Here is a 72,089-nt window from a genome sequence, read left to right on the forward strand (position 1 = left end):
ACATTTTCAAAGCAATATATCAACTCTTTATCATTAGATGAGAGAACAATACTGAAAAACCAGAATTGTTGATGTTTTTATTATATACTGAATGCTTTCTTTGTGCCCACATCCACAAACACACTTTCCTGGAAATAGGTGGGAAAGGATGGCTGTTTCAAAATTGCGACTTTTTGACACTGTTGACCTATGAGTGTCCCAATCAAAATTTGATATAAGTAAATAAAAATAATGAAAGGGTAGCTTTACACAATTGGATGACTTTGATACTGTCGTGACCTTCCATTCCCTCTAAAAGACTATAAATTGCACTCTCATCTTTCCCTCTCACACCTGCCTAGTCATCCCCCTTGCTTCCTCATCTCTCTTTGTTAGCTTGAGTCATCTACCACATTGCTTCAATACCTTTCCAACCCTGATCTCCTATTTCACTGCAGAACACCCAAAACCAATATCCAGACTTGCCTGACCTCTGCAACACGTCAGGGGTTCAGTAATCTTCAAAACCCACCTTCAAAAATATCATTTTCTTGCTATACATACTTTTTAATCGCTGAGAAGCATGGTGGTATTCTCAAATCCAGCACTAGACCAGCTACCTGTGATAAAAAACCAGAAACCAGCAAACTTCACTAGTATCCCAATCATAGACCTCTCCCTCCCTCAGAGCAAAACAGAGATAGTGAAGGCATGTGAAGAAATTGGTTTCTTCAAAGTCATCAACCATGGAATATCAATGGAATTCATATCAAGGTTCGAAGCTGAAACAGTCAAGTTCTTCTCACTCCCCATCTCTGAGAAGGAAAAAGCTGGGCCTGCTAACCCATTTGGTTATGGTAACAGAAGGATAGGGCCTAATGGTGACATCGGCTGGATCGAGTACCTTCTCTTGCAAGCTGATCCTAAATTCATTTCTCAGGGGCCTATGCATGTTCCTAATGGCAACCCATGCACTTTCTGGTAATAGGAAAGTTTTGGAGGGAAAAAATGATTTTTTCTTGTTAAATTTTCATGGTGGTATGACATTTTCCTGATCTCATTTGTGGTCCATTTTTACTTTCTTTACAGTGAAGCAGTGAATGAATACACATCAGCAATGAGGAGTTTGGCTTGTGAAATACTTGAATTGATAGCAGAAGGATTGAAGATTCAACCAAGGAATGCCTTTAGCCATTACTTGATGGACAAAGCGAGTGACTCTGTTTTCAGGCTGAATCATTACCCACCATGTCCAGACTTGAATGCTTTGAAGTGCAGTCCCATTGGCTTCGGAGAACACACTGATCCACAGATACTAACAGTCTTGAGATCAAACAACACAGCAGGTCTAGAGATATGTATGAGAGATGGAAGTTGGCTGTCTGTTCCTCCTGACCAGAATTCCTTTTTCATAAATGTTGGTGATGCCATGCAGGTAGGAAAGCAGAGTTACTGAGAATTAATATCTCATTTTCATGAAGTTTATTTTTTCCTATCCTTCTTGTTTAGTGTTTCTATTTTTCGGTATTGCAGGTTCTCAGTAATGGAAGATTCAGAAGTGTGAGACACAGGGTTGTGGCTAACAGTAAGAAGTCTAGATTGTCAATGATCTACTTTGGTGCCCCATCTCTGACTGCAAAAGTGGCACCATTGCCATTGTTTCTAAGAGGAGAGAAGTGTAGATATAAAGAGTTTACATGGTATGAATACAAGAAAGCTGCTTATGCTTCAAGGTTGGCAGATAATAGGCTTGATTTCTTTAGAATACAGGAGAAAGAAGCATGTGACACTATGTAAAATTTGTACTTGTATATTTTTATCCCTCCCCTTCCTTTGTCTTAGCTTCATTTCCTTTTCCTTTTTTCCCTTTCTGCCAAGGAAAGATAGGGTTGGCTTACATGTGTAGTAAACGGTAAGGCACTCACCTAAAAATGGACATGGAAATGGTTGTTATGTTTCTTGTGAAAATGTACCTATTATCTCAATAATGAGATTGATATTTTTATTACATGTGGCTTTACTTTTGGTTGGGTGAGGAGGCACATTTTTAATTTGCAAGCAACAGCTTGTTTTCTTTTATTTTTCAACAGGGATATTTAGCAACCATGTGTCTGAATCCTGGCCAAGAGCAGCAGATAACCAGAAATTTTATTAATTTATCATTAAATGGATTTTGACTATATTCAATAAAAAAAATGCCCTCTTTATGAGGATGGGAAGTCAAAATAATATTTGCAAAAGATTAAATGAGAAAAATCACAAATAAATATGCACTAACATTTTTCTTTGTCCCTCTTTCACAACCTATTCCAAAGAAAAGATTATGGGTAAGCCAAGGTTAAACTTGGCTAAATTAATCAACCTTGGCTTCACATGGAGCCTTTTTCTTGCATGATGTTTAGGTGAGCTTTAAGAGCCCTTGATTGAAAGCTGTTTCACTGTACCCAGCAAGTAAAAACCATAAAGGCATGTTAAGATGAGATTTTAAGTGTCTTTCTTTCTCCCTACAGATAGGGTGTCCTAACCACCAAGAACTATACCGTCTTTGTTGTCCATTGGGCCAGCTCTGAACAATCCTCCTTTCGCCGGATTATTATTGATGTAATCATAAAAAATAATGTTTATTTATTGATAGAACCTGCTTCATGTCCCAATAAAGTGAAAGACTATTTTAAATTTTGCAGTTGGAATCCCTGCCTCAAGGCTGGAATGCATTGAGGTGAAACTCCAGTTTAGGGAGAATCCACTACTTTATTTATTGCCCATATCACTGGAACACTAAGCAACCAGCAAAACTTTCAGGGTAACCAGATATGAAGCTGTCTCCTAGATACCATTCATATCCTGGAGAAAGTAGACTGTAACACCTTTCCACACACCCCAATAAATGAAAACTAGGAAGCAATATTGAGTCACTTAATTTCGAAGCCTTCTTGGGAAGCGTGGAAGCTAATGGATCAAATGCCATCTTTGATTTTAGCTTTTTCATTAAAGTTCTAGTTCTGTTAGCTGTCTTTCATGTCAACATACTTTAGTTCTTGTCATTGATTGTTACTGTTGTTGCTGCAGTTATATTGGTGTTATTATTTAAAGAACAGAATCTTAAAGATCAATGTTTATGAAATGCAGGTATGAGCATTGTCCTTTTGGTCAAGATATACTTCTATCTAGTTTTAATACTTGGTAATAATAATCATCAGACAATCAATATAAACATTGTGTGAAAATGTGGTGACAAAAAAGGATCATGCACGCATCAAATTATTGTCCAATTGATCTACGCTACCATTATTGATTGTACTTCCATCTGCTACTTAGCAGCTCTTCTATAGATCCATAGAATTAACTGTACCCTCTCTCTCTCTAGAATTCTATTTTTTCCTCTTTGATCTTCTTTTCATTTGCTTACACTGAATGGTATCTGTTTTATCTTCTAGCATCCATGTATGGATGATCTTTTCATAATAAGCCAATGGCACCTACCGGGCAATATTAATTGCTTAATTTTTGTATCTATATTTTAGAAATATGAAAAAATATGGAAAAATATGGGCCCCCGCCTCAACTTCTCTCGAGCCGCCCTGGCCCCGATCATCTAACAAGGGGTGACTCATGAACATCACCAAGCTGAAGGAGCATTACGAGTTTGAAACCCACAAGTGTGTGTCCCTTGCCATGAGGCAAAAGCTAAGTGTACTCCTTGGTGGGGAAGGGAGATCTGGGTTTTTACATCAATGTGTTTGCGAGTGAGTGAGATGGTTTTCCACTATTATCCCAAAAAGCCACACGAGTCCATCCGATCCTCATGCATTGTTAAAATACGCCCTTGGGTCTATATGTACAAGACCCCAATTTGAATTTTAGTTAATGCCCCTCTCATAAAAAAAATAATAATTCAGTTAAATACACTGGGAAACAACGCAATCCAAACGAGATAAGTAAATCGTCCTTTACAAACCAGAATTGGCTCTTATTTGGACAACTGGCATGGGAGCATTTAAAATGTGCGAAATGGAGAAACAAACGCAATAGGTGGCCTTAACACTCAAACGTGGAGTCAACCAATGTAAATAATGAGAGGCCAATCAATCTAAGAGTACGGTGGAAACACAAGATCATCACCACAACACCACGTAGCGCAGGTGGTACAACTTATCTACTTATGCTAAACTTTTTCTTTTTTTTTATAATCTAAGGAAAAAAAAACCATCACTGACCGCACCTTGGCTGGCCTCTTGGTAAAACCCTTAAGGTCCCCCCTGCCCCCGGAGTACACCGAGCTTCGACCTAGCCGCCGCAAGGGATGCCACCCTTGAGTTTCAAACTTGTGACATCTCATCAACTTGGTGACATTCACAAGTCACCCCTACCAGATGAGCAGAGCCTTTGTAGGATGCTAAACTTGCTACACACAACCACCCAGGTGGTATCCCATATGGTAAGCAACTGGTGTTCGGGTAGGGGTTCGTCTTTCAAAAAAAGAAAAAACTTACAACACACAAGAGGAGATCCAATCATCAGACCAAGTGCCTTATTAAGTACTCTGTCCAATCAATGGATGTACATGCATGATCCATTTATTGGGAGGAGGCGTTTGGGGGAGGGATGCGTGGCATCCATTCACTGGGCGGAGTAACTTGGCAAGGTACTCAGCTGAGTACTAGATCTGCTCTCCAGACACACAGAGCTTGGGCTTTTACTTCCAATAAAGTCTTTCACCAATCCGATATAGGGATGGCAATGGACCGGGGGAAAACGGGTCTCACCTTGCCTCGCCCCGTTTGGACCGGATGGAGGACATGAAATGGGAATGGAAGCAGGGCCCCCATCCCCGATCCCCGATCCCCGTTAGTAAAATAACTAAAAGATCTTTAATAATTTAATAAAATTTCATATAACTCCTTTATATATATTCTTAATTTCTAACCCTAAAGCTAAAATGACCCTCTCCTTCTTTGGGGCGCCGCTTCTCCAGTAAGCTCTTCTTTCTCTCCTTCTTCTGGTCAGCATGATCGAGTCTTTGACGGTTCAAACTCCTTCTTTAGGTATGGCAGTGGACCGGGGAAAAATGGGGCCCCGCCCCGCCTCGAGGACATGAAATAGGGATGGAAGTTAAAATCAAAACCCGTGCGGGGATGAAAGCGAGGATGGAGGGCCGCATCCTTCCCAGTCCACTACCATCCCTAATCTGATACTAAGATATGAAAAGGAATGGAGTACAGTGCGAAGTTCAAAGCTACTCCTTTAAGAATGTGGAGAGAGAGAGGGAGTTTTAATAACAAAGAATCTTCATGGGAACCAAGGTCACTTAATGGGCTCCTCTCCTAGATAGGGATGGTAAATGAACCAAGCAGCTCGTGACTCGGCTCGGTTTGACTCGATCGTCATGAACTCGTTTGGCCATATAGTTAGCGAGCGGAGCCACGAGCAGCTCGTTTAGCTTAAACGAGTCAAACCTGAACATAAGGTGTTCAACTCAGCTTGGCTTGATAGTACTCATTTAGATAAATATATATATATATATATATTTATGAATAATATATATTTTGTGTAATATATAAAAGAAATAATGTATAAAATATATATAAAAAAGAAGGATGAATGAAAATTATATACATAAAATATGGACTATCAAGTGTAATTTATAAAAAGTTATATATATTTCAAGTATAATATATAAAAAAGTATATACTATATGTTTAAATAACATGGAATGTTTTTACACGAGCCAACTCGTGTTCGGCTCATCTCATTCAAAAATTAGCCAAGCTCGAGCTCGGCTTGGCTAAACACGAACACGAGCTGAGCCACAAGCTTAATCCACTAGTAAACGAGCCGAGCCCAAACATGCTCTCTTCTGTTCGTTCAGCTCTTTTACCAGCCCTACTCCTAGATGGTGAACCCTAGGTAAGTGCCCTAGCTTGCAAAGGAAACACACTGGGCAATCTACTGATACGATTACCACCGGGGCACTCTGTCTGTTTGGTGGGAGCAGTTTGTGCCAATCACCATGTGATTGGACGTTGCAAGTTGGAACCCCACTATTATGGGTGTTTGAATAACTGCCTGGTTGTATCCCCACCAATAGAGCTTGTCTACTGGAAAGGATTGGGGCCTTAATCATCAAAAAAAAAGAAAGCTACTGCAGGAGAAATGGATCCTGGGCAGATGGGTTCCACAATCTTTGCAAGATGCCTGAGAACTTCTTACACCAAGAAAAAAGCAACCGAAAAAATCTTCAAGGAACCTATCCTGTGACCGTCCACTCGTGCTCAACTTTTGAGTTATTGGGTCTTGTGGGAACCAATTAACTAGTACAGTTTAGGTTGGGCCCACCAACTAATAGTTGATATCTTCGTAGGTAACTTTATTCAGATTGACCAGTATTAATCACATCGGCGAAACACAAGGGAAGGTCCAATCCCACATACATCCCACCATTCAACAAATAATGGAGATCCACAAGTTAATCATTAAGGCTTCCATATGATTGAGAGATTCAAGGTACCTATCCAACCACTATTTCTTGAGCCGTAGACAACTCAAAAAATGCCCAACGAATCAAAAGATGGCAACGGAGCTGCCTCTCCTAGTTGGAGAACTGTTTCTAAGGTGCAGCTCTCTCTCTCTCTCTCTCTCTCTCTCTCTCTCTCTCTCTCTCTATATATATATATATATATATATATATATATATATATATATATATATATATATATATATATATATATTGGTTTTCTAACCTCACGGATACACACTCTTATTTGTATGAATTCAGTCATCGTCCATCTAACTATACAAATGTGTTTAGCATGGTTTATTTATTACTTTAGAAGGTTTTATCATGCCTAATACATCATAAGATCCTATTTTTGAGACTGAAAATCAACAACTCACAAATCATGAATATAAAGGTGGTATAGAAATGACATAAAATATCATATTTCAGTCAACTTTGACATATTAGATTTTGCATTTGGAGCTTAGATTTATGGAAATCAATTGTGTTATGGCGATACAGTACTACTATAAAAGCACCCATATATAGAGAGAGAGAAAGAGAGGGAGAGCATAGAGAAAGAGAGATGAGTAACTCCTATTATATCCTAGACCATTCCTGACACCTTTAAAAAACTCACTTGTATGTGTTTTTTGCTTAATTTGAACATGTGGATGCATCTTTTATAGTTTAATTAGTAAAAAACATATATTAGTTTAAGCAATTTTCAAGTTTAAAAGTGCTTTTAGTGCATTACAAAATCAAGAGCTCATACCAAAAACTTGATAAAATAAAAAAATCAAGTTTTCTCGTTAAATCAAATTGATTCAAAGCATGATTTTCAGTGAATAAGTAGTGTTAAACCCATCTACAAGTTCAGATTAAGTAAAAAAACACATGCAACTGTATTAGATTAAGCAAAAAGAAAAAGAAAAAGCTGCACGGAACCTCTTTAACTTCATTCATCTCTCATCAATTGGAAAAGTAAAAGGCACAAGACCCCTAACATTTTCCGGCGATTTGATGACCAGAAATTGGCCTAAATACTAAGATAATATAAACCCCTTTTTCCTTATTTTCCCCAAAAAATTTCTTCATCCATTGGCCGAATGGAAATTAGTGATCGGAAAGGTGGCATCTTTTTCTTTCATTTTCCAGACAATCTGTGGGCCACACTGCTGTCTGAAAATGTAAAATGTTAACAGTCGATGGATGGTGAGAGTGGAGGACTATGACAGTGGAACTAAAGCTTACACAGAATGACTTTCTGAAAAAAAAAAGGTGTATCTCGTTTTTTCCCAAAGAACAGTGAGTGCATGTCACCTTGTATTGGGACGTTGCAAGTTCAAATCCCAAAGGTGTGGTTGTATATCTGGTGGGGTCTGCCTAATCCCAGCTAGCCTATATATATATATATATATATATATATATATATATATATATATATATATATATATATATATATATATATATATATATATATATATATATATAAGAGAGAGAGAGAGAGTAATGGGTCGGTGCTAAACCACGTGCTAAATAGGTTTTTTGGGTTTTTTCATTTTATTTTGAAATTCTGACCGTACAGATGTGATCTATGTACTTGATTTTATAGGGATCAGCTCTGTAAGCGTTTGATTCCAGCACATGGGTGGGCTTTTATAAAGTTCAAAAAATCAACGGTCCAAAATCTTTGTAAATTTTAGAGGCTCAAAACATCATTTTTTTCATTGAAAACACATGATTCAGGTGTGGTTTCTTAGGAAATCGACCATGCCCAACACATTTATAGGGCCGAAACCACATAAAAGGCACCAGAGAAGCTGAAAAACTCATTTAGCACGCGGTTTAGCACCAAATGGGTTTAGTACAGACCCATTACTATATATATATATATATATATATATATGGTTTTTGACCTTCATAACAAATTTTTTAAACACCTTTTCAACCACACTGACAGCCAAACACTTAACCAAAATAATAATTTCGAAACACTTTCAAAATGAACTTTTGGCATCATCCAAACAGCTCTTAAAAGTTGATTTCATTCAATTTTTTTCCATCTATTACACGAAGACTTTGGTTAAGTCTAACAACTTCCACTCTCACATATGGTCCTACACTCGATTATTCCTAGTGAAAGACTGCAACATATATTAAATATTTTAAAACAATGGCAATTTATTTTTAAGTCGCATCTATGTTAATGTCTCCTAAAAGATCACTCGGTTCAATAAATCACCATATTTTCAAGGCTGCACTTGAGGACGGTGAACCCCAGCTATTATTCAATTACTATATTATTCTATTTTTCTGTAAAAAAATTATATTATTCTATTACACAAGGGCTTAAATGAACTGACGAGGATGATGCAAACCATGCAACCCCAAGCCCCCACAGGTACCAAATGACCTCACATGAACAGAAGTGAAGAAAGACAATAAATAAATATAATAAGTGCAGTAGGTAGGGAGGGAGCCCCCTCCCAATTTGGTGCAAGGCAGAAAGGTAGATTTGGAGATGCATTCTTTTGGGGGACGGTGGGATGAGTGGCAACGTCTATTTAATGGGGGATGTGACCACAAAGAAACAACAGTACCTCTGGTCTTGGCATTTCATCAAACATTTAAGTTGCATATCCCATGGATGAAGTCGCCAACATAAATGCACGAAAGAACTTGCTGCATGTCAAAGTCACCTTTACAATTCAATAACTTTGGCTGGAGCTACGACTGTAACAGCATTAATGTTAAGAACAGACCACCTGCTTTCGAGGAAGATCTAGATCGGGTTTCTTCGTATCCAGATCCACTCATAACTCACAAGCGCCACCAAGTAGTTCGTTTGTTAGCCTCCGGTTCCTTTTTTTAAATTCAGGTGACCATAATGCACTGGGATCCAAACCAAGAAAAACTAGAAAAATAAAATTAAAAGTTTAAAATTATTCAAGTCTTGAAAAGATTATAAGACTTGAGAATGAGGGATATCTGCATCAATAATAGTGTAATGATATACTTGAATCTTCGACATTTTTTATAAATGAAGGACGGTCCTATCAAGCGACCCGGTTCTGCCATCGACATCATGTGTATAAACTTTATTCAATTCTTCATAGACATCACATGTTATGCAATTCCATCCACAAAATAGATGGCTTAGTTTATTCATGGTGCGTGGGTCCAATGGTTTAGGGTGCATTTGTTTTTTATATTTACACAGATAAACCAACCCTAGGATCGTAGACTTAGTTGTGTTGGCTTTATCTGCTGTGTACTTACTGTCTTTGTCCTGTCAGCATGAAATACTATTTGCCTCCTCCAAGAATAGGGCGCGTTCCAATATCTCAATTTTTAAAACCAGGGTAGGTTATGTAGAGCTCTATTTTCATATCCTTGATCCTTGGCTCTCATGGGGGTCTTAGATCCTTGATTTGAACCTAGCACAAGCCTCTATGGCCATAGAAACCCTATGCAGACCTTCTAGAATTTAAAATTTTTAGCTTGGTCGGTTTGCTACATTCGCACTGATATCAGGCAAACTTTATTTAACTAAATTCACTTAAAGTCAAGACGTAGTTTGCAAATTTTTGTATAACATTTGCAAATATATGTTATAAATATTCTTATCTTACCTGCTGATTGTAGGTTAGCATAACATTTACAAATGTCACAACCTTCATGGAGATACCATGCGAACCTCATTTAACTAAAAACTCGCATAAATTCTGTGTACATTCACAAATGTGTGTCTTGACTTTCGAAAAAATGTATTGTGAACCTCTTTACCTTCACATGTTTAGTGAGAGTGTAGGTTCATGTTATACATTTATAAATCGCGACCTTCATGCAGATATTATACGAACTTTCTTTAACTAAAAAACTTGTATAAAGTTTGAACGTATATTCACAAATGTGTGTCCTGACTTTCGCAAACATGTGTTGTGGACCTCCTTACCTTCATTTTTTTCTTATTTGTATATAGTCATTGGTTACTCTTTTTTTCATTTTTTTTTGTTTCTCGTTAGAACTCCAACCTTTTTTTCTTTAGAACCCTAAACATGTTTTCTCTCCCTTTGTAGTGATTCCTATGCAATTATTCTTGCAGCATTCTGGCAAGGTTGCATCAACTTTTTTGTTAACTTTCCTGTCTTTCGGTCTTTAAACTAACTTGGGTTTTGCTTTCAACATTTATAAATTCATTCAAACACATTTTAACTTGCCCATCCAACATCCAAATATGCAACTTTATAATCTACTCATCAATTCATTCAAAGTTATAAATGTTGATCCCTACTCATAAATTCTTTCAAACATTCAAAGTTCAAACACAAACAAACATAAATTATTTATACTAACATTTAAACACAAAGTTAAATTCATTTAAACACATTCTAACATGCCCATCAAGCATTCAAACATATAACTTTATAACATGCTCATTAATTCATTCAAAAATATAAATTTATTCTCTACCCATAAATTCCTTCAAACATTCAAAGCTCAAATACAAACATAAATCTCTTCTGATATTTAAATACAAACATAAATTCATTCAAACACATTTTAACATACGCATCAAACATTCTAACATGTAACTTCATAATCTTCACATTAATTCATTTAAAATTATAAAATTATTTTCTGCTCATAAATTTCTTGAAACATTCAAAGTTCAAACACAAACATAAATTCCTTTTAATATTTAAACATAAACATAAATTCATTCAAACATATTTTAACATGTTCATCAAATACTTAAACTGAATAATGCATACATGCAAGTAAATAAAGAGATAAATATGATACCTTATAATCTAGTTTGTGCATTTGAATAGCCAATTAATGGTAGCAACAATTATGTAGACAACAAAAAATCAGATGATGATGATGAGGGTTACTCTTAAAGTACAAGAGATGACCAAGGTACAGATGACATGGGATTATTAATGGTGGATGCAAATGATGCATAAATGACAATTGAAAAGTCAAACCATCGATATATTGTATAAGCTATATGAGCATTTATTAGACAGTAGAAATTATTTTTTTCTACTAATAAGATGTGGTTGAATAAGTTTTCGTTCAATATATTTTTATACAATAAAGAGCAATTGAAAATCATTGAAGCAGATACATCTAAAATGATTAATGAGTTGCGTAACGAAAAACTCAATAACCAAGAATCTTTTCAGTAGTTAACAATAGACTTATATGATAGAGACATTGTTGTCGGCCGAAGGTTTAATTATATGAAGCATTGTCCTAAATTTCTGAAAGATAATGTGATCAGGCAGAACTATAAAACAAAATTTTTAAAGATCCACATTAATAAAATGATTGTTGTATCCACGAGAAAGAACCCACCGACTATGACTAATTTTCCCTGGAAGATCCATTACACAAAGGTGAGCATAGAAACATTCTTCTAAGTAAAGATATACAAAAGAGAGCATATATGTGGTAGTTCATTAAGCAACCTACAAGTAAAAAAAGTCTCTTCCGTGTGGATTTCAGGTGTTATTCGCAAACCCTTGGATGATAACTCAAAGATGACTCCAAAAGAAATTATTAATATCTGTCATGATAAAAATATGAAGATTAATTACAAACAAGCATGACGTGGAGGGGAACACACGAAGTATGTATTATTTGGTATATATTAAGAGTCATTCACGATGTTTCTTTTATATTTGAATTATTTAATGATGACAAACTCAAAAACTCTACGGTCATTGAGACTAATAGAAAAAAATGATTTAAGTACATTTTTCCATCCTTCTGTCTATGCATTAATGGCTTTTTAAAAGAGTGTCCTTCAGTTCTCATGATAGATGGTATATTCCTATAGTTACAATTGTACACATTAACAAGAATTTACATAAAATTAATCACATATCAATCATTGAATATAACACCAAAATTGATTTATTTTTGTGATTTGAATGAAGCATTCAAACACACATGCCATATATTGTACTTATTTTTTAGATAGTCATGAAAAATAAAATTTCTTAAGAATCATAATTTCTAGTATAATTATATACAATTCTAATCACCAAAATAATGATTTTATATTTTTTAATTAAAATAATTATTAAAGTAGATAATTTTAGTATTCTAAAACAATAAAAATCACTTTAATTGTATATTCAAATAAAAAATTATAACCAAAAACCTATAAATAAAGGTATATAATCTAGCATATATAGATAATTGAATGAAGTTCAATAAAAGTCTATAATCTAGCATAAAACCAAAAACCTATAACTAGATAATTAAATATAAATATCTATTGAATCTAGTTTTCAAGTTTTACAATCTTTCAAAAAACTTATAAATAAAGGTCAACCCCATTAATCTAGCATCTAGAACTTGAGTGTAAGAGTGTTTAATCTAGAACTGCACACATCAACAAAACATGGACTCACTATTGCATTGACATCAATCATTGAATACATGGTCATGAATTGCAATATTCAAACTGGTTATCTTATAAACATGTTTCACATACATTCACATATCACAATTTAATTGAATATAACATTAAAATTGATTGAAAACATATTATGAACATGCTTCACTATTGCATATACATCAATAAATTTAGGAAGCACCTGCCCAGAAGCATTATACTTTGTAAACTGATGTGACCTCTTCGTGGGAGCATACACTTCTTTCTTCATGGAATGATCTTCTCCCTCCTCCTTCACCCTCTTCTCACTATCATCCTTCACTCTAGCCTCATCCCTTTGCTGAGGATCCTTTTTTACCTTCTCACCAACCTCACTCTCCACCTCAACCTTTGTCTCATCTAGTCGTTGAGGTTCCTCTTCTACCCTCTCACTACCAACCTCACTCTTCACCTCAACATTGGCCTTTTTATTTGCTTGAAGCCTATCTTCTCTCTTCTCCATACTCTCCTCCACCTTAGTCTCGGCATCCTCTCCTTGTTGAGGTCTCTGCCCTCTCCATCATCATAGTGTTCATCTTCTCTTTCTTCTTTGTCTCATCATTGTCACTACAGCTAACTACGTCCTCCAATCGAGCCGGCAGGTTAGCAACTATCAAGGATTCCAAAGTCAATGACTTTTTAAACTTTGTAACCACTGATTTCTCACTAACATCCCCTACTTTAGATGCTTCCTGGATGGAAGACATGATTATGGACATAAACGAATCAAACATATTTGCAACATTAATTTTTATTATTGAAGCCTCCTTTTTTAGTGAATATGTTTGAGGCTTCATATTTGATCGAGCAATTTTGGCCTCATCTTATTAATGTTGTATTTTTTGTAAAGTATATCAAAAACTTATTCTCTTAACCACAGAGCAGGTTCTCTATCTATCCATGTATCAAGGCTCTTTTATACCTTATAGTATGAAAGATAAGTCAGTGAGTACTGTTTCTGAAAAAAAACATTATTCAAGAGAAAGTAACTTCAATATATTATACAAGGTTTATGGTAGAGAGAGCAAATTCAAACACCATTTTCTTAGCATATACATATCATACCTCTATTATTGATCCATAAGTAGGTGTTGGTGCCTTCATGACACTTTGTTTACTCATTATCTTTATAATAATAAAATATGGATAATTTTTTACACAACCAAATTTGATGATAGCGGTAAACAGGTGGGCAAAGGAGACTCACATGAAATCAAATTACAAAAAAAATAGAATAGGCTATTGAAAATATAAAAATAACCTGAAAAATATGTCATTGTTTTTAGTTATCTTTATAATATAAGATAAACAAGAAATAAACAACCAAATTTGAGGATAGAGACATACCAAACTAAGGGAAAAAACATGCAAAGGAGACTCACATGAAATTAAATTAAACAAAAAAATAAAACAGGCTATTGAATATGCAAAAATAACATGAGAACCATACTATTGTTTCATAAAATAATTGATTCATGTCATAATTTTAAAAAATAATTAATTTAACTGTTACAACGATCGAAACTTGTGCTTTCTAAAATATCTCACCTCTGATGATATATCGGTTGCTCAAAAACTCACCTGATATGCAACCACATGATGGAGATAATGCAAGAAAAATGGCACCTCACTGAATAAACTTGTCGGGGAAAACAATTTAAGGACCACAAAACCCTTGCTAAAAAACCTAATTTTATGCAAAAATGGTCCTCATATGTTCAACAAAACTTTGATACTTACGAAGTATCGCATTTAATGCATGTACGGAGGTTCGCCAATGTTACACGCAATGATGAAGAGATTAATAAAATCTTCACGAGAATATTTATGAATATCATGTTGAATATCTAAATGTTCGGAATGTCCGCAACTGAGGCCAGAAGTTTCTCATACATGAAGGATGTTCACGAGTCTTCTAACGAACATCAAGAGTACATTCACAAATATGTGAAGGACACTTGCATGCTGAGGTAAGGACATTCACATCTTAGTTATATTTGTTTTGCATTAACAGGAGTCCTACATATAATGCTTGTGAATGTGGAGCTTTTGTGAATGTGTGATTTTTGTGGATGTACATCTAGGCTTTGTGCAAGTTTTTAGTTAAAGGATGTCCGCATGATATTTGCAAGAAGGTCGTAACATTCATAAATGTGTTACGCGAACCTATAATCAGTTAATAAACATGCAAAAGTAAGGAGGTTTACAATACGTGTTTGTGAAAGTCAAAACACACATTTGTAGATGTACGTATAGACTTTATGCGAGCTTTTAGTTAAAGGTGGTTTGCATAGTATCTGCGTGAATGTTGTGATGATCACAAATGTGTAATGTAAACATGCGATCAATCAATAAAAATACAAAGGTAAGGATATTCACAACATATATTTGCGAGTTTCATACTGACATTTGGGACAGTCTTGACTTTAAGCAAGTTTTTATTTAAAATAAGTTTTCATGACGTCTACGTGAATGTCAGCATGGTCGCAAATGTATGGAGCGAACCTATCGAACTAGAACTTTTAAATTCTAGAAGATTTACATAGGGCTAGCAAACCTTAAAAGATGCACGCATTTGATATGCAAATCTCCTTTGTTGGGATTCAACGTAGAAAGGTTCGCATATTATTTTATATGGATTTCATCAAGTTCGCGAAATGTTTATGTGAATCTCTTCATTATTGAAATGTTGCAAGCTTCATACAACGTACGTGTCTATCATGCAAACATCAACAGGTTCGCTTATAGGAAGGGTAAAAATGTCTTAAAAAGTCAAGAGTCAAAATTTTGGTGAGATTTTGGCAATTTGTGAGGTATTTCTGAAATTGTGCCATTTACGGTCGTTTGTCAAATCCATGAGAAACTTTCAGAGAAACTAAGGAGGTCTTTGTTTCATGCCCTTTTCTATCAAAGAGGTACCATAGTTTTTTTCTAAGAAGGGTGAAACAAACATCTTCATCAGAAATATGTGGTGAAGTCCACGTAATAAATGCAAAAAAAAATATTTTTTATCAAAATGGATTCACACCTTTCCTTATGGGGAAACACTTTCCCACCTATGCATCCCTTTCAAGAGAAAGCAGATTCCCTGGGGTGGAGGTGTAAAAAAACACTCCCTCACCATCACCGGGAGTTCCTCATGGAAAGTTAGAGTCCATCCATAACAATTGACAAATTCATAATTTTTATTTTGGCTCCTTAAGAAGTAACTCAGGTCAGTATGCTTTTAGACCGAGGCGCTCGACCAAGTCAAAATAACTTTATCCATTGAGCTATCATACCCAACCCAAATATCAATTGTTTGTGATCAAGGTCTTCTTGATGTCTGCTTGCGAAGTATGCACACATTTGTGTATATAACAATATTAGTGATGCACATGCACCAGCTAGTGCACACATATCAGGACGACCTTGACAACAACAATATGACTGCATGCATTAAGCACCTGATCACCCTCCATCTTGGGGTCAGGGCCTGTCAGTTGTGGGGCCAAGGCCTGATGGAGGGCAATCAGGTGCTTAATGCACAAATTTTGTGACTCCAATAATTAGGCTGAATCAAATGTGTACAAGTTATGTGCGTGCACTGTTGATAACTGTAACAATGATTGGGTTATATTTTTATACATGTTTAGGCATGATTTACATAGATTTGACATCCAAAAACAAAAAACTAGCCTGTGCCATGTGATTGCACCTGATCCGGACTCCAATAATTAGGCTGAATCAAATGTGTACAAGTTATGTGCGTGCACTGTTGATAACTGTAACAATGATTGGGTTATATTTTTATACATGTATAGGCATGATTTACATAGATTTGAGATCCAAAAACAAAAATCTAGCCTGTGAATCACGTTGTTCACCATTTTAGAAATAAATCTTACTGTACATAAGATTTGATAAAACCTTTTAAACATAGTAAATAAACCATGTTAAACGCATCTTTACTTGAGCCCTATTTGGATGACAGGCAAATCCTAGTTTTGGCAAAGCAGGTTTGCCAAAAAAAAAGCTTTTTAAGGTTGCATGGGTGATCAAAAACCTGGTTCTCATCTTTTTGGTCACCAAAAACTTTTAAAAAAATTATGGCTGACCCTTTCCGCAATGGCGAAATTGGCCCAGCCCTTTCCTAGCTGCAAGGTGGGAAAACCTAGTTTTTTATATCATCCAAAAAGTACCTTAGGTATAACATTTGGTAGATAGATCCATGAAAAAATAGTGTGCCACCATATGGTATCGTGGTTTAGAGTCCTACTCTCTGTCTATCTACAGATATTTCCAACAATGCAAATAAATGCATCTATTTTTCCAGATCAGAAAAACGTGTTTTTCCAAGGTCGATTCCTATTCATTAGTCTGCAAGGTTATGTTGGGTCAAAAAAACTTGCATCATGAGATCTTAGTTTTTTTTTATATTTACATGGGGAAGCTAGTCATAGGATAGACACCTTGTCGCGCTTGCTCTGCCTGCCGTACTTACAGTTGTTGTCATGACAGTGTAAAACTCTGTGGGCTTGCCCCTAGGGAGTCTGCATTTTGGTATAACCGCCTGCTTAGCGGCCTAAGCCCCATCCCACTATGCCAAACCCCTTTGGGGCATGAGATCCCAGTGTACAATCGGTTGTACCATATAGGGTAAATATTGGCTACTAACGAAGGTACAAAACTAATGAGATAGAAATCACAAGTGCAAGTTATATCGACTCAATCTAACCACATAGATGTGTTCAAGTCTTGGATCATGCTTTTTTAATGAAAAACTGTGATCTTGAGTTTTGAAATTTTGGCACATTGTGAGCCATTGATCTTTGAACCACTTTAAAAACCTAATTACTTATCATAATCACATGACTCAAAACAAGTTTATTATTAAACAAACCATGTAGATCACATTCCTAAAATTTGATCCACAAAAAAATGAAAATTTTTTGAAGAAAAAAGTGATTTCTACTCATTAGTTTTATACCTTCATTAGTAGCCAATATTTACCCATATATATAGAGTAATGGATATGTGCCAATTGAAATATACTAAATGAAACATACTAAATGAGTTTTTCAAGGTTTTTTCATTCTAGTTTTAAATTTTAATAGTACGTACTTGATTTTATAGGGATCAGCTCTTGGAGTGTTTGATTACAACACATGGGTGGGTTTTTATAATGTTCAAAAAATCAACGGTCCAAAACCTTTGTAAATTTTTGAGGCTCCAAATATCATTTTTGTTTCATTGATCCTGGTGTGGATTCCTCGTGAATCGACCATGCCCAACACATTTATGGAGCCAAAACAACAAAAAAACACCGAAAGAGCAGAAAAACTAATTTAGCCGAAACAACAAAAAAACACCGAAAGAGCAGAAAAACCAATTTAGAAAGGACCCATTTCTATATATATAAATAGATAGATAGAGAGTAGGGATGGCAGTGGGCCAGGGTAAACAGGGCCCCGCCCTGGCTCGCCCATTTGGACCGGGGATGGAGGACATGAAACGAGGATGAAGGTTCAAATCAAAACCCATGCGGGGATGGTCTTATGTGTTCCCCCGCACTGTTCCTTTTCAATCTTTGTTTGTAAAATAACTAAAATATCGACCTCCTTCTTTAGGGATAGCAGAAGACCTAAGGGAAATAGGGCCCCTCCATGCATTGCCCCATTTGGAGAGGGGATGGAGGTTTAAATCAAAACCATAGCGGGGATGAAAGCAGGGATGGAGGCAGAATTTTGAGACAGGGCGGGTTTGGAGACCTTGTCCCCCGCATCCACCCTGGTCCACTGCCATCCCTAATAGAGAGAGATCAGAGAGAGGCTAGCACACCCATAAATTACATAGATCTGATCTCCAAAAGTAACTAACAGGGCTGTTTAGCATAGTCAATTTACTATTTCTACGTTTTAGAGTGGACTCCAACTTGATGTTATGCACCATTTTTAAACCAACCTCATTTTCATAAATTGCAAGGCATTAATTTGTACATATATTGAAAAAATTATTCTTATGATGCATTGGAGATGATTAAATCTACTAACATGGGAAATAGATTATGACAAATACATCTTTACAGTTAGATCTAACATGTGGTGGCTAGATCCAGGCAAACAAAAGCCTCTACCACCACACGTTCTCTTACCACCATATGAATTGTGGTTCACAAGTATATATATATATATATATATATATATATATATATATATATATATATATATATATATATATATATAGAGAGAGAGAGAGAGAGAGAGAGAGAAATGTGTTCCTTAGGCCCTCTTTTTCATTAGGTCTAGTTAGGCCCCTTCAAAAATCACCATTTTAAGCATTTTTTGCCACATTTAACATCGTAGATGTGATCTATAGGTTTTGTTTAATGGGAACCGGCTTTTGAATTGCCAGAATCTGACCAGTATACAGGTTTTTCTGGTGATCCAAAATCAATGGCTATGCAAGTACCAGTTTTTTTTTGCTCATAAAAATATATTTTTTCATCAAAAAAATATGATCCAAGAGTCAATTCTCACTAAATCGAGCATGCTAAACACATCTAACGGTTCAGATCTATCATAAAACACTTAAAACCTATGGAACAAAATGATAAATGGGGATATATATATATATATACAAACGACCTAGCAAATGGGAGGAACCCCTTTTTTTTTTCTTACATCTAACACCATAGATGTGATCTACATGTTTTAATTAATGGGAATAAGTTTTTGGATCACTGAAATCTGATCTGTAAACTGGTTTTTTCGACAATCTAAAAATCAACGGCTATGAATGCATCAATTTTTCCAACTCATAAAAAGCATGTTTTTACTAAATTGAGCATGCTTAACACATTTATGAAGTTAGATTGTGTCAAAACAACTTGCATCATGAGATTCAAATTCAACTATAGGAACAATCGATTGATATATATATATATATAATGGTGTTAGATGTGAGAAAAAAAAAGGGTTCCACCAACTTTGCCAAGTCAATTGTATTTATGCATTTATAATCGATTATAACAAATATATTATATATATATATTATATATATTTATTTATTTTTATTTTTATTTTTATTTTTTTGACAGAGAAAGTTGGGGTTAGGCCAACCCCTACCCGCTATACAACTGTACCATTGGGATTCGAACTTGCAACATCCCAACACAACGTGATGTGCACCCAGACAAGGGGAGCCCCCCGTTGGTGTGCGTGTTTATATATATATATATATATATATATATATATATATATATATATATATATATATATATATATATATATATATATATATATATATATATATATATATTGGCTACTAATTAAGGTATAAAACTAATGAGTAGAAATTGCTTTTCTCTTAAAAAAAATCAATTTTTTGTAGATCAAATGTTATGGATGTGATCTACATGGTTGGTTTAGTAAGAAACTTGTTTTGAATCATGTGATTATGACAAGTAATTAGGTTTTTAAAGAGGTCAAAAATCAATGGCCCACAATGTGCCAAAATTTCATAACTCAAAAGATCACATTTTTACATAAGCAAAGCACGGTCCAAGGCTTGATCTTTAGCAAACAAACCATATTGAACACATCTATGTGGTTAGATGGAGTCGATACAACTTGCACCTATGATTTCTAGCTCATTAGTTTTGTGCCTTGATTAGTAGATAATATTTACCATATATATAGGAAAACTGGAATATGTTTACCAATCAAATATGTTTGCTGTTATGAATCGAGATTTTCATAGGTTTTCTTGCAAATTTAACCCTGAAGATGCATTCAGCGTGGTACATTTGCTAGGAATCAACTATTGAATCGTCATAATCGGATCAAGAAATGCAATTTTTTATGCTTGAATATTTATGAAAATGCTAAGCCATTGATTTTCAACCCTTTAAAGCTTATACATTGTAATTGGATGATTCAACAGATAAAACCAGGTGTCTAGATCACATACTTACGGTGAAATTTTCGAAAAAAAGTAAAAAACCTTTGAAAATCTTGGTTCATACCATTAAACATATTTGATTGGTAAACATATTTCAGTTACCGATATATATTACACACGCTCTTTTTCTTTGGAAAAGACAAACCAGCCATACACATGCGATACCACATTCCCACACCCGTCTGACAGGTTTTAACTCATTTACATTGCTTAATTCATAGGTAAGAATTGGAACACTCCAGCCTGTCTAAAAGCAATACCTAGAAATAAATTCCAATTCAGAATTAATAATATACTAGGGTTGGTCCCCTATCGAGTTAAATATTCTTCTTTGAAGGATTTTCTTGAGTTACCATAAGAGCCAATCCACATAGATAGGACTATGCAAATTCTCTTTGGTAATTCAAAGTTCAGAATCGTGTTTAGCAAGGAAAATGCATTAGAAATTTCTATAATTTTTAAGCGTTATATAGAACATTACCTCAAGTGATAGAAGTTTAAGAGGAACAAATTTTGAGAGCTATACCTGCTAGAGTTCAAAGGTGGCGGTAGTACATCAAAAATTGCAGTGTGATGACAGAATCACTGAAAACTTTTTGCTTCATTTCATTTACCAAAAGAACTCTTCTACATGATATTTTCTTATCAGATGGCAAAGCTGAAGACCTAAAAATTAACAAAATGAGCACAAGGAAAGAGGGTACAACTTGTAGACTGAATTGAAGCTCCCACCAGTTCTTGAGCTTCATCAGCATCTACCAACTGGTAAGAAGCAACAAAATATTTTATATCAGACTTTGAAATATGCTAAGCACGCATCTGACTACCTTTTGACATGACTGCAGATAGTCGCATTATTAACCAGTTACACATCCTTTGAGCACTTAACAATAGCAACCACTATGAGTGCTCCCAATAACCTGACTCAGCAAGACTGCTTCCTAGCAATTTAGGTTAAATATTGTTTGAATAGTCCAAGTCATAATCATTCAATACACATCAATTAACCTCATAAATTTGGAACATTGACAAAGATGAAAAGGTCTCGGCTAATGAGAATAAAATCAAAGATAGATAGAGAAAATACTTTTGGTAACTTGTTATATGAAAACCGATGAAGCAGAACAAGGAGAACCTAATAAAAAAAAATGATTGATAGAATTAGTGAAGTAAAAATAGTGGTAAAAAGAAGGGGGACGGAAGTCCATATAGAATATCTACCAAGCTTCAGAGATCAATGAGCCAAATAGCGGTCAAATGGTCAATGAAATTATTTAACAATGTTTTGTCTACAAGAAAAATGAACCACAGAGTTCGCAAAATTGTTTTGGTTCCTATCTATAAAGACAAAGGTGGATACAATCATAGGAGAATTAAACATATATTATGAAACTTATGGGAACTTATAATAGAACATTTAAAAAGAAAACATAAAGTGTTCTAAAAACCACTTGGTTTCATGCCAACAAAACCAACAATTGAGGTTATTTGCTTGTTAAGGCAACTTGTGAGAAGTTGCAGACTAAATGAGACATTTGCATATGGTCTTTATTGATTTGGAAAAGGCCTATGACATGGTACCAATGCAATAAATTTGGTTAATATTGAACAAACGACTTTAATATATTGAAATCATTCAAGATATGTATATAGAGTCAAAATGATTGTGAAAACTACAAATGAAGAGACATTTATATTTTAGTTGAAGTTGGGCTACATCAAGGATCTTCATAACTATCTGCATTATAAGTTTAGATGAAGTAGCATCTTTTACCTGAAATGAGGTCCTTGGTATATGTTGTTTACAAATGACTTCGGGTATGTTTGGAATAAGGATTTTTTTCACATAAGGAAGCAAATTAAATACGAAAAATAATCATATTAATGTATCAGTTTATCATGTTTGTTTTAAACTATACGACTTGCAATATGATTTAGTTTGTCATTTTTGTTTTATACTATATTAAGCTGGAAATCCAAATAGATTGGATCCAATATCCTTCATTTTGCTATAGTCTAAAACAAAATCCAAAGCTAATTGCATTGGATCCAAACTAAATGTAATTTGATCCAATGTCAAATACAAAACAAGATATCACCTGATAGAGATCTAATCAGGATGAATTTGGCATTTTCATACTAAACCCATTTACATTTTGAGAGAAAGATAGAGAGAGCAAGTATAGGCAAATTATGGGTGAGAAACTTTCATCGGATCACGGTGGGGAGAGCAGGGTGATTTTGAATCCCACAAAAGTTTCTTTGATTAGGATCTATTTTCTAATTGGCTTGGGACAACAGATTTCATGTAAGATTTGAACCAGCTGCTACATGAGAAAGTATTATCTTCATGAAAATGAATCACTTTCCCTTAGGGATGTCAATGGGTCAGATTTGGGTCGGAACTAGGCATTACCGAATCTGACAATCGGATCTGACCTAATCGGATTCGGATTCAAAGTCGGATGGAAAAAGATAGAACCGAATCCAGATCCGACTAATCCAAAAACCGATATTTATACTTAATCAGATTCAGACCTTAGTCAGATTCAGGTTTTAATCGGATTCACATTCGGATTTCAATGAAAAATTAATACTGAATCTGACTAATTGGATTCAGATTCGGGTTGATATCCCTACTTTCCCTCTTTCCAAATGTGCCCTTTAGTATTTGTTAGTCAAGATAGAGAAGATGTACAAGTGCAAACGAAACTAGAACTTTGGAATAATGCATTTGTCTAATTGTCTTCAATAAAGAAAAGGAAATATTTGAAAATAGTGTTTTGAAAATACAATACCGTGCAACACAACAATGCCAAAAGCTTTAAAATATTTTAGGATCTATCGTACAATAACATGGTGGATTTAACAAAAAACATCACCAATAGGATTTGTGATGGTTGGATGAAATGGCTACGAGCCAATGCAATGCTATATGATATGCAAGTGCTTCCACGATTAAAAGGACGTTTTTACAAAGTTGTTATAAGACCAACATTCTTTTATGATGCTGAATGTTGGGCAACAGAAAAGCGACAGAAAGAAAGACTAAATATCATGAAGATGTGCATGTCAATCTCAATAATGAAGTAAAAAAGAAAAAAGAGAGGAAAAAAATAATGCTAGAAATAAACAGAAACTGTTTAATAGTACTGCAAATAAAAAAATAAAATGTTCTTTAAGATGGTTTGGATGCATTGCAAGGAGACCGATCACAACCCCAGTAAGTTTGACACATAGCAAGCACAAAGAATTAGAAAGAGAGACTATTGAGGACTTGGAGGGAGGTTGTAACATAGGATATGAAAGATTTTAAGGTGATTGAGGCCATAGCTTTAGATGAGGAAGGAATAGATAAATAGATTTCATAATGAATATCTGATGCAGTTGGGATAAGACTTAAAGATGATGATGATGATGATGCATAACAATACTAAACTTATTAAATCCAAAGTTTCAACAACACATCATGGTCAAGAAGAGACTGCATATCCCTAAGATAATATGTTAAGAAGGATATCAATAACAAAAGTAAAATAGGATAAAATCCCAACCCTATACATGAGTTAGTCCAGGGAAACACAAATAAGGAAAAAATTACGAAATCTTATTAAGATGGTTTTGGCATGTTACACAGACTTGAAAATTCACTGAAGAAATACGTTAAAAGGACACAAGAGGAAGAGGATATCAATGAAGACATGAGATCATAGGTGGATACACGATTGTAGAGCGAATCAAGTTTTAGCATTAACAAGGAGTCAATGGAAGCAAACCCGCGTAGAAACTAGGATTGACGATTACAACCATAACCCATGTAAGATGTTAAATGATTGCTATGTATGTGCTTTAACGATCAGAAAGTGAAAGGCAAACTTTTGCAAGTCAATAATTTATAACAGCAAAGAAATTACTAACAAAACCAAAGTCATTAAAAAGTTTCCTCTTATGGGAAAATATGTGCACCCAGATTAAATAGAAAGCCACAATAAAGTATAGGGGAACCTAACTAAAACTTGTAAGGGTTCCATCATTTAGCAAGTAGAAATTCACACCAACCCTCACAGCCTAGATATATATACAAAACCAGAACTGCAGTTTCACAAAAAAAAAACAAAACTTAACAATTTGATTGAGGGTTTAAGAATAAGAACAAACCCAAAAACAGCTTCCGCTTTTCAATCTAAAAAAAACAAAAGAAACCATTCACCCCAACTAACATTTGTTAGGAGAACTTTTATACTGCTTAAGATTCTGGATTGACGAAGAATCTGGAAGAGCGTTCTGATAGAAGTCCCAGTATTATCAATTTGAGAAAATATAGATGACCTTGAACATGTAAAATTTGAGAAAATATGGATGACCCTGAACACGTAAAATCATAAAGGGAAATTGTTTTCTCATACTATACTTCCTAACCAAGAAGTGATAATATTTATTGCACGTTATTTCCTTAAATACCAATAACTGTCTAAAGAAGTGGACCATTGTTATGACTACGATGAGCTATTAGACCTCTGAGCTCAAAATCATACTCTATTGTCAAAGGTTAAGGGGCCATTGACTTAAATCCAAACAGCCAAAGAAATAAGCCCACACACACACACACACACACACACAAATCTAGATCCTATCTGGCAAGAATCTTTTCCCAGTACTCAAGATTACTATTCTTACAAGCCCATGCACTGGTTGATCAGTGGCAATAAATGCCCAAGATCATTGAACCGCAGGTCATGGTTAGCTGCACAAAGTAACTATGGCTAAGACCATATCCAAGAAATGACCTACAACTATTCCTACATCTTAGTATCCAAATCCCTATCCATTAAAATGAAACACCTCAATTCTACCCAACATAATAAAGAAATACTAAATGACCTAAATCAAGTTACCAACCCACTTAGAAATTCAAAAATACATCCTAACATGAATACTTTTAAACCACACATAATCACTCGCCAAATTTTCTTACACCGGAGAATCCTAACATCAAGGCAATTCAGACACCAAAATAGAAATCTAAGTCAAACAATTAACTAATATAATTAATCCAACAAGATGATGGCATTAAACTTCACGACCTTTAACCTGAATCCAATGTAACGAAATGAGAAGATCAAAATAAATTCAGTAATTCACTTAAATAATTCAAAATCTTTTATCAAATAAAAAACAAGTCCACATAATAACAAAAAACTTGCAATAATGATTATAATGACAATGGTGAACTCTGAACTCCAAGTAACCTAAATAAATAGAATGATCTTAAAAATTTAGAGCTTTTGCCATGTTAGTCTAAGGTATCCAGTGGCAGGTTCAAGTTCCTGGTTTGACAATATCCAAACAGGTTCAAGGAATTACAAGATGCTGATTTCCTGCAAGTAACTTGGTGATTAGTCAGCATTTTGGTTCAACAGCATCTAGCAATGAGTTAGGGTTAGGGTACTTTGTGCTTCGTCGGCAACCGGTGAGGAATTCAAAGGACCACCATGATATGCTTATGGTTGTGTACATCCAGGCATTTCTTCTTTTATGAGTTTTTCAAAATATAGGTTGCGTTTGGAGCCCCTTCTTAGAGCCTAGAAGGCCTTTCAGGAATGGGTCTCAGGTATTCCAAATGGAGAGGTGTTTGGATGGTAAAGTTGATGGCTCCTCCCAATCTGGAATGCCATGATGAAATTTGCTCATTCTCATGTAAGGAGCTTAATTTCATGAAAGCAAATCAGGTGTAACACCCCGATCTAAGATCTCAGGAGTCCGAGTTCGGTTGGTATTACTTCCCAGAGAAAAAAGTTTAAAGTTTACACAAAGAAAACGTGGCTAAAAAAAATCATTTTATTACCATCATCACATTTTTTCTTACAAAGTTCATCATTCATGACAAAGAAAAGAAAATACATTTTATTCAATGACAAGGAAATGAAATATACCAAATGCTCTGCTATAGAAGAAGAAGTTGCTCACGTTCTGATTGGTCTAATGAATGAAACCTACAGTTGTAATTAAACATGAGGGTGAGTCTATAATCCAGTAAAGAATAATTATAAACAAATAAACTATTAACTTACAACTGTAGTGGGTTCTAAGCCTCTAGTCTTAGTTTAATTTTCGACACACCACACAAGTTGGTATATTTTAATTTTCTCCGTTAACTTTCTCAAATACTCTCTTACACAACTATCACTAAGTTGGTTATATCAGTCATATCTATCTATGGGCGTAGCAACCTCGTAGAACACATCAATTCTACGTGTTGGTTAGACAATGAACCATACACTCTCAGTGGTCTCTGGACCACCAGGCACTGCAGTGAACCATCGTGGGGACCCCACCTATAGCTAGCTGAGAGGTCAAGCTCTCAATCTCGGTATGATTCATGCTACATCCTAACCATGATGGTTATCAACCATCCCTGACCCTCCAGAGTCTCAACCCAGTGTGAGTGAAACTCTAAGTCATAACTAAGTTTAACCCATTGAACCATATTCTCAAACTCGTCATACACTCGTTCTCTCATGAGTGATGTTGTGAACTCTTCACAACGAATCTCATTCTTAAATCTCATGATGACTTTAGGACTCACACTTCTCTCACTAAGCACGCAAAGATATAGGGTCTCTACATCGTTAAATCATTGGTGGCTCACTCTCCGTAGTGACTGCACTCTAGCCGTGAACCAGGTAGTCATTACCACAGGTCGCTACTTTCGAGATTTAAGGGGTTATGCATGTTGATCTCAAAATATCTATTCATACAACATGAATAGACTGTATGGGACTCCAATCTAACATAATCTCATCACAATGCATGATATTGATGAACATTTAGACATGCAATCACAAATACAATCTCTTTCAATCATGCAGGACACATCACAACTAACATGGATATCACAACCACATGTATAAAATCAACCCATAATGTCAAGCATGATAATTTTTATGCATGTCATGGTATCACTCGAAAGATATCATGCTACTCATATTAATACACAAAATCACAATAACATGCAACGTAAAATGTTTACTCACTTCTAAAATTATTTATAATATCCCTTACCTTGAAGGAGAATCTGTGATCTCCTTGAAATCAAGCCTCATGAAGCTCTAACAGTATGATCTGGTTACATAATATGTTCATATTAATGCAGAAAACTTCACATATTATTACTAAATTATAAAATTACCCTTTCTTGAATTTAATCATGAACCCTTAATTCCTGCATCACTAATTTGACTGAATTTCATAGACTAGTAGATTCCTTTCTACGATACGAGTCCAACGCACCAAACCTCACTCAATTCTGAGTTCGAGGTATAAAGTTATGTCCATTTTATCAAAATGGATCTCGAGTACCCAAAAAGGTATTATGGTCATTTCGAATTTTGGTACAATTCGAGACTATCTTACGATCCGATCCAGATCTATTTTTTATCTCGATCCAACCCTGTCTGCTTGGATTCAGATTCATTACTCATCTGAATCTAGAACAGTCTGACTGGATCCAGAATGGTTTGACTGGATCCAGAATATTCTAACTGGATCCAAAATTGTTTGACTGGATCTAAGATAGTCTGATCTAGGCTCAGTTATAATATGGATCCAGGATTGATGCAATCAGGTCCAGAACAGTCAGTCTGGATCTAGAACAGGTCCAGATCGAACTAGATCCAAACTAAGAACCCAGATTCAGTTAGATCGAACTGGTTCGGCCTCAGGTTTATCCAAACCGGTTTAGCTCAGACCCGATTCGGTCTGAACCGTTTCCACTTGAACTAGTTTGGTCTCAACCGGGTTGGTCCGAACTAGTTCAGTTCAGATCAGTCTGGTCTGGACCAACCCATATAAATCGGTTTGGCTGAACCGGTTTGGTATGAACCAGTTCTGTAATACCCCAAAAATCTAGGACTTGTAACTTTTAGAATAGTTTAGAAAGCTTTGAAATCATACGATTATCAGAGTTTAAATAGTAAATCAGTAGAAAATGATATTTTTAAAACAACAAGTCAATGGACCTTGAGCGCATTACAACATAAACTTTTCTTTGTCGAATTTTGCACAACTATTGAAAACAATTGGTTTCAAAATACAATGTCAATAATTGAGAATTTGTATATCAGATTTTGTAACTCATTATATTTATTGAAACCAAAAAGAAGTTTAGTATAACAGTTTTACTAACTCAAGGTTTAATTAAAAGAGAATTTTTGAAATACACTTTATACCAAATTTACCAACATGTCCTCAAGAGTGAAACATCAGGGAAATGGTCTCATCTTGAACTCATCACACCATCGTGTTATCGCAAGCTGCCTCAACCTGTCTACCACCTGCTCATGAAATGGGTCAGTTTTACGAAAAACTAGTAGGGGTGCACAAGACAAGGAGAAACAAAGACTACAATAAGCAAGATAATTGCTCAACTAAACAAAAGAAACAAAACAAAACTAACCATACATGCTGCCGAGTATGGCAAGCAAAACTCCAGTAAAGCAAATAACTAAATACAAGAGCAGTAAGAACAAAGTGTTGAACAAGTAAAATATGCATTTATAACAATCCAACTGATTCTATAGGTAGGGAGTAACTAACTCCACCAAGCAGTCAAGCATAGAAACTGAATAAGCATTTATAACGAAGCTCACAATGCATGCAAATACCACTAAACTCTTCAGTTCACCGACAGGTAACTATATTAATCATAAAGTGCAAGTCATTGCACAACAAGCATAAACTACTCGTAATTAAGCAATCACCCGACAACACATATATATTAACCACAAGGGGTAAATAACTTATAAGACAAACAACTATATTGGTTCTAGTGGTAAACAGTTCGTAGATTACGAGCTGTGAGCCATTACATTCGTCATATAAACAATTCGTAGATTACGGACTGTAAGCAGTCACATTCGTCATAAGAGACGCAAGTCAACAAGTGCTATATTACAATAAGCATGAAATAGTTCAACCCAGTAGCAAGTCACATGCTAATATATCGCAACTAGCATAATGCTATCATCATAAGCATTGGACTAGTATGAGTAGCTAATTATTAACAAAGGACTATGTAACCAGTTCCACCAACAAGAGCAGTGCCACAATAGGCATACATAGCTCAACGAGTAGAAAGTTGAACTACCGAGCAAACAAGCATTTCACATCACAGTACGCACATCTCATAATAACGTGAATAGTTTATATTTTTGTTCTGATTATTAGCTGGCCGTTGTGGGTACGCACAAGGCACGAAACGTAGAAACAGATGAGATCCATCTGAAGGTTTATTATGCTATGTATTTTCTGATACCCTAAATGACTGACTGAGTTCGCTCCTAAGGGGATGGCCAGTGACCAAGAGAGTAAATCCCCAAAGGCATAAGTGGCCCATGGATGCATCCAAACTTCTGCAGAAGTAGCCTGAGGGCTATCTTTGTAGCATTTTCCCTAATTCCGATGATTAGAGAATCTGAGTCTTTTGCCCGTAATTGTCATTAAAGGACCTATCCATTGGAGTTTTGTATCATCCATCCTCTCTCTTGATGAACCGTGTCAAATGAGCACAATGAGGGTTTCTTAACCGTCGTTCTATTCTACATGCTCTGGTCTTTTGACCCACTCAAGCATCTTGCCTGTGAAGGCACATAGTCACCATTTAGTAAATTATACGTGCCAATGCACGTTTGAGGCAACCGCACACCTCTTATCTTACTCATCGTAGTACGCAACATACCTGCTCAAAAGTACAACCGTGATGAGAGGGGTCAACTCATAGTGAGGGTAACAACATCACCATTTTGTGATCTCAAACACGAGCCATTGCACGTTCTAGGTAAATATAAACATCTTATCTTACTCATCGTAGTACGCAAAGTACCTGTTCAAAAGTATAACCACAAAGAGAGGGGCATGGATTTCTCAAAAGAAAATCCTCACAACAATGCTTTGCCGATAAGATATGGTGTAACCATTCAAGTTCAAATTTGTCATGCTCAGGTCCTTTAGACTGTCACGAGCATCTTGCCTGTTAGGTGAACATCGATATTACATGATTAATAGAAAGTGTCAAAACACACCTCGAGGTTACTACAGACCTCTCATCCTGTTCCTCGTAGTTCAAACATATCGTACATGACTAAAGGTACGACTATGAGAAGAGGGGCATGGATTTCTCAGAAGAAATCCATCAGTAATCGTCTCGGAAAGGAAGGAAAAATGTCAACTATCTTAGTTGGCCAGAAAACCCAACAACTAGGTCTCACACTGGTCTAGTGATGGTGCATGTTCCTCGGTAGAACCTTCACCCAACTTATGTGCATGCCCTTAAACAGGGTTATCCGAGTTGTATCGGGTATGCGAACTGAAGTCGTAAACACTTCTCTCAAACACATCAATTTGGGAGATTCAGCTGCTACCTCGCAAAAGGCTTTCAAAATCCGCTTTATCAAACAATATGTTTTGAAAATAGGTTGATGCCTAAAAGTTATCCTTTTTGGAGAACCAAGTGCATAAGTGTGCATCATGCCTTTTAAGACAAAGAAATAAGTTGAAATATGCTCAAAGCTGCACTCAATGAGTGCAAGCTAACAAAAGAGTAAGCACGTGCACGTTACAGTGCGAAGATAAAGTATTATCGGTTCCTAAAGTGCAAAATTGTGTGTCGAGTGCAAAACCTCAGAAGCAATGCACAAAGTATGAAACTGTACCTCACTAAACAGTCAAGCAACTATGTGATTACTTAAAGTGATGCATAAGGTATGAAACCGTACCTTGACCAATCAAACACACAAGCAAGTGACATACCCAGGACAGTACACGAGGTATGAAACCGTACCTCGATTAACTAGACATGTAGGCAAGTAATATGCAAGGTAGGAGAGCATACAAAAAGGAAAACCTTGGCGCATAAAGCGCGGGGCAACAGAAAGGAAAATACATAAATTAAAATAGACAAAACGTAAAGGCCGTGACGCATAAAGTGTGGGGCAACAGAAAAGTAAAGTGCAAGAAAAGTAAAGAGGACAAGGATCACAAAATCGTGTCCTTGAGTTAAAAGACATATGTATCTATTTTATACATATACATATGTCATCGTCCTCTTTCATTTTTAATTATCTTTCCTTATTTTAGCATTTATCTGTTCATTGTCCTTTTACGCAAGAATCCCCTACCTTGAGGGATTGCGGTTCCTCGTACCCTGCAGCATAGGTCAATACGGGCTCAAACCACGAAGGCGAACCAGCTCCTCCATGTAACCTGAGATGCTTAAAGGCATTAGTACAACATATATTAGAGAGAAGAAAAGAAAAGGAGGCATGCACGCCTCCTGCCAACACTGTAGAAGCAGGGGATGCCCCTGCCTACCCGAAAGAGGTAGAGGCAGGGAGCCCTGTAACAGAGGCAGGGTCATAGCCCTTGCCTGGAATAAAGTGGCAGGAGCAGGGAGCCTTGCTCCCTACCTACCGAGATCCAAGCGGTAGGGGCCAGCCGTTGTCGCATGATTCTAAGGAAAAGGATGAGAGGGTCGGTGGGGACCAACCCTTGCCGAAAGGGCGTGCATGTTGTCAGATCAGGGCCAGGCACCTTGCCAACCCCTGAGAAACAACAAGCGGGGGCAGGGGCTCAACCCCTTGTCGAAGATCTGGTCGATAGGGGCTAGCCCCCTGCCTGACCAGGATGAAGGCAGGTAGGGGTTGATCTCTTGCCTGACCGAGAGGCATGGGTGGCAGAAGCAGGGAGTCCTGATCCCTGCCTGACGGACAATAGAGGCAAGGGGGGTCTAGCCCTTGTCAAACGGGCAGAGGCAGATGGTAGGGGGCTTCACCCTCATCCGACGAAGACCAAAAAATGGTAGGGGGCGCTTTGCCTCTGCCTGACGAAGACCATGGAGAGGCAGGGGTGATGCCCCTGCTTAACGAAAACCAACAAGAGGTGGGGCAGGGGCGATGCCCCTGCCTGCTGGCCGGAATAACAGAAGAGGACGAAGACAGATGAGGAGTAAAAGCCTTTGCCTGAAGACCGACGTCGGAGCTACCCCAATGAAAGAGAAAAGACAAGAGGAGAAGAGGTAAATCGTTACCTAAGGGCCTTCTTAGCATGATGGTCGACGATCGGGGTTGGAAGCCGATGATGATGGAGGCGTCGATCAGAGAAGGGGTCTGGCAGAGAGGCTTCCAGATAGAGGTGGTTGTCGGTCACCGGCGGAAGTAGAGAAAGGGAAAGAAGATTGGGGGGTGTTGTTGATGACGACGATCGTTGCCAGGGCCCTCTATAACACCAGGTGGAGGACTGCGACGAAAGTGGAAGGTCGGGGTGAGGATGTCGGCAACACTCTCGCTGGAGTCCGCGGTCGCTAGCGATGATGATCGTCGGGAAATCTCATAGGGAAACCGAGAGTGAGGGAGGAGAGCAGCGACGTAGGGAGGTGTCGGTCGGGGTTGCCGAAGAGGCTATCGGAGGAGGTGGAGGGTCGCCGGCAAAAACTAGAGTGAGAGAGACATCGGGAGGAGAGGAGGAGGAAGGCGAGCACATTGTGTGTCCTCCCTCCCCTCTATGTTGCTCTTAAAGAGCTCGAAAGGGAGGGGGGGGGGAGAGGGATTCGAGAAAGGGGCGCAGGAGAGGAAGGGTTTAAAATAAAACCCTCTTTCCCCTGTGATCTTTAACCCTAATGGGTTATCGGATCCAGGTCGGGTCCAAATCCGTCTCGGGTCCGAAAAGTTTTTTTTGTGGGTTTTAGACGTTCAACCCGAACCGATTCAACCAACACATTTTTTTTAACCTGGTTTGGGTGCGACCCAGACCGACCCGATTCGGTCTGGGTCACACCCAGACCGACTCAGTCCTTTTTTTTTGTTGACCCGACCTTGGGTGCGGTCTGGGCGTGACCCAGACTGACCCTCGGTGTGTCTTTTAAAGAAAAAACGAAAAGGGCAAAACCCCTTTCGTTTACATAGAGGGTCGGCCACCGACCGACCCACTCCTCTGTACCCAAGAGGGTACGAGTCGGCATCCGGCGCCGGCCGACCCTCCCTGCGACAGAGGGATCAGCCACCAGCGTCGGCCGACCGACCCTCCCTCTCTTTCTCTTTCTCTTTCTTTCCCATCTTTGTTTTTTTTTTCTATTTCCTCTGTAAATCGTCGACAGCCATGGTTGTCGGCGGAAAAAGGAAAGAAGAAGAAGATGAAGAAGGAGAAGGGGAGGAGGTACTCACCGAACTGCCACCGTCGTCGTCGTTGGTAAGTACTCCTCTCTCACTCTCTCTATTGCCCTCTCTCAGCTTCCTCTTGCTTGAGTGAGGGGAAAGGCGCACTGTGAGGGATATTTATAGCCCTCACGGTGGGGTGAGGATAACCCTCACCCCCCCCCCCCCCCCCTTTTCAATGTTTATCCCCTCCGGCGACTTCGCTGGAGGGGGTTTACATCAGGTCATGCTGAACATGAGGCCATCTGTTTGCATTTTGGATGAATGCCATGTGGTTTTGTTGACTTTTGAGCTTTTTAAAATGCAAATCGGATGGCCACGATGTCGGCATGAGCAAAAACACTCATGTTCAGCATGACCTGATCTGCTTCCTAAGCCTTGCCCTTGGGAGGTTAGTGATCTTTCTTTCTTTTTTTCCTTTCTTCGAAGAGTTTAATTTGTTGATTGTGGTTACTTGACTGTATAAATTAAGTTATAGAGGTGTACCGTCAGTAGGTAACTGCAATCCTTTGAGACTTTATCAGAGAATGATCTTTATTATAAAGTTCTAAAAGTTATAGTACAAAAGTAAATTGGTTCAGTTTGTGAGACAACCATGATTTCAGTTTTTGATCTCATCACTTTGAGCGGGAGTCTATGATTAATCACAAAATTGAAATTGGATAAATTTAGTGTAAATTTCAGTGATTTAATTCTTGTGTTTGAGCCATACCAAGCTGGCGTAGTGCACATGGTGAGCCTTTTCCTTCTTTTTTCACCCTTTTCCAATGTTTACCAACCATCAAGTTAACTTTGTGATCCTAGGTCTTTTTGTTCTTAACAAGCTTTGTTTAGATATGGGAGTTCATTCAGTTCTGTTCATGCATGGCTTGTGCTTCTTTTCTTGTACTACCATACTACCATTAGTCCTTGTGCTGTGTTGAATTTATTGCATCATGTTTATGGTAGGTCTCAAAAGGAGTTATATGTATCCCTGGATCTCATGTTTTTGCTTTTCAGGACAGACATTGTTATATTTGATGAAGTTTGTTTGTGTATGAAAGACAAGGAGACCTTGGAGAAGTTTCACATGTTCTACTGCCTTATCTAGTGTCCCCTAAGTATCAGGGAGGTTAACTAAGAAACCTTGTGAGTAGAGAGGAAGTCTTGAGGAGAAAGCAAAATGTAGCGGGTTCTAAGTGCTCCCAAGACTCCTGCTTGAAATCTTATATCTCACAGTAGAACTGACACATCTTGGAAGCAAGATGACTCGGGTGCTTTTAGTTCTCTTGTCCTAATTTTTAGAAAACCCTTGAATCTGCATGCCATATGTGCCGTGTTTGTGTCCTTGTGAGATAGCTATTCTTCGTTTGATAATGATAATTACTAATTTATTAAATGCTTAAGCTCCTATATTGGTTTCTCTTGGCTCTAGTTATGCCTTTAGTGCACTGGATATTGGGCCCCCTTTGTTTATCTTTGATTTTGGTTGTTTTACACTATTGCAGTTTTGACCTGCACCTTGCATCTTTATTTTTTTGGTGAAAAAAGGCATGCTTATTAAACAGGTTCCTAGACTCGCTAAACCAATATATTTCATTGACCAGAAATTCTTCTAGAAGAGATAACTGTGCTTCCAGCCATCTAATTTAGGCAATAATTGATAGGTTTGTCATCTACTTGACATATGTAAACCCATAAATAATAGTTGCATTTGAATTTAGCTCAAGCCAGAAATTATAGATGGTCTTGCCTATCCATCTATTCTTTTTAGGATTCTCAAGCATTTTCAAATTCATCTAACAGGATCACCCATACTCCTATAAGTATCCATATTCGTGGGTTATGGGTCAGTGGTTCAGTCTCCCTATCCATTTCACATGGACATTTTGTTTTCATCTTAGAAATTTTCATGGTGATTGTTCTTATTTATCCTTGAAATTGTCACAGCAATTGCTGTCATACTTTTTTTTAAATTATGATGCTTGGACTTCCTAGTTTGATTTGTTTGTTGCTGGTCTTCACAAAGACTGGCTTGCAGGTGGCGGGTTTTAAAGGTGCCAAACTTTAGATGGTCCAAGTGGGTCCCTGACTCATACAACTGGGCCTGATGTAGCTGGATCTGTTAATGGTCAGGATTTCATTGAGCATGACGCTCTTTTAAATGTATTTTTCATTTCTTGAGCATCTATCCATGTAGCTGGTGTGTAAAGTACCACACTTGTGTAACCTTTGCTTATGAATTTTCATGCCAACCTGTGGGCCTGATGCTGAGTTAGACATTGCTTATTGGCTTATTAGATTTCCACAGTTATCTTCAAAGTATTTGTCTCTAAATTATGAGAGATAAATAGTTGATTTGGGTTTTCATATGGAGATGATACAGCCAAAAAATGGGCTAAAATGGGTTGGACCTGCATATTGAAAATAACTAACTGCATGCATGCATTAGATAGTGTAAGAAAATAAAAAAATAAGGGCATAAATTGTGTTTTTCCTCAAATTGGACATGCAAAACTTCAGTTCTTGCCTCTTGGGTTATCCTTGATTGTTTCCTTGGACAGATGACCTTGTTGAACATGGTAGGATTCATCTCACCATGTATGTTGCTGCTCCCTGATGCTTCATTGCTAGCAGGGTGTCATATGCTTAGGACAATGCTTCAGGAGCACTTTTAGTAAGGGAACTTGATCCGCTGAACTGGAGAAAGCTCATAATTGTGGTGTGAAACTTTTGAGCATCCTTTGTCTATATCTACTTTAGACTTGTCTGATGAGAAAGCTATCACAAAAGCCTCCTTCCTGTGATCTTTAGATAGCTATAACAAATGATATGACAGATGTTTCATCTGAAAAATAACTTCTGCAAGTCCAGTGGTTGATGTTGCAGGTATGTTGCTGTTGGAAATAAGCCATTCCTCCAGAGCTATTGTGGGCAATTTCAGCCCTTTGTAATCAGTGCACTAAGCAACATCCATGAAGCACTGGTTAAATCAAATCTAGGAAACAATGTGAAGGTTGTAGTTCCCTGCAGTGCTTATGTCGTAGTGTCTCCATCAAAAGGCCAGTTCAGGCCCGATCTTAACCGGACCATGAATGTAAAACATTATTTTTTAAATGTTCTGTTTTTTTTTTAAGATCAGACCCTCCATATGTAATCTACATGCTCTGTTTAATAGGGACGAGCTCTTTGATCATGTTTTTTCGGCATGTATGCAGGTTTTCCTACGGGTTAAAAAATCAACAGTCCACAGTGTGTCAAAATTTCACCCCTTAAAAAGTCATGTTTTTATGTTGAAAACACACAATCCAAAGGCTGTTCAGGTTGGCCCGACCCATGACCAGAACTACCTAGAGTTGGGTTCAGGTTGGCCCAACCCATGACCAGACCCCACTCACCTCCAGTTGGGTTCAGGTTGGGCTGGGTGGGTTTAACCTATACCCGACCCAGACCTGACCCACCTCAAGTTAGGTTCAGGTTGGCCCAACCCATGACCAGACCAGACCCACCTTGGGTTCAGGTTGGGCTGGGTGGGTTTAACCTATACTCGACCCAAACCCAACCCATTTTAGGAGGCCCAGGGTAAGTTGGTCCTTTGCTACAAAAACAGTACTTTAAAAGGCCTTCTTAACTAATGCGCCAAACACACCATTAATGTTTAAACGTTCTTTCAAATTACAGTTTTCAAACAACTTTATCCTGCAGATGAACTTCTAAACTGTGTCACCCCACTGAATTTTTATTTATTTATCCCAAATTAGGGACAGCTACATTACTTGATCTCATTGGCGTAATGCAGACTCAACAGAATCAATTTTAAGTTGAAAATTTAATTTGGGACTTGAAAATGAGTTCAAAGTTGACAAATGGTGTGTATAAAGAACATTTGTAACGCCCTATGGTTCTTGGTTTTTCTCAGCTTCTTGTGATTGCAAACCACAATCACAGCACTTTCTCAAGCTTAGTGAAACACGCAGAGTGAAAGTTGTGATTGTGATTCGCAATTGAGAATGCTTCTCCATTGGATCCTGGGAAAGTCAAAGCCTGACCTTGTGACTAAAAATCGCTGCTTCTGGATTCCCAGCTGTCGTTGCTCATCCCACCTTTGGGCAAAACAAACGTGTCCTAAATGCAATGTTTGATTTGGAGCCATACTAACCCATCCAAATTAGAAAATTTGTGGGTCAAGGTTAGAGAGGACCTGCCTAGACCTGATTCTAACCTGTGTTGTCAAGTACTCACCCATCGACAGAATAGGCTAGATAAAAGTTCGACAAGAGAAACATGATCACGGGTATGGGCTTGATACAAGATGATAGCCAGATCTGTGTTTAACTCAGATTACATTGTGTTCATTTATGTAAGAAAAAAGACCAATCAAATTAATACGTGCACATTAGTTGTATCTAGATTAGTGTCATGCGTGCATTTCCCAAACCCCATATCCACTTAGGTCACATTCAACATGACCAATTTAAGCGATGCCAGAAAAGTGGGTACATAACTAAAGGCAAAAACAAGAAGGAGAAGAAGAAAGAATTTCAGCTACCTTCATCTCATGCAGAATCCCGCCTTCTGCAAGACAAATCCTAACTCTAGACAATGGAGACCTTAGCCCCCACCTCCTCGAGCTTTTTCTTCGCGTCCTCGGCCTCCTCCTTCGAGACCCCCTCCCGGAACTTCTTCGGCAGCCCCTCGATGAGGTCCTTGGCCTCCTTGAGCGCAAGGTTCGTGATCGCCCGGACCACCTTGATCGAGGCTATCCTCGCGTTGCTCGGCACGTCCTCGATCACCACGTCGAACTCCGTCTTCTCCTCCACGGCGGGGGCTTCCGCCTCCCCAGCCGGTGCAGCGCCAGGGGCGACTCCCACCGTGGAGGGGGCGAAGGCGGCGGGAGAGACGCCGAGCTCCTCCTGGAGGTAGTCGGAGAGGGACCGGGCCTCCTCCAGGGTGAGGAGCTTGATATCCTGCCCCAATTTCTCGATCTTCGGGGAGACCGCAACCGCGCAAACAGGAGGAAGAACGGCAGAGCTACGTCTACCGGGGCCGGCGGAGCTGGGGTTTCCGGCGAGGCCGCTTCGGAATCCGAGCCTCCGGGTAGAAGATAAGGATTGGGAATTGAGGGAGGAGCGAGAGAAGAGGGAGAGGAAGGAGCTCGCGGAGAGCGAAACCGCCATTTCCGATGGAATTTTTAGGGTTTCGGTTCCTCTGCGAAGAGGGACTTGCAGGAACGAAGGAACGTGGAGAAGGTGAGGGAGTTTGGATAAGGAAAGGATTTTGGAGGGAGAGCGGAGGCCGTTGGTGTGCCTTATATAAGGGTTGTGTAAACGGGTCGGACCCATTCACGAAACAGTTGTAGATCCAGACATAGCTGGATCTGCTCCGATTAGAGGTATCAACGGTCGGGACTGACCTGGACCCGACCTGTACCAACCCGATAGGGCCCAGGTTTGATGATGAAGGAGGTCCAATTAAGTATTAATATATGGAGCCGAGTTTGGTTTATGAAACTTCATACCATACCTGAGTTCAGCTCAAGTTTTGATTAAGATTTCTAAATTTTTAATGGAAACATAAATATATTATTTTTACATAATGGTCATGCCAATCTTGTCCACATCAACGTGTCATAGCGTGTCTGGTCATGTCACCAAGGACACGCAGCTAAAACAGCATGACCCTATGACATTGGTTTTTGCTTAACTCAACAAGCCTATGTCATGTGCTCTATCATGTCTAACAAGAGCTGTTTGGTTCTAAGCTCGTGACCTAATTCAGCTAGGGTAGGCTCACATTGTTGATATATGCATGCTTGTATCTTTTAGATTTATATTAACTTGCAAGACATGGCTAACCATGTGTTTTGCTTAAGATAACCCATATTTCTTCTCTCTGATTGCAACTTCTATTGTGATTATCAAGCCTACACAGACCCATGATTCCACAAGAACCTTGCCAAACGCAAAAGTACATATTGAATTGTGATTGTGTAGCATGATTCATTTTAGTTACCAAACAAGTAGGGGTGTCAACGGGTTGGGTTTGGTTCGAACCCAGGAATCAGACTTAGACCAGATTTTTGGGCATGGTATCTGGTCACTACAAGAATTCTGCGGATTAAAGACGAACACTATCCAACGCTAATCCGTCGCTGAACTGTTTAGCGATGGCTTAGCGACGTATAGCGTCCGGCGCAATTTCCTTGTCGCTAATTAGTGACAGAACTGATTTGTCGCTAATTCATGAAGGATTAACGAATGTCATGCTTCATCGCTAATCCATCGTTAAATAAGCACTGATTTGGTTTTGTGACAGATACATATCCGTCACTAAAATTTAACGATGAATATGTATCTGTCTCTAATATCCGTCGCCAATTTAGCGATAGATTATATTCCGTCGTAAAACATCGGCTGATTTAGTTTTTGAGACAGATAAATATCCATCCCTAATCCGTCAGTTATAGTCAGGGCAACTAAGTATGTCTATGGACTTAAGGACAGATTACGATCACGAGTGATGATTAATCTGCCGTCCACCCTCGCACAAGCCATTGAAGTGGCTACTATGCTGAACGAAGAATGAGAGCGATCAAGGAAGGGTCAGAATGATACTCCGTGGAAACGGGGAGCCGGTCCGCAGCAACACCAGGGTAGCAAGAAACACCAGCCTCCTCACAAGAAGCAGAGGCATAATGATGGAGATTGTCCTCCATAACATCAGGGACAAAATCGGGTTTGCCAGAAGTGCAACCGGTCCCACTACGGGCAACCTTGCCCCAGGGACACTGGTGCTTGTCTCTACTGTGGCAAGATGGGTCATTATGCTCGTCAGCGCCATAAGAAGATGGCAGACATGCAGAGAAGAAATGTCGGGGGAGGATATCAGCAACATCAACCACCTCTGCCACAACAGGTACCACAATAGAACACACAAAAGAGGTTGCAGGGATGAGTATATGCTTCCACTGCAGAAGAGTTGGAAAAGGGAAATCTGGTATAAGGTACAGTACTTGTCAATGACCATGCTGCACCTGTCCTTTTTTATTGTGGTACTACACATTTGTTCATATTCATAGAGTTTGCAAAACTACTAGGTGCATGTACTGAATCTCTGAAACATGTGTTAGATGTGTACAATCCTATAGGATATAATTCAATATGTGTAAACTACATCTCGAATGTAACAATTGTGTTGGAGGGGCAGAATTTACCTGTTGACCTGATCATACTCGATATGATAGAATATGATGTCATATTAGGGATGGATTTGTTATATGAACATTATGCCAATGTTCTCTGTCGCCAAGGGAAAGTGGTGTTGTCCCGACCAGAATTACCAAAGGTTGAGTTTCGGCTCTCCAGACCTACGGTAAAGGGCCGAATTGTATCGGTCCTAAAGGTTCAGAAGTATATGCGGCAAAGGTGCCGAGCATTCTTAGTGAATGTGTTTTTCTACGAGCCAAAGGTCACACCATTAGAAGAGCTTGAAGTGGTTCGTGAATTCTCGGAAGTGTTTCCGGATGAGTTGCCTGGACTACCTCCACAGCGTGAGGTGGATTTTCATATCGACTTAGTGCCTGAGATGACACCGATCTCGAAAGCACCCTATCGTATGGCCCCAGTAGAGTTGGAAGAACTAAAAAAATAACTCCAAGAGTTGATGGAGCAAGGATTCATTAGACCTAGTGTGTCACCATGGGGAGTACCAGTTCTTTTTGTGAAGAAGAAAGATGGGTCTATGAGACTGTGCATAGGCTATCGGATGTTGAATCAGGCGACCATCAAAAATAAATATCCTTTACCTTGCATTGAGGACTTGCTTGATCAATTGCAAAAGGCTAAGGTATTCTCAAAGATCAACCTCAGATCTGAATATCACCAACTTCGTATCAAGGACGATGATATTCCAAAGACAACCTTCAAAACAAGGTATGGACACTACGAGTTTGTGGTTATGCCATTCAGATTGACAAATGCTCCTGCCGCATTCATGGATTTGATGAATCAGGTATTCAGAGCGTACTTGGATACTTTTGTGATCGTCTTTATCGATGATATACTTATATACTCCGAAAGCATAGAGCAACATCGAGAACATTTTAGGATTGTATTAGAGACTCTCAAGGAACACCAATTGTTCTCCAAATTCTCTAAGTGTGAATTCTAGCTTGAGAAGGTCATGTTCTTAGGCCATGTCATATCACGAGATGGAGTATCGATGGACCCAACTAAGGTTGAAGCTGTATTAAATTGGGGTCAATCGAAGAATATTGGTGATATCAGGAGTTTTCTAGTACTAGCAAGCTATTATAGAAGATTCATTCCAGATTTTTCACGGATTGCCATGCCCATACCAAGGTTCTAAGGAAATGAATTAAGTTTGAATGGACGGATAACTGCAAGGAGAGTTTCCAAATCTTAAAGAAGAAGCTTACCACCGCCCTAGTGTTGGCTCTACCTTCAGGTCATGGTGGTTTTGTGGTATATTCAGACGCATCAGGTACAAGTTTGGGATGTGTCTTAATGCAGAATGGCAAGGTGATAGCGTATGTTTCTTGCCAACTAAAGATTCATGAGCGAAATTATCCAACTCATGATCTCGAATTGGCAGTTGTAGTGTTCGCTTTGAAATTATGGCGACATTACCTGTATGGGGAACAATTTGAGGTATTTATTGATCATAAAAGTCTCAAGTACCTGTTCTCCCAGAGGGAGTTGAAATATGCGACAACGATACTGTTATCATTGATTAGACTGTAATATATGATTTGAATTGCCTGTAAGTAGCATGTTATCTGTGTTGTGGGAGGTTGTATGTTGGTTTCAAATATTTGATGGTGCACTTAGTTACATATGGATTTGTGTTTTGCCTAATCGGCAATATGAATGGATTACCCAATGCGGGTACTGGGGCTATTAGCTTGTGTGCTATGCAATTAAAAAGAAATGAGGAAAACTTAATCGTAAATGTTTTGTGCTTGACTAGTTTAAAGGCACTGGAGAACTCTGAGTGGGTTTGTGCAATAAAAAAAATATACATATAAAAAAAAGAGGGAGACAGAATGTGTTATACCTTAGTAACATGACTAAGGTTGGGAATCTACTAGTATTGTAGTAGAAGGTTTGGGGAAATGCCCCTATACCTTGGGAAGTCAATTAAATGAAAAGATTAACTCACTTAGTTCTTGGGCTTATTTTGGAGAGGGTAGGTGGTACAAAACTCCGGGGACATGTGTTTAATTGTTTCGAGCTAAAGTGACTCGTTGGTCTCCAGTCCTCGGAGATGGGGGATCCAGACTACCAGTGTGTCCTAGGTGGTAGCTCTTTGTTCTTCTGCAGAAGTTAGGGATGCATTCTGTTGTTGGTTTTGGCTTTTGGGAGGTTCTCTCGATCACTGGCCGCTCCCTTGAGATTTTATTCTCAGTTAGAATGTTCGAGTTAATAAAATAACCTTGAATAATATACCCCCAAACGTTCTCTTCTGTGATGGTTGCCTCAGCCTGTGTGTACCCACGGGATAAGATAAAATAAACACTATTTAGAATAATTAAGTATCACAGTGAGTGAAGTTACTAGAGAGACAATTTCATAATCTTTCAGCATGTTTTGAGTTTATGATGAAACGAAATCCTGAAATATGAAGATATGAGATAATTGAATTCATAATGCGATTGTTACATGAATGTTATGCATGTTACTATTATTGATGTTGTAGAATATGCCTTATTTGCATAATGTCTTACCTGCTACATTATTGTTGTTGCATAATCTGCTTATTTGCTTATGTATATGCTGAAAATCACACAGGACACCCATATCACATACTAGATTCATGATATACCTGCATTAAAAGTTATAAATTTTCTACTTAGACAGTTATAGTCTAATTCCTTTAATTTACAAATTTCATGTGAAGAGTAGAGCTATGAGCGACGCGGGATAAGGCGCTAACCAAGACTTGATCTACTTGTTCCCTGGCTGTTCTACTTTCTTTCAGATTGAAAGCTTTGTTTTGAGACTCATAATGTGAAAACTCTGATGTTTAACTTCATAAGTTTTTAAATAAAAATAAATGGTGTGGTTTGCCTTACTTTCTTGTATCGTTCCAGAATGCTTAATCTTGAAATTATTGATTATTTTTGCTGTTTAAAAAAAAATCCACATAAATCTTGGTTAAAATTTTGGGGTGTTACAGTTATGGTATCAGAGCCTGGGAACAATAAATCAAGGATCATGGTCGTGCTACACCCTGCAAGCGCTCTGTGAATATAAATTCTTTATTAGTCATGATAATTGTATTGTTTCTCCTGTATAAGTATAGATATATACATGTAATGACTTTAGGAACACTACAATTCAAAGATAGTAAAATTGTGTGTATTGAAATGATTATTAGATGTATTGCCTATCCCAAGCTAGTTTGAGCACTGCAAACGAATGGCAGGAACAAAGGGGTTTTGTGATGGAAACTCTCGGTAATCTGGCTCAGACAATGGACACCCAAATGCGCAACCAAGCGGAGTTAGCTGCAGCCATAAGTGCAAGGCATAATAACGGCACAATCACCTATGAGAAGTTCTTGAAGTTGAACATGCCCACTTTCTCAGGCAAAGCTGATCCTGAGCTAGCCAAGAGTTGGATTGCAGAGACAAAACGAGCTTTTCGGGTTCTGGCTATTCCCGATGATAAGCAAACAGACTTCGGCACCTACCGCTTGACGGAAGATGCACAGAAGTGGTGGGACACAGTCTGAACCATCCACTTTGCCGAGATGGATCCTATTCCATGGGAAGTGTTTAAGGAGGCGTTCTTAGAGACATATTTTCCTCAGCACGCTCGTGATCAAAAGCAACAAGAGTTCTTGGAGCTTACTCAAGGGAATATGAATCTGGTAGAATACACTACCAAATTTTGGACCTTGGAGCGTTATTGCCCAAATTTGTTCGCGAATGATAAAGTCAGGGCAACTAAGTATGTCTATGGACTTAAGGACAGATTACGATCACGAGTGATGATTAATCTGCCGTCCACCCTCGCACAAGCCATTGAAGTGGCTACTATGCTGAACGAAGAATGAGAGCGATCAAGGAAGGGTCAGAATGATACTCCGTGGAAACGGGGAGCCGGTCCGCAGCAACACCAGGGTAGCAAGAAACACCAGCCTCCTCACAAGAAGCAGAGGCATAATGATGGAGATTGTCCTCCATAACATCAGGGACAAAATCGGGTTTGCCAGAAGTGCAACCGGTCCCACTACGGGCAACCTTGCCCCAGGGACACTGGTGCTTGTCTCTACTGTGGCAAGATGGGTCATTATGCTCGTCAGCGCCATAAGAAGATGGCGGACATGCAGAGAAGAAATGTCGGGGGAGGATATCAGCAGCATCAACCACCTCTGCCACAACAGGTACCACAATAGAACACACAAAAGAGGTTGCAGGGACGAGTATATGCTTCCACTGCAGAAGAGTTGGAAAAGGGAAATCTGGTATAAGGTACAATACTTGTCAATGACCATGCTGCACCTGTCCTTTTTTATTGTGGTACTACACATTCGTTCATATTCATAGAGTTTGCAAAACTACTAGGTGCATGTACTGAATCTCTGAAACATGTGTTAGATGTGTACAATCCTATAGGATATAATTCAATATGTGTAAACTACATCCCGAATGTAACAATTGTGTTGGAGGGGCAGAATTTACCTGTTGACCTGATCATACTCGATATGACAGAATATGATGTCATATTAGGGATGGATTTGTTATATGAACATTATGCCAATGTTCTCTGTCGCCAAGGGAAAGTGGTGTTGTCCCGACCAGAATTACCAAAGGTTGAGTTTCGGCTCTCCAGACCTACGGTAAAGGGCCGAATTGTATCGGTCCTAAAGGTTCAGAAGTATATGCGGCAAAGGTGCCGAGCATTCTTAGTGAATGTGTTTTTCTACGAGCCAAAGGTCACACCATTAGAAGAGCTTGAAGTGGTTCGTGAATTCTCGGAAGTGTTTCCGGATGAGTTGCCTGGACTACCTCCACAGCGTGAGGTGGATTTTCATATCGACTTAGTGCCTGAGATGACACCGATCTCGAAAGCACCCTATCGTATGGCCCCAGTAGAGTTGGAAGAACTAAAAAAATAACTCCAAGAGTTGATGGAGCAAGGATTCATTAGACCTAGTGTGTCACCATGGGGAGTACCAGTTCTTTTTGTGAAGAAGAAAGATGGGTCTATGAGACTGTGCATAGGCTATCGGATGTTGAATCAGGCGACCATCAAAAATAAATATCCTTTACCTTGCATTGAGGACTTGCTTGATCAATTGCAAAAGGCTAAGGTATTCTCAAAGATCAACCTCAGATCTGAATATCACCAACTTCGTATCAAGGACGATGATATTCCAAAGACAACCTTCAAAACAAGGTATGGACACTACGAGTTTGTGGTTATGCCATTCAGATTGACAAATGCTCCTGCCGCATTCATGGATTTGATGAATCAGGTATTCAGAGCGTACTTGGATACTTTTGTGATCGTCTTTATCGATGATATACTTATATACTCCGAAAGCATAGAGCAACATCGAGAACATTTTAGGATTGTATTAGAGACTCTCAAGGAACACCAATTGTTCTCCAAATTCTCTAAGTGTGAATTCTAGCTTGAGAAGGTCATGTTCTTAGGCCATGTCATATCACGAGATGGAGTATCGATGGACCCAACTAAGGTTGAAGCTGTATTAAATTGGGGTCAATCGAAGAATATTGGTGATATCAGGAGTTTTCTAGTACTAGCAAGCTATTATAGAAGATTCATTCCAGATTTTTCACGGATTGCCATGCCCATACCAAGGTTCTAAGGAAATGAATTAAGTTTGAATGGACGGATAACTGCAAGGAGAGTTTCCAAATCTTAAAGAAGAAGCTTACCACCGCCCTAGTGTTGGCTCTACCTTCAGGTCATGGTGGTTTTGTGGTATATTCAGACGCATCAGGTACAAGTTTGGGATGTGTCTTAATGCAGAATGGCAAGGTGATAGCGTATGTTTCTTGCCAACTAAAGATTCATGAGCGAAATTATCCAACTCATGATCTCGAATTGGCAGTTGTAGTGTTCGCTTTGAAATTATGGCGACATTACCTGTATGGGGAACAATTTGAGGTATTTATTGATCATAAAAGTCTCAAGTACCTGTTCTCCCAGAGGGAGTTGAAATATGCGACAACGATACTGTTATCATTGATTAGACTGTAATATATGATTTGAATTGCCTGTAAGTAGCATGTTATCTGTGTTGTGGGAGGTTGTATGTTGGTTTCAAATATTTGATGGTGCACTTAGTTACATATGGATTTGTGTTTTGCCTAATCGGCAATATGAATGGATTACCCAATGCGGGTACTGGGGCTATTAGCTTGTGTGCTATGCAATTAAAAAGAAATGAGGAAAACTTAATCGTAAATGTTTTGTGCTTGACTAGTTTAAAGGCACTGGAGAACTCTGAGTGGGTTTGTGCAATAAAAAAAATATACATATAAAAAAAAGAGGGAGACAGAATGTGTTATACCTTAGTAACATGACTAAGGTTGGGAATCTACTAGTATTGTAGTAGAAGGTTTGGGGAAATGCCCCTATACCTTGGGAAGTCAATTAAATGAAAAGATTAACTCACTTAGTTCTTGGGCTTATTTTGGAGAGGGTAGGTGGTACAAAACTCCGGGGACATGTGTTTAATTGTTTCGAGCTAAAGTGACTCGTTGGTCTCCAGTCCTCGGAGATGGGGGATCCAGACTACCAGTGTGTCCTAGGTGGTAGCTCTTTGTTCTTCTGCAGAAGTTAGGGATGCATTCTGTTGTTGGTTTTGGCTTTTGGGAGGTTCTCTCGATCACTGGCCGCTCCCTTGAGATTTTATTCTCAGTTAGAATGTTCGAGTTAATAAAATAACCTTGAATAATATACCCCCAAACGTTCTCTTCTGTGATGGTTGCCTCAGCCTGTGTGTACCCACGGGATAAGATAAAATAAACACTATTTAGAATAATTAAGTATCACAGTGAGTGAAGTTACTAGAGAGACAATTTCATAATCTTTCAGCATGTTTTGAGTTTATGATGAAACGAAATCCTGAAATATGAAGATATGAGATAATTGAATTCATAATGCGATTGTTACATGAATGTTATGCATGTTACTATTATTGATGTTGTAGAATATGCCTTATTTGCATAATGTCTTACCTGCTACATTATTGTTGTTGCATAATCTGCTTATTTGCTTATGTATATGCTGAAAATCACACAGGACACCCATATCACATACTAGATTCATGATATACCTGCATTAAAAGTTATAAATTTTCTACTTAGACAGTTATAGTCTAATTCCTTTAATTTACAAATTTCATGTGAAGAGTAGAGCTATGAGCGACGCGGGATAAGGCGCTAACCAAGACTTGATCTACTTGTTCCCTGGCTGTTCTACTTTCTTTCAGATTGAAAGCTTTGTTTTGAGACTCATAATGTGAAAACTCTGATGTTTAACTTCATAAGTTTTTAAATAAAAATAAATGGTGTGGTTTGCCTTACTTTCTTGTATCGTTCCAGAATGCTTAATCTTGAAATTATTGATTATTTTTGCTGTTTAAAAAAAAATCCACATAAATCTTGGTTAAAATTTTGGGGTGTTACAGTTATGGTATCAGAGCCTGGGAACAATAAATCAAGGATCATGGTCGTGCTACACCCTGCAAGCGCTCTGTGAATATAAATTCTTTATTAGTCATGATAATTGTATTGTTTCTCCTGTATAAGTATAGATATATACATGTAATGACTTTAGGAACACTACAATTCAAAGATAGTAAAATTGTGTGTATTGAAATGATTATTAGATGTATTGCCTATCCCAAGCTAGTTTGAGCACTGCAAACGAATGGCAGGAACAAAGGGGTTTTGTGATGGAAACTCTCGGTAATCTGGCTCAGACAATGGACACCCAAATGCGCAACCAAGCGGAGTTAGCTGCAGCCATAAGTGCAAGGCATAATACCGGCACAATCACCTATGAGAAGTTCTTGAAGTTGAACATGCCCACTTTCTCAGGCAAAGCTGATCCTGAGCTAGCCAAGAGTTGGATTGCAGAGACAAAACGAGCTTTTCGGGTTCTGGCTATTCCCGATGATAAGCAAACAGACTTCGGCACCTACCGCTTGACGGAAGATGCACAGAAGTGGTGGGACACAGTCTGAACCATCCACTTTGCCGAGATGGATCCTATTCCATGGGAAGTGTTTAAGGAGGCGTTCTTAGAGACATATTTTCCTCAGCACGCTCGTGATCAAAAGCAACAAGAGTTCTTGGAGCTTACTCAAGGGAATATGAATCTGGTAGAATACACTACCAAATTTTGGACCTTGGAGCGTTATTGCCCAAATTTGTTCGCGAATGATAAAGTCAGGGCAACTAAGTATGTCTATGGACTTAAGGACAGATTACGATCACGAGTGATGATTAATCTGCCGTCCACCCTCGCACAAGCCATTGAAGTGGCTACTATGCTGAACGAAGAATGAGAGCGATCAAGGAAGGGTCAGAATGATACTCCGTGGAAACGGGGAGCCGGTCCGCAGCAACACCAGGGTAGCAAGAAACACCAGCCTCCTCACAAGAAGCAGAGGCATAATGATGGAGATTGTCCTCCATAACATCAGGGACAAAATCGGGTTTGCCAGAAGTGCAACCGGTCCCACTACGGGCAACCTTGCCCCAGGGACACTGGTGCTTGTCTCTACTGTGGCAAGATGGGTCATTATGCTCGTCAGCGCCATAAGAAGATGGCGGACATGCAGAGAAGAAATGTCGGGGGAGGATATCAGCAACATCAACCACCTCTGCCACAACAGGTACCACAATAGAACACACAAAAGAGGTTGCAGGGATGAGTATATGCTTCCACTGCAGAAGAGTTGGAAAAGGGAAATCTGGTATAAGGTACAGTACTTGTCAATGACCATGCTGCACCTGTCCTTTTTTATTGTGGTACTACACATTTGTTCATATTCATAGAGTTTGCAAAACTACTAGGTGCATGTACTGAATCTCTGAAACATGTGTTAGATGTGTACAATCCTATAGGATATAATTCAATATGTGTAAACTACATCTCGAATGTAACAATTGTGTTGGAGGGGCAGAATTTACCTGTTGACCTGATCATACTCGATATGATAGAATATGATGTCATATTAGGGATGGATTTGTTATATGAACATTATGCCAATGTTCTCTGTCGCCAAGGGAAAGTGGTGTTGTCCCGACCAGAATTACCAAAGGTTGAGTTTCGGCTCTCCAGACCTACGGTAAAGGGCCGAATTGTATCGGTCCTAAAGGTTCAGAAGTATATGCGGCAAAGGTGCCGAGCATTCTTAGTGAATGTGTTTTTCTACGAGCCAAAGGTCACACCATTAGAAGAGCTTGAAGTGGTTCGTGAATTCTCGGAAGTGTTTCCGGATGAGTTGCCTGGACTACCTCCACAGCGTGAGGTGGATTTTCATATCGACTTAGTGCCTGAGATGACACCGATCTCGAAAGCACCCTATCGTATGGCCCCAGTAGAGTTGGAAGAACTAAAAAAATAACTCCAAGAGTTGATGGAGCAAGGATTCATTAGACCTAGTGTGTCACCATGGGGAGTACCAGTTCTTTTTGTGAAGAAGAAAGATGGGTCTATGAGACTGTGCATAGGCTATCGGATGTTGAATCAGGCGACCATCAAAAATAAATATCCTTTACCTTGCATTGAGGACTTGCTTGATCAATTGCAAAAGGCTAAGGTATTCTCAAAGATCAACCTCAGATCTGAATATCACCAACTTCGTATCAAGGACGATGATATTCCAAAGACAACCTTCAAAACAAGGTATGGACACTACGAGTTTGTGGTTATGCCATTCAGATTGACAAATGCTCCTGCCGCATTCATGGATTTGATGAATCAGGTATTCAGAGCGTACTTGGATACTTTTGTGATCGTCTTTATCGATGATATACTTATATACTCCGAAAGCATAGAGCAACATCGAGAACATTTTAGGATTGTATTAGAGACTCTCAAGGAACACCAATTGTTCTCCAAATTCTCTAAGTGTGAATTCTAGCTTGAGAAGGTCATGTTCTTAGGCCATGTCATATCACGAGATGGAGTATCGATGGACCCAACTAAGGTTGAAGCTGTATTAAATTGGGGTCAATCGAAGAATATTGGTGATATCAGGAGTTTTCTAGTACTAGCAAGCTATTATAGAAGATTCATTCCAGATTTTTCACGGATTGCCATGCCCATACCAAGGTTCTAAGGAAATGAATTAAGTTTGAATGGACGGATAACTGCAAGGAGAGTTTCCAAATCTTAAAGAAGAAGCTTACCACCGCCCTAGTGTTGGCTCTACCTTCAGGTCATGGTGGTTTTGTGGTATATTCAGACGCATCAGGTACAAGTTTGGGATGTGTCTTAATGCAGAATGGCAAGGTGATAGCGTATGTTTCTTGCCAACTAAAGATTCATGAGCGAAATTATCCAACTCATGATCTCGAATTGGCAGTTGTAGTGTTCGCTTTGAAATTATGGCGACATTACCTGTATGGGGAACAATTTGAGGTATTTATTGATCATAAAAGTCTCAAGTACCTGTTCTCCCAGAGGGAGTTGAAATATGCGACAACGATACTGTTATCATTGATTAGACTGTAATATATGATTTGAATTGCCTGTAAGTAGCATGTTATCTGTGTTGTGGGAGGTTGTATGTTGGTTTCAAATATTTGATGGTGCACTTAGTTACATATGGATTTGTGTTTTGCCTAATCGGCAATATGAATGGATTACCCAATGCGGGTACTGGGGCTATTAGCTTGTGTGCTATGCAATTAAAAAGAAATGAGGAAAACTTAATCGTAAATGTTTTGTGCTTGACTAGTTTAAAGGCACTGGAGAACTCTGAGTGGGTTTGTGCAATAAAAAAAATATACATATAAAAAAAAGAGGGAGACAGAATGTGTTATACCTTAGTAACATGACTAAGGTTGGGAATCTACTAGTATTGTAGTAGAAGGTTTGGGGAAATGCCCCTATACCTTGGGAAGTCAATTAAATGAAAAGATTAACTCACTTAGTTCTTGGGCTTATTTTGGAGAGGGTAGGTGGTACAAAACTCCGGGGACATGTGTTTAATTGTTTCGAGCTAAAGTGACTCGTTGGTCTCCAGTCCTCGGAGATGGGGGATCCAGACTACCAGTGTGTCCTAGGTGGTAGCTCTTTGTTCTTCTGCAGAAGTTAGGGATGCATTCTGTTGTTGGTTTTGGCTTTTGGGAGGTTCTCTCGATCACTGGCCGCTCCCTTGAGATTTTATTCTCAGTTAGAATGTTCGAGTTAATAAAATAACCTTGAATAATATACCCCCAAACGTTCTCTTCTGTGATGGTTGCCTCAGCCTGTGTGTACCCACGGGATAAGATAAAATAAACACTATTTAGAATAATTAAGTATCACAGTGAGTGAAGTTACTAGAGAGACAATTTCATAATCTTTCAGCATGTTTTGAGTTTATGATGAAACGAAATCCTGAAATATGAAGATATGAGATAATTGAATTCATAATGCGATTGTTACATGAATGTTATGCATGTTACTATTATTGATGTTGTAGAATATGCCTTATTTGCATAATGTCTTACCTGCTACATTATTGTTGTTGCATAATCTGCTTATTTGCTTATGTATATGCTGAAAATCACACAGGACACCCATATCACATACTAGATTCATGATATACCTGCATTAAAAGTTATAAATTTTCTACTTAGACAGTTATAGTCTAATTCCTTTAATTTACAAATTTCATGTGAAGAGTAGAGCTATGAGCGACGCGGGATAAGGCGCTAACCAAGACTTGATCTACTTGTTCCCTGGCTGTTCTACTTTCTTTCAGATTGAAAGCTTTGTTTTGAGACTCATAATGTGAAAACTCTGATGTTTAACTTCATAAGTTTTTAAATAAAAATAAATGGTGTGGTTTGCCTTACTTTCTTGTATCGTTCCAGAATGCTTAATCTTGAAATTATTGATTATTTTTGCTGTTTAAAAAAAAATCCACATAAATCTTGGTTAAAATTTTGGGGTGTTACAGTTATGGTATCAGAGCCTGGGAACAATAAATCAAGGATCATGGTCGTGCTACACCCTGCAAGCGCTCTGTGAATATAAATTCTTTATTAGTCATGATAATTGTATTGTTTCTCCTGTATAAGTATAGATATATACATGTAATGACTTTAGGAACACTACAATTCAAAGATAGTAAAATTGTGTGTATTGAAATGATTATTAGATGTATTGCCTATCCCAAGCTAGTTTGAGCACTGCAAACGAATGGCAGGAACAAAGGGGTTTTGTGATGGAAACTCTCGGTAATCTGGCTCAGACAATGGACACCCAAATGCGCAACCAAGCGGAGTTAGCTGCAGCCATAAGTGCAAGGCATAATACCGGCACAATCACCTATGAGAAGTTCTTGAAGTTGAACATGCCCACTTTCTCAGGCAAAGCTGATCCTGAGCTAGCCAAGAGTTGGATTGCAGAGACAAAACGAGCTTTTCGGGTTCTGGCTATTCCCGATGATAAGCAAACAGACTTCGGCACCTACCGCTTGACGGAAGATGCACAGAAGTGGTGGGACACAGTCTGAACCATCCACTTTGCCGAGATGGATCCTATTCCATGGGAAGTGTTTAAGGAGGCGTTCTTAGAGACATATTTTCCTCAGCACGCTCGTGATCAAAAGCAACAAGAGTTCTTGGAGCTTACTCAAGGGAATATGAATCTGGTAGAATACACTACCAAATTTTGGACCTTGGAGCGTTATTGCCCAAATTTGTTCGCGAATGATAAAGTCAGGGCAACTAAGTATGTCTATGGACTTAAGGACAGATTACGATCACGAGTGATGATTAATCTGCCGTCCACCCTCGCACAAGCCATTGAAGTGGCTACTATGCTGAACGAAGAATGAGAGCGATCAAGGAAGGGTCAGAATGATACTCCGTGGAAACGGGGAGCCGGTCCGCAGCAACACCAGGGTAGCAAGAAACACCAGCCTCCTCACAAGAAGCAGAGGCATAATGGTGGAGATTGTCCTCCATAACATCAGGGACAAAATCGGGTTTGCCAGAAGTGCAACCGGTCCCACTACGGGCAACCTTGCCCCAGGGACACTGGTGCTTGTCTCTACTGTGGCAAGATGGGTCATTATGCTCGTCAGCGCCATAAGAAGATGGCGGACATGCAGAGAAGAAATGTCGGGGGAGGATATCAGCAGCATCAACCACCTCTGCCACAACAGGTACCACAATAGAACACACAAAAGAGGTTGCAGGGACGAGTATATGCTTCCACTGCAGAAGAGTTGGAAAAGGGAAATCTGGTATAAGGTACAATACTTGTCAATGACCATGCTGCACCTGTCCTTTTTTATTGTGGTACTACACATTCGTTCATATTCATAGAGTTTGCAAAACTACTAGGTGCATGTACTGAATCTCTGAAACATGTGTTAGATGTGTACAATCCTATAGGATATAATTCAATATGTGTAAACTACATCCCGAATGTAACAATTGTGTTGGAGGGGCAGAATTTACCTGTTGACCTGATCATACTCGATATGACAGAATATGATGTCATATTAGGGATGGATTTGTTATATGAACATTATGCCAATGTTCTCTGTCGCCAAGGGAAAGTGGTGTTGTCCCGACCAGAATTACCAAAGGTTGAGTTTCGGCTCTCCAGACCTACGGTAAAGGGCCGAATTGTATCGGTCCTAAAGGTTCAGAAGTATATGCGGCAAAGGTGCCGAGCATTCTTAGTGAATGTGTTTTTCTACGAGCCAAAGGTCACACCATTAGAAGAGCTTGAAGTGGTTCGTGAATTCTCGGAAGTGTTTCCGGATGAGTTGCCTGGACTACCTCCACAGCGTGAGGTGGATTTTCATATCGACTTAGTGCCTGAGATGACACCGATCTCGAAAGCACCCTATCGTATGGCCCCAGTAGAGTTGGAAGAACTAAAAAAATAACTCCAAGAGTTGATGGAGCAAGGATTCATTAGACCTAGTGTGTCACCATGGGGAGTACCAGTTCTTTTTGTGAAGAAGAAAGATGGGTCTATGAGACTGTGCATAGGCTATCGGATGTTGAATCAGGCGACCATCAAAAATAAATATCCTTTACCTTGCATTGAGGACTTGCTTGATCAATTGCAAAAGGCTAAGGTATTCTCAAAGATCAACCTCAGATCTGAATATCACCAACTTCGTATCAAGGACGATGATATTCCAAAGACAACCTTCAAAACAAGGTATGGACACTACGAGTTTGTGGTTATGCCATTCAGATTGACAAATGCTCCTGCCGCATTCATGGATTTGATGAATCAGGTATTCAGAGCGTACTTGGATACTTTTGTGATCGTCTTTATCGATGATATACTTATATACTCCGAAAGCATAGAGCAACATCGAGAACATTTTAGGATTGTATTAGAGACTCTCAAGGAACACCAATTGTTCTCCAAATTCTCTAAGTGTGAATTCTAGCTTGAGAAGGTCATGTTCTTAGGCCATGTCATATCACGAGATGGAGTATCGATGGACCCAACTAAGGTTGAAGCTGTATTAAATTGGGGTCAATCGAAGAATATTGGTGATATCAGGAGTTTTCTAGTACTAGCAAGCTATTATAGAAGATTCATTCCAGATTTTTCACGGATTGCCATGCCCATACCAAGGTTCTAAGGAAATGAATTAAGTTTGAATGGACGGATAACTGCAAGGAGAGTTTCCAAATCTTAAAGAAGAAGCTTACCACCGCCCTAGTGTTGGCTCTACCTTCAGGTCATGGTGGTTTTGTGGTATATTCAGACGCATCAGGTACAAGTTTGGGATGTGTCTTAATGCAGAATGGCAAGGTGATAGCGTATGTTTCTTGCCAACTAAAGATTCATGAGCGAAATTATCCAACTCATGATCTCGAATTGGCAGTTGTAGTGTTCGCTTTGAAATTATGGCGACATTACCTGTATGGGGAACAATTTGAGGTATTTATTGATCATAAAAGTCTCAAGTACCTGTTCTCCCAGAGGGAGTTGAAATATGCGACAACGATACTGTTATCATTGATTAGACTGTAATATATGATTTGAATTGCCTGTAAGTAGCATGTTATCTGTGTTGTGGGAGGTTGTATGTTGGTTTCAAATATTTGATGGTGCACTTAGTTACATATGGATTTGTGTTTTGCCTAATCGGCAATATGAATGGATTACCCAATGCGGGTACTGGGGCTATTAGCTTGTGTGCTATGCAATTAAAAAGAAATGAGGAAAACTTAATCGTAAATGTTTTGTGCTTGACTAGTTTAAAGGCACTGGAGAACTCTGAGTGGGTTTGTGCAATAAAAAAAATATACATATAAAAAAAAGAGGGAGACAGAATGTGTTATACCTTAGTAACATGACTAAGGTTGGGAATCTACTAGTATTGTAGTAGAAGGTTTGGGGAAATGCCCCTATACCTTGGGAAGTCAATTAAATGAAAAGATTAACTCACTTAGTTCTTGGGCTTATTTTGGAGAGGGTAGGTGGTACAAAACTCCGGGGACATGTGTTTAATTGTTTCGAGCTAAAGTGACTCGTTGGTCTCCAGTCCTCGGAGATGGGGGATCCAGACTACCAGTGTGTCCTAGGTGGTAGCTCTTTGTTCTTCTGCAGAAGTTAGGGATGCATTCTGTTGTTGGTTTTGGCTTTTGGGAGGTTCTCTCGATCACTGGCCGCTCCCTTGAGATTTTATTCTCAGTTAGAATGTTCGAGTTAATAAAATAACCTTGAATAATATACCCCCAAACGTTCTCTTCTGTGATGGTTGCCTCAGCCTGTGTGTACCCACGGGATAAGATAAAATAAACACTATTTAGAATAATTAAGTATCACAGTGAGTGAAGTTACTAGAGAGACAATTTCATAATCTTTCAGCATGTTTTGAGTTTATGATGAAACGAAATCCTGAAATATGAAGATATGAGATAATTGAATTCATAATGCGATTGTTACATGAATGTTATGCATGTTACTATTATTGATGTTGTAGAATATGCCTTATTTGCATAATGTCTTACCTGCTACATTATTGTTGTTGCATAATCTGCTTATTTGCTTATGTATATGCTGAAAATCACACAGGACACCCATATCACATACTAGATTCATGATATACCTGCATTAAAAGTTATAAATTTTCTACTTAGACAGTTATAGTCTAATTCCTTTAATTTACAAATTTCATGTGAAGAGTAGAGCTATGAGCGACGCGGGATAAGGCGCTAACCAAGACTTGATCTACTTGTTCCCTGGCTGTTCTACTTTCTTTCAGATTGAAAGCTTTGTTTTGAGACTCATAATGTGAAAACTCTGATGTTTAACTTCATAAGTTTTTAAATAAAAATAAATGGTGTGGTTTGCCTTACTTTCTTGTATCGTTCCAGAATGCTTAATCTTGAAATTATTGATTATTTTTGCTGTTTAAAAAAAAATCCACATAAATCTTGGTTAAAATTTTGGGGTGTTACAGTTATGGTATCAGAGCCTGGGAACAATAAATCAAGGATCATGGTCGTGCCACACCCTGCAAGCGCTCTGTGAATATAAATTCTTTATTAGTCATGATAATTGTATTGTTTCTCCTGTATAAGTATAGATATATACATGTAATGACTTTAGGAACACTACAATTCAAAGATAGTAAAATTGTGTGTATTGAAATGATTATTAGATGTATTGCCTATCCCAAGCTAGTTTGAGCACTGCAAACGAATGGCAGGAACAAAGGGGTTTTGTGATGGAAACTCTCGGTAATCTGGCTCAGACAATGGACACCCAAATGCGCAACCAAGCGGAGTTAGCTGCAGCCATAAGTGCAAGGCATAATACCGGCACAATCACCTATGAGAAGTTCTTGAAGTTGAACATGCCCACTTTCTCAGGCAAAGCTGATCCTGAGCTAGCCAAGAGTTGGATTGCAGAGACAAAACGAGCTTTTCGGGTTCTGGCTATTCCCGATGATAAGCAAACAGACTTCGGCACCTACCGCTTGACGGAAGATGCACAGAAGTGGTGGGACACAGTCTGAACCATCCACTTTGCCGAGATGGATCCTATTCCATGGGAAGTGTTTAAGGAGGCGTTCTTAGAGACATATTTTCCTCAGCACGCTCGTGATCAAAAGCAACAAGAGTTCTTGGAGCTTACTCAAGGGAATATGAATCTGGTAGAATACACTACCAAATTTTGGACCTTGGAGCGTTATTGCCCAAATTTGTTCGCGAATGATAAAGTCAGGGCAACTAAGTATGTCTATGGACTTAAGGACAGATTACGATCACGAGTGATGATTAATCTGCCGTCCACCCTCGCACAAGCCATTGAAGTGGCTACTATGCTGAACGAAGAATGAGAGCGATCAAGGAAGGGTCAGAATGATACTCCGTGGAAACGGGGAGCCGGTCCGCAGCAACACTAGGGTAGCAAGAAACACCAGCCTCCTCACAAGAAGCAGAGGCATAATGGTGGAGATTGTCCTCCATAACATCAGGGACAAAATCGGGTTTGCCAGAAGTGCAACCGGTCCCACTACGGGCAACCTTGCCCCAGGGACACTGGTGCTTGTCTCTACTGTGGCAAGATGGGTCATTATGCTCGTCAGCGCCATAAGAAGATGGCGGACATGCAGAGAAGAAATGTCGGGGGAGGATATCAGCAGCATCAACCACCTCTGCCACAACAGGTACCACAATAGAACACACAAAAGAGGTTGCAGGGACGAGTATATGCTTCCACTGCAGAAGAGTTGGAAAAGGGAAATCTGGTATAAGGTACAATACTTGTCAATGACCATGCTGCACCTGTCCTTTTTTATTGTGGTACTACACATTCGTTCATATTCATAGAGTTTGCAAAACTACTAGGTGCATGTACTGAATCTCTGAAACATGTGTTAGATGTGTACAATCCTATAGGATATAATTCAATATGTGTAAACTACATCCCGAATGTAACAATTGTGTTGGAGGGGCAGAATTTACCTGTTGACCTGATCATACTCGATATGACAGAATATGATGTCATATTAGGGATGGATTTGTTATATGAACATTATGCCAATGTTCTCTGTCGCCAAGGGAAAGTGGTGTTGTCCCGACCAGAATTACCAAAGGTTGAGTTTCGGCTCTCCAGACCTACGGTAAAGGGCCGAATTGTATCGGTCCTAAAGGTTCAGAAGTATATGCGGCAAAGGTGCCGAGCATTCTTAGTGAATGTGTTTTTCTACGAGCCAAAGGTCACACCATTAGAAGAGCTTGAAGTGGTTCGTGAATTCTCGGAAGTGTTTCCGGATGAGTTGCCTGGACTACCTCCACAGCGTGAGGTGGATTTTCATATCGACTTAGTGCCTGAGATGACACCGATCTCGAAAGCACCCTATCGTATGGCCCCAGTAGAGTTGGAAGAACTAAAAAAATAACTCCAAGAGTTGATGGAGCAAGGATTCATTAGACCTAGTGTGTCACCATGGGGAGTACCAGTTCTTTTTGTGAAGAAGAAAGATGGGTCTATGAGACTGTGCATAGGCTATCGGATGTTGAATCAGGCGACCATCAAAAATAAATATCCTTTACCTTGCATTGAGGACTTGCTTGATCAATTGCAAAAGGCTAAGGTATTCTCAAAGATCGACCTCAGATCTGAATATCACCAACTTCGTATCAAGGACGATGATATTCCAAAGACAACCTTCAACACAAGGTATGGACACTACGAGTTTGTGGTTATGCCATTCAGATTGACAAATGCTCCCGCCACATTCATGGATTTGATGAATCAGGTATTCAGAGTGTACTTGGATACTTTTGTGATCGTCTTTATCGATGATATACTTATATACTCCGAAAGCATAGAGCAACATCGAGAACATTTTAGGATTGTATTAGAGACTCTCAAGGAACACCAATTGTTCTCCAAATTCTCTAAGTGTGAATTCTAGCTTGAGAAGGTCATGTTCTTAGGCCATGTCATATCACGAGATGGAGTATCGATGGACCCAACTAAGGTTGAAGCTGTATTAAATTGGGGTCAATTGAAGAATATTGGTGATATCAGGAGTTTTCTAGGACTAGCAAGCTATTATAGAAGATTCATTCCGGATTTTTCACGGATTGCCATGCCCATACCAAGGTTCTAAGGAAATGAATTAAGTTTGAATGGACGGATAACTGCAAGGAGAGTTTCCAAATCTTAAAGAAGAGGCTTACCACCGCCCCAGTGTTGGCTCTACCTTCAGGTCATGGTGGTTTTGTGGTATATTCAGACGCATCAGGTACAAGTTTGGGATGTGTCTTAATGCAGAATGGCAAGGTGATAGCGTATGTTTCTTGCCAACTAAAGATTCATGAGCGAAATTATCCAACTCATGATCTCGAATTGGCAGCTGTAGTGTTCGCTTTGAAATTATGGCGACATTACCTGTGTGGGGAACAATTTGAGGTATTTATTGATCATAAAAGTCTCAAGTACCTGTTCTCCCAGAGGGAGTTGAAATATGCGACAACGATGATGGTTCGAGTTTATAAAAGATTATGACTTTACCATTTTCTATCACTCAGGGAAGGCAAATGTTGTAGCTGACTCCCTCAGTCGCAAAGCTGGTTGCAGTTTGTCTAGTCTATTGACAAAAGGGTGGAGTTTGGTGAAAGAATTCATTGACTAGAAACTGTTCACAAATGACGAGAGAAGTATCAAGTTATCTAATTTATCTGCCCATCCGGAGATCCTTACAAAGATTATTGAAGGTCGGAAGGAGGATCCTCAGTATGAGAAGCTCAAGTCACTAGCTCAGCAAGAAAATTCACACTTCTCACTCAAAGAAGATGACATTATCTGGATGCAGAAGCGACTTTGGGTCCCTAGTGATCCCAAGTTGAAAGAAGAACTACTGGGAGAAGCACATAAGTCCAAATACACCATACACCCGGGGAGTACGAAAATGTTTAAAGACTTGCAATAGGGGTATTGGTGGAATGGAATGAAGCGTGAGTTCGTAAGTTATGTGTCGAAGTGTTTGACTTATCAGCAAGTCAAGATTGAACATCAAAAGCCTAGTGGAATGATGCAGCAAATGGAGATTCCTCAGTGAAAGTGGGAAGAAATCACCATGGACTTTGTGGTGGGTTTACCCAAAACACGAAAACAACATGATGTTATATGGGTAATAGTAAACAGACTGGCCAAATTGGCTCACTTCCTACCCATACGAATAAATCAATCGCTTGAGAGTCTGGCAGATTTATACATCAGAGAGATTGTTCGACTACATGGAGTACCAGTCTCTATTATATCAGATCGAGATCCTCGGTTTACTACTCGGTTTTGGGGCCAGTTACAACAGGCCTTGGGTACAAAACTGAAGTTAAGTACCGCTTTTCATCCTCAGACCGATGACCAATTAGAGAGGACTATCCAGACACTAGAAGATATGCTACGAGCATGTATGCTGGATTGAAAAGGTGAAGGGGACAAGCATGTTGTTTTAGCTAAATATGCTTACAATAATAGTTACCATGCGAGCATTGGTATGGCTCCTTTTGAAGCTCTTTACGGAAGACCTTGCAGATCATCTGTGTATTGGGACAAGATTGGTGAACGGTTGATAGAATCACCGATCGTGTTACAACATTATACCCAACAGATCAAGATGATAAGAGATAGATTGCTATAAGCCAAGAGTCGGCAAAAGAGTTATGCAGATTAGAGGCGCAGAGAACTCACTTTTGATGTGGGGGATCGGGTTTTTGTGAAGATATCACCCACCAAAAGTGTGTTTCGTTTTGGTAAAAAAGGAAAATTGAGTCCCAAATATGTCAGACCTTTTGAGATTTTGGAACGGATTAGAGAAACGGTCTATCGTATAACTCTACCTCCCCAGTATGCTCAGATTCATAATGTATTCCATATATCTATGTTAGGAAAATATCTTCAAGACCCATCACATGTCATCCAGTATGAGGACGTAGATATAAGAGAAGACTTAACAATGGAAGAAAAGCCAGTGGAATATTGGAATATGGCGAACGCGTCTTGAGATCTAAGACAATCCCTCTCGTCAAGGTGAGATGGCAACACTATGGTATTGATGAAAGCACTTGGGAACCTGAGGCCAATATGCGGGAGAGATACCCCAATCTTTTCGAGTAAACACTTACAGGTAAATTTCGAGGACGAAATTCGTTTTAGGGGAAAATGATGTAATACCCAATTTTTTTTTTAAGTGGTTCTATATGATTTGGGCTTAGGATTCGTTACCTGGATCCATAAGAAACCTGCAAATATGTATTAAAGTATATATAACAAATAACTAATATTATTTATTGTAAGAAAAATATTAATTAAAATTGGGTACGATGGGTCGAATCCATAGTTGGACCCAAATAGATCCAACTATGGATCCGTCGATCAATTAATTTTCGACTCAGATCCATGCTAAAGGTGAATCCAACATCGCGGGTCACAGTTCGGATCTAGACCTGGGCGACAGTTCTTTTAAAACCCGTAAACAAGAATCGTGCCTGGGGCACGATTCTTGCAAAGATCGTAGAAGAGGGGGGTTCTGCTCATTATAAAGGGGGTGGAGAGGGGTTTCACCCTCTTCATTCTACTCTCTCTCTCTCTTGTCTGTTGTTCGACCCCCTGAACCTCTCCCTCTACCTCCCATCTCTCTGTAACTCTCCCTTTTGGTCTTCACCTCCCTCTCAGTCGCTTTTCGCACGCCGGTAGGGTTACCGTCGTCCTGCTGCCATCATCACCAACAACCAGAGTCGTCGGCGATCTTGTAAGTCATCCCTTCCAGTCGCCGGAAAAGGTAGGTTCTATACTCTTACTGCTAGGTATAGCTTGAATCTAGTCGTGATTGGGTTGGTAGGGAAAGGCGAAAAAGTATCGAGTAACCCTAGATCTGGGGGGGGGGGGGGTTACTTCCGATTCTGAGTAGTGGGTGCCTCCATGAATTTGGGGGTTTCTGATTCAGGATGATTGGCTAATCCCCGATTAGGGGATTTTTCTGAACCCCAAAATCTGGTGCTCTCCAGTTGTAGTATTGGGCAACCTGGCGATTCTCGACTGTGTTGCATAAACTAGATTCGGTTTTTTGTTTTTTTAGTCTTGATGAAGGAACACTCCTTGATTGGGAGGTTTCAGTTATTGGGATTAAAAAATTTAGAATTCGGGGTTTGCTAGGCAAAATGCACTCGCTGATACTATATGTTGTTTTTCTTTATGCACATGACATATGTATGTAAAATGCCTGTTAGCCGATCTTTGAGTGTGTTTCATTTAATAGTTCATAGCATTTCTTTTATTTCTGTATTTTGAATTGAGTCTGTTTAAATTAATAAACATAACAAGCTTCTGTCAAATACCTGTGGGCCGATCTCTGGAGTTTGTTTTTATTTAACATTGCATATTATTCTTTATGCAACTCTTGTTATCCAAATGGGAATCTGTTTAAATTAATAAAACCTAATAAGATTCTGTTAAATACCTCTTGACTGATCACTGAAGTCTGTTTTATTTAACATTACATAGCATTGCATTTTGTAAGAAACTCTTGTTATCATAATTGGAGTTTGTTTTAAATTAGTAAAACTTAACAGGCTTCTTTTGTATTTGTCTTATTTAAACAGTACACAACATGTTTACGTAGCTCCTGTTAGCATAAATGGAGTACGTTTAAGTTATTAAAACCCACCATGAGTTTCTGTTAAACGAATGGGTCTGTTTAAGAATTTAATTATATATATATATACACATGAATATGAGATCCTTGATTAGGCTGCAATGGATCTTATACTACTCAGTCACTGCTACTGTTATCATTGATTAGACTGTAATATATGATTTGAATTGCCTGTAAGTAGCATGTTATCTGTGTTGTGGGAGGTTGTATGTTGGTTTCAAATATTTGATGGTGCACTTAGTTACATATGGATATGTGCTTTGCCTAATCGGCAATATGAATGGATTACCCGATGCGGGTACTGGGGCTATTAGCTTGTGTGCTATAGCAATTAAAAAGAAATGAGGAAAACTTAATCGTAAATGTTTTATGCTTGACTGGTTTAAAGGCACCGGAGCACTCTGAGTGGGTTTGTACAATAAAAAAAAAGAGGGAGACGGAATGTGTTATACCTTAGTAACATGACTAAGGTTGGGAATCTACTAGTATTGTAGTAGAAGGTTTGGGGAAATGCCCCTATACCTTGGGAAGTTAATTAAATGAAAAGATTAACCCACTTAGTTCTTGGGCTTATTTTGGAGAGGGTAGGTGGTACAAAACTCCGGGGACATGTGTTTAACTGTTTCGAGCTAAAGTGACTCGTTGGTCCCCAGTCCTCGGAGATGGGAGATCCAGACTACCAGTGTGTCCTAGGTAGAAGTTCTTTGTTCTTTTGCAGAAGTCATGGATGCATCCTGTTGTTGGTTTTGGCTTTTGGGAGGTTCTCTCGGTCACTAGCCGCTCTCTTGGGATTTCAGTCTCAGTTAGAATGTTCGGGTTAATAAAATAACTTTGAATAATATACCCCCGAACGTTCTCTTCTGTGATGGTTGCCTCAGCTTGTGTGTACCCACGGGATAAGATAAAATAAACACTATTTAGAATAATTAAGTATCACAGTGAGTGAAGTTACTAGAGAGACAATTTCATAATCTTTCAGCATGTTTTGAGCTTATGATGAAATGAAATCCTGAAATGTGAAGATATAAGATAATTGAATTCATAATGCGATTGTTACATGAATGTTATGCATGTTACTATTATTGATGTTGCAGAATATGCCTTATTTGCATAATGTCTTACCTGCTACATTATTGTTGTTGCATAATCTGCTTATTTGCTTATGTATATGTTGAAAATCACACAGGACACCCACATCACATACTGAATTTATGGTATGCCTGCATTAAAAGTTATAGATTTCCTACTTAGACAATTGTAGTCTAATTCCTTTAATTTACAAATTTCATGTGAAGAGTAGAGCTATGAGCGACGCGGGATGAGGCGCTGACCAAGACTTGATCTACTTGTTCCCTGACTGTTCTACTTTCTTTCAGATTGAAATCTTTGTTTTGAGACTCATAATGTGAAAACTCTGATGTTTAACTTCATAAGTTTTTAAATAAAAATATATGGTGTGGTTTGTCTTACTTTCTTGTATCGTTCCGGAATGCTTAACCTTGAAATTATTGATTGTTTTCGCTGTTTAAAAAAAAATCCACATAAATCTGGGTTAAAATTTTGGGGCGTTACATTGACATTTGAAATAATTTCATACGAATTTGAAATAATTTCATACGAATTTGAAGTAATTTGGCTTAGATGTAGTGTCATTCCATCTAAAATTGAATTTTAGTTTTAGAAATTTTGAGATCCAAAATATCAAATAAAGTTAATTATAAAATAAATTAATATGGAATGGAAAATTGGATTTGGTCAAATTCTATAATAAAGTAGAGGTCCATAGGTGGTATGTAGCACCTCAAAGTTAAATTGAAAAAAAAATAAATTTTAAAAACAAGGATCTAAAAAACTTGCCAAAAACCAAATTTTAGAGCAAAAGTCAAAAAGTTTCCAAAAGAAATGGAAACCCTCCCAAGGGGGGGCATCCCATTCTAAAAGATTCTATTTAGGATGGGCTGAATAGCAAAGAAAAAAAAGAGATATGAAAATTTTGGAAGAAGAAAAGAAAAAAAATGAAAAGAAAAAAATATACTAAGTCAAATCACTTGCTAAAGCAAGTTTAAATTTTGAAAATTGGAAAGCATCCACACAAGGGAGGGACATCCAGCCTTGTGGATCCCCTTGCTTAGCATCCAAACCATACGATGTACATTAATATACATCATATGAATGCTAGAAGTAGCTAAGTAAGTAAAAATATATTGCATAAAAAAATAAATACTTAAGAAAATTAAAAAAAAGGAGAAAAAATATAGGAAGTTTTTCTAGGAATGATATCTAATCTTAGCACTGTAGAAGACATAAGAGAGAAATGAGAAGGGTACAAATAAGGGGGAGGAGGTTATGACCCCCTCCCCCCTTATTTGCTTTTTTTAAGAAATTTCTCTTTCTCTTCTCTATTTTCCTCTTTCTCTCTTTTTGTTTTCTTCCTTCTCCTTCTTCCTAAAGTTCTTCTCTCTTTTACAACACGAGGACCATACCACACATGGAGTAAGGTCGAGCATAGAGCTGCAGCCACCATACAAAGGGGAGAAGGTGAATCAAGTAGAGAAACTGGTCTTTTGATGAGCGGACTCACTACTTTCACAAAAAGGTAGTGGGTTCTATTATTTACCCATATATCGAAACTCATATGCATAAATTTATTCTGATTCTAAATAAATAAACCTTGTATCGAATCTCCCAGGAGGATTCAATGTCGAATCTATCATATTTAGAGTAGAAATGGTTTTAGGGACCGAAAACTGTTTCAAAAACTCGATTCCCACTCGAATCGATTTTATAAATTTAAAATAAAATCGAGTTGTATACATATATGCATGTATACATATCGAATATGATATGTATACATACATATATGTGTGAAAAAGACTATGGTTTGGAGTATTAGCCAACGAAAAAATATATATAATACATGTCTATGTGTTTTATTTGAATACGGGCAAATCAGGCATAGCTGATTAGCCCGAATTCGATGTACGAAGGATTTTTGAATGAAAATCCTTCATGGATCTGAATGGGTATTAAAGAAGTATAGATTGATCGGATCCCATAGTGGGGGTTGATTCAGTCCCTAGAAAAACAAAATTAAAATGCATAGGATTGTGCAAAATGTGTGTGTTAGCTTAAATGAAAAAAAAATGGCTTTCAAGTTTAATAGGGGATATATAATTATTTTTTGTAAAATAAATTTGTATTCTTATATTATTTCTCTCATTCGTGGTATATGTTGTCAATAAAAGGAAATTAAAAATATGAAATATTTGTTGTGAAAGGAATAGATGCATGTAATAAGAAAAAACACCGAAAACTTTTTTGAGGAAATAGTTTTTGGGAGAATGGATCGATTTTTCGGTTTAATGGTTGTGGGGATGGCATTTGATTGCAAGAAAATGTGTATTGTTAGGTATTGAAATTTGTTTGTAATGATGTATGACATATTAGTGAAAATTAATAAAAAAAATTAATTTGGTTTTCCTTTTTTTGCTCACCAGAGTGCATTTACCCATTATTATGCATATCTAGCCACACATCCGTTCGGTAAATTGTCTCTATCTCCCTTGCCTAGAGAAGCTTTTACAAATAGTTTACTGCAGTGGAAAGTTAACAAAATTTTACATAATCTGTGAAATTTAAGTCTCTATTCTCAGACTGTGCACTGAATAGTGATAGTCAAAACAGAAAAGTACAGGCAAACACTAAACTGGTCATGTCTTTCATTCAGAAGAATTTTTATGAATGATTTATAGCATCAAAAAGTTGATGAAATGTTCTATAATTTATCAAAAATTGAGCTCTGTCTATAAAATATACACAGTTTTGTGATAATCATAACAATAAGACAATTTAAGGGTATGATGGGTCCTAAACTGGGTAAGGACCGGGATAACGATGAATGTGATACATTGCTGGTATTTGAATTTGATTTTATGCTGATATAAATGGTACTGCATATGCAATTCCAACATTGATTTTATGTAGGTATTAAGTATTCAATTAGGGGCACAACTTGAATATGGTATTTGTGGTACCAAATGACTTTTGTTGCAAATTGATATCGAAGTGAATTAAATGTGCGTGGAATATGAATGTTTATGGATGCATCTATTTATGTATGACCATTGCTTATTGACGAATGAATGCTAAAGTCAAAATTGTATAAATGAACAATGATGCATGATTGTTAAATGTGTATTTAAAGTATGTGCATCCATGAGCCTGGAAGGAATACGAATCTTTAAATTTGATTCGTAGTGCGAGTTGCATGAACTTAATGAATTAAAAAGGTTAATCATGTGACACTAAAATATGATGTTTACAAAGAGAGGGTAAGCGTACGTCTAGCTTCATGGATAATGTTGTATAGTATGGAAGATTGCTCAACTCCAGCCATAAAGATAGGAGAAGCCTCCACAGTAGACTACAAGGTAGATGGTAAGAAACTTATGAGTGAAAAAATGATGCATCAGGATGACAACGTTTAAAGTGCTTTATCGATATGATTGTCCTTCACCCGTATGATTGGTGAAAGGTGTCTGGACATGCCAAAGTCATAATTATATGAATACATTTCTTACGCCATTGCCTTATGTTTGTACCCACAAGGCTAAGAAGTAAAAACTTAAATTGATTGTGTATTTAGTTAGTCATGACATGCATTATTTAAAAAAAAATCTAATTAAAGATAATAAAATTACTCATGCATAAATGGTTGCCGTTCTACAATAGTAAGTGCATGTGTTCTTAATTGCTCATGCATATTTAATTGTTCATGAATATGCAACTGTTTATGATTGAGAAAAAAAATATGCAAATGTGTATAAATGGTAATTGTGTGAAGCATTACAATGTATGCATCCTTGAATTGAAGGTTTATGTCTGCATGTATGAGTATATGAATATCATTTTGCATGTTTGTTTTAATATACATGTACTTAATAACACTTTTCTACTGAGGACTTGTTAAATCTGACCTTATTATAAAAGTTGTTTTTCAGGTAATTAATAGACTACTAAAGTGATGGTGGGAGGTTGTGTCGGGACCTGAGCCAAATCTTTTTCAATTATGCTAGTGTTTTGGATTGTGGACACTCACATTTTTTTATGCACTTTAAGGAGACTCTAATATCATTATTTTAAATTTGTAATGGACTTTTATTAATATATGAATGCTGAAATTTAAATTGATATGTAGAACGGTGATGGATCTGTAACACGTCTAAACCTTTTATCCAGTTTTCAAAATTTCTTTATGATTTTTAAAATCATAAAAAAAAATTCTGCAATTTTTTAGATAAAAAGATGAGGCATTACGTTGATATGCAGCTGCCGCCACGCCTAGCATTGGATCTATGACTCCCAACCTTATTTTAGTGACAATCCATGAGCAGAAAACAAGCCCAAGGCAACATCGCCCACCCCTATCGAAGGTACACACAACCGACAATCCTCCTCATTTCACAGGGTCTATAGACAAAGGTTCCACCGACCATTGGTCATCCAACAACTTGTTGCCGGATGGCGCTAGCCAATGGGCACCCAAGCAATCCCACCTCCCTCGCTGCCGGTTGTGGTAGGGGGAAGGGGAAAGCCCTTGTCGTGTGTGTCCAAGAGACCCATTTAGGTCTAGTTCTAATTTAGGGTTTTTATTTCATTTTTATCTAGATTTGGATATTTTAATGTAATTAATCCATCTCAAATCCCAAATAGGCCTAGGGTTTCTCTGTCTTCCTTATAAATACTCATTATAAGGGTTTCTCAATCAGAGTTGATAGATTGGATTATTAATTAATTTTTTTATGAGTTAATTTACTTCAATTTTTTTGTTGCTTTCTTGTTCTCTTTCGTGTTTCGTTCATAGGAATAGGGTAACCTTGATTTTTTTTTTTGTGAATCGGGCTTCCGATTTGCATCACATATGATAAGAAAAACCACTTACCTTGAGCTGCTTGGATTGTGTCTACGTAGCGGCATTTGACAGACTTCCTATGCTGGATAGAACCAAAAGAAAGGTATCTCGATGTTTTCTGTGCAACTCGGATGAAGAATCAAATGAGCATCTGTTTTCCAAGTGCAAGATTGCAGCCATTGTTTTGGGTTAGAATCATCCAAAATTTTAAGTAGGAAAGATCCCCTAATACTACCTTAATTAGTGCGATCAAGTGGCGGTTCTCGGTTAAGTTAAAAAATAATTGCTTTATAGAAGTTTGGGAAGTCATATCCTGTACTAGCATATGGAAATTAGGGTTAGTAGAAAACTGTAATATTTTTACACGTACATCTGACCCTCCATATGTGATCTACATGTAGTTAGAAATATTAACCGATGCTTGATTCATGTTATTCCAATGTATACATAAGATTTTGCAGGGGTTGAAAAATCAGCGGCTTACAATATACCAAAATTTTAACCCTCTAAGATCATATTGTAGAGATACGAATACATACCTTTCAGTTTGTTGCGGAAGCGAAAAGAACAGATATAAGAAGAAAGAACACCAAAGGTGTTCATATGGTGAATAACATCAGGTATTCATACTGGCAAATGGACCGTGCGACCCGTGAGCTTAGGGAGTGGAGACATATTATGTACCGGTTAGTGTAACATAATAGTCTAAACCTGCAAACAATAAGATAACACAAGGTATACCTGCACAAGCCAAGTAAGAAGCTCACTGTGTCCTAGATCAAATACATTTTTTATACTCTAGCATACTGAATCCCTCTGCACATATTATAGTGCTAAGCTATGCTAGACAAGGCCTTTCATTATGCCACATGTTTCATAATAAACCCAAAACATCCCCAGGATGTGGAAAAATAAGCTAGCTTTTAACATGTGCATAATCTGAAAATGTCAAATGATCTTCCTTTCCAACTCTTATTCTTTGAATCAAGATAAGTTGCTTTCCCAGACATGTTCTTTTAGACCAAATCATACATGGCCTTAAGCAACATGTTAAAGTAGCAACACTCATCTTTCTCCTTAAAATAAGGTTAAAAGTCAATAAGGACATCAAAATATATATATATCTATATCTATATATATATATATTAAGGACTCACACAATGAAGAAGCAGGGACCATTCTTCATTTCCTTTTGTGGTCGACTTATAGTCATGGTGTGACATACGTGGTATGACTCACGTATTATGGCAAGACTTTCTCACTCCAGTGAGTGTATGCATACACCATAAATTCTTTGCCGTACAGATTTTTATTAGTTCAGTTCCTCCCCGAGAAACTAACTTGAGTCCCTCAGGATGCACATTCCCATGCAATGTCTATCCAAGTCCTCAGATCTGGTCAACCAGGTTACCCTTGATATTTAGATATCAAGGTCGGTCTCTCCATATAGTTAAATATACACAAGACCTCATCCTAACCTAGTTAGGGCGATACATCCCATATACGTATATATGGCGGATATCATAACTCATTGTACTCCCACTCTTTTGAGTTATAATCACATGATATCCCCAAAATCCGACATGCTTCTTAATTCAGCAATCCTGGATTTTGTTACATCTCATCTCAGCCCGCCCACAAGCAGCGTCTGAGGCGATAAATCCGTGTGAGGAGATTTATCTCAAACCTGGTAGCATACTCATATAGATGTGCAACATGCTATACAATGATCATAGAAAGAAAATATGAATAACATTAGCATATCAAATCTTATAAATACCCATAGATTTTACATGTTTAACATAAGAATCCCTATTGATTGGCTTAGTAAAGGGATCTGCCACCATATCTTGGGTATTACATATGCCAAGGCAACCATGCCTTTAGATACAATATCGCGCATATACTTGCATCTCGTATCAATATGTTTGGTTCTATTGTGAAACTTGGGATCCTTAGCAAACACAATTGCCGCTTGATTATCACAAAATAAAGTTACTGGCAGTTTTGCTTCAGAAGAGAGTCCCAAATGTTTGATGAATCTCCTTAACCAAACACATTCTTGCACTGCGAACGATCCTGCAACAAATTCAGCTTCCATTGTGGACAAGGCTACACACGTCTGCTTCTTGCTACACCAAGATATAGCTCCATTGTTCATCAAGAACACATAGCCAGACGTAGACTTACGCTCATCAGGGTCCCCACCCCAATCTGCGTCAGTATAGCCTACCA

The 72,089-nt window shown here is 38.3% G+C and overlaps 2 protein-coding genes and 1 long non-coding RNA gene across 4 annotated transcripts; 1 reads left to right on the plus strand and 2 right to left on the minus strand.

Moving 5' to 3' along the window:
* The first annotated feature begins 332 nt into the window (after positions 1–332).
* On the plus strand, positions 333–1,818 carry LOC149815548 (gibberellin 2-beta-dioxygenase 1-like). 2 transcript variants are annotated; one of them, XM_089989338.1, is made up of 4 exons: positions 333–753; positions 844–960; positions 1,069–1,414; positions 1,513–1,818. In XM_089989338.1, exons 1-4 carry the CDS (start codon positions 563–565, stop codon positions 1,774–1,776), a joined length of 918 nt encoding a protein of 305 aa, XP_089845464.1. In that variant the 5' UTR covers positions 333–562; the 3' UTR covers positions 1,777–1,818. The 2 variants fall into 2 exon arrangements, with proteins under 2 accessions (XP_089845464.1, XP_089845463.1); XM_089989337.1 differs by having other exon boundaries at positions 333–960.
* A 19,685-nt stretch (positions 1,819–21,503) lies between these two features.
* On the minus strand, positions 21,504–33,426 carry LOC149815549 (uncharacterized). The gene is made up of 3 exons (XR_016428101.1): positions 32,953–33,426; positions 32,045–32,129; positions 21,504–21,632 (listed from the first exon to the last, which is right to left on the minus strand). It is a non-coding gene; the product is annotated as an uncharacterized LOC149815549 (long non-coding RNA).
* Positions 33,427–38,442: 5,016 nt separating this feature from the next.
* On the minus strand, positions 38,443–39,332 carry LOC149815550 (large ribosomal subunit protein bL12c-like). Its single transcript, XM_089989610.1, has one exon. The coding sequence runs from the start codon at positions 39,229–39,231 to the stop codon at positions 38,650–38,652; it is 582 nt and encodes a 193-aa protein (XP_089845736.1). The 5' UTR covers positions 39,232–39,332; the 3' UTR covers positions 38,443–38,649.
* Positions 39,333–72,089: the final 32,757 nt, after the last annotated feature.

The sequence above is a fragment of the Nuphar pumila genome, chromosome 15 (genome assembly GCF_984573655.1).
Source record: "Nuphar pumila chromosome 15, dmNupPumi1.hap1.1, whole genome shotgun sequence".
Taxonomy (NCBI): domain Eukaryota; kingdom Viridiplantae; phylum Streptophyta; class Magnoliopsida; order Nymphaeales; family Nymphaeaceae; genus Nuphar; species Nuphar pumila.

Bases quoted from the DNA above. Each gene is read 5' to 3' on its own strand.
- LOC149815550 (XM_089989610.1), bottom strand. From the start codon at position 39,231: ATGGCGGTTTCGCTCTCCGCGAGCTCCTTCCTCTCCCTCTTCTCTCGC.
- LOC149815548 (XM_089989337.1), top strand. From the start codon at position 563: ATGGTGGTATTCTCAAATCCAGCACTAGACCAGCTACCTGTGATAAAA. The intron at 961-1,068 runs GTAATAGGAAAG...CTTTCTTTACAG, and splicing joins GGCAACCCATGCACTTTCTG to TGAAGCAGTGAATGAATACA. The intron at 1,415-1,512 runs GTAGGAAAGCAG...TCGGTATTGCAG, and splicing joins ATGTTGGTGATGCCATGCAG to GTTCTCAGTAATGGAAGATT.